Source organism: Myxocyprinus asiaticus, chromosome 39, assembly GCF_019703515.2.
Source record: "Myxocyprinus asiaticus isolate MX2 ecotype Aquarium Trade chromosome 39, UBuf_Myxa_2, whole genome shotgun sequence".
Lineage (NCBI taxonomy): Eukaryota > Metazoa > Chordata > Actinopteri > Cypriniformes > Catostomidae > Myxocyprinus > Myxocyprinus asiaticus.
In genome coordinates, this window is record NC_059382.1 from 22,015,700 (window position 1) to 22,086,877 (window position 71,178).

Below are 71,178 nucleotides of genomic sequence, written 5' to 3' on the forward strand. Positions count from 1 at the left end.
ATTATTTTAAAACGCATTTAAAGTGATCTGTTAGAAGAGAGAAAAGACAAGTTTAACATCATAATGTATACATGTAACATATTAGCATACTCCTTTAACACAGCTTTTAAGTGAAAACTGAATGTGTTTGATATGAAATACCTCGGTGGTAATGTCAAATGCAGTAGGATTCTCAAACATATGCATGTTGCATGTCTGATTTAAACAAAATGCAGTACCTTTCTGTCAAAAACTAGTCCATAAATAAGGACTTTGCTCATATTAGACATCAAACCACCACAGTCAGAATAAAACATACAGCAATAATGTGTGGCTTAGCTAGACCCAGTTGAAAGTACATTCGCTGTTATTTGGATCTTATAAATTATGAAACGAAAACCCCCTAATCTTGTGCTGTTTGATGATATTTGATGGCCTGCATATCATTTCATGTCTCCTAGGGTAGCTCTGAATTAATTTTTCAACTCGAGCCCACACATCTGCCTCCAGTCCCACACACGGAAAGCATTCTGTTGGGAGAATGAAGGTGTCACAGCCGCCTGCGTAGCCGGCTGCGTTTTCCTTTCATTTCTTTCAATGATCAGTGTCCCGGCGTGTCTCATCAGAAGAAGGAAGTCGAAACTGTTTTTCGCCGCTGTGCTGGCACGCCAAAGATCCATGTCCCACCAAGGAGTTGCAAATCACAGCTATATCCCAGTAGGAGGACCAACTTCAGCTTGAACAAGGCCTTGTTTTGTTCGGGGCCTGTGAAATGCAATTAGAAACCCCCTCAGGGCCGACAGGGGCAGTGACTGAATGAGACCTCCCTGCAGTCCTGGCGGGCTGTGGACTTTGAAGTCTTGTACTATATCCCCTAGAGAGCCCATCCCCAACTCTTCAGCTGGGCCACGGTTCAGAGAGGACACGGCATTAGCAGTGGAAGACACGAGGGCTGGAGGCAGACTAGGGCAGGGAGCTTTCATGCGTTTCCTCCTCCCACAGGGGTGTTGATGGTTATAATAAATTATATGATATATCTGTTGTGATAATTTCCTGTCTTGTGATCTATCATCTTGCAATGCCCTTTTCCTGCTGACATTCACAACTCTCGGTTCGATGATGTGGTCTGTGATTGGCTCTTCTCAGTGATGGTGTGTGAATGAATTTACTCTAACATGGTCCTGCGAGAATTCCACAACACAGTGTGCATGACATTAAAGGAATAGTTCAGCCAAAAATGAAAATTATGTCTATTTACTCACCCATGCCGTTCCAAACCCTTATGACTTTCTTTCTTCCATGGAACACTAAAGGAGTCATAATGTATATAGCAGAATGTCCATGGTTTATTTTTTGTCCTTTTTGAGGCTTGACCAGACTGACCACTGAGCTTGTTTACATGGACACCAGAGAGCCGATTATTGAGAGACAAAGACAGGAAAGCGCCATTTGCGTTTACATGTATTGTGTTGTATGCATATACTTTACTCTTGTATGCAGATGCAGCACGGTCAGTAAGCAGCTTTCTCCACAGCCAAATAATTTCCCCGCAAAACTGGTGTAAACATACAATTATAAGACAACTATTTTTTGTTCACTGTTTCTTGACTTTATTTCCAGATATTCCAAAGTTATTGCTGTGTTTGTTTCCTTAACTTTCCATTGTGACCTGCAGCGGAATTGCGCTGCAATAGTGGGGTTTCCATCTTACGCCAAACTTCACTATTCCCCCAATGTACTTGAGCGTGTATACGCGGAGGTTAGGGGCAGTAGTTGATATTTTAAAGTGGTTTGTATAAGTTGGTATAGTTTATAGTGTGTGTGTGATTTTCCCTTTTCCCACTGTACTCCAAGAAATGTTAAATTCTTTACACTGTGCTGTGTTGTTGATGTCCTGTGACGTTAATGACACATCCTGAATGCCGTTTGTGTTTTTTACATGACATTTTAGAATGTTGCTTTCTGCAAAAACTCTGGAATAAACTGTTTTCTTTAGTGCATGTAAACAGGGTCTCTGTGAATTTCAGCAACAGTAATTCGAAAATTCTTCAACTGAAATCGATCTGTGTTTACCAAAATTCGAATCACCACCCTCCAGTGACTGATGCGGGAAGTGTCGTTGAACGTGTAAGCTCAGTTTACTTGTGAAATGTCCACAGAGTGCTGCCAAATGTGAGTTGTATTTTTTGTTGTAAATTATTTAAAACAGTCACCAGGAATGCATATTTATTAAAGTCTACCCCTTAACCCAAAGCCCAACCCTAAACCTAACCATTAGTAGAGTAAACATTTAATTCTAGAGTGAAAATGCAATCTCAGAATTGCGCAAACCAATATTAAACAATTTTTTCCCAAATTGGAATGCCCAATTCCCACTACTTAGTAGGTCCTCGTGGTGGCATGGTTACTTACCTCAAGCCTGGTGGCGGAGTACAACTCTCAGTTGCCTCTGCTTCTGAGACAATCAATCAATGCATCTTATCACGTGGCTCGTTGTGCATGACACTGCGGAGACTCTGCATATGGAGACTCATGCTACTCTCTGCGATCCACGCACAACTTACCACGCGCCCCATTGAGAGTGAGAACCACTAATTGCGACCACAAGGAGGTTATCCCCTGTGACTCTACCCTCCCTAGCGGCTGGGCCAATTTGGTTGCTTAGGAGACCTGGCTGGAGTCATTCAGCACACCCTGGATTTGAACTCACGACTCCAGGGGTGGTAGTCAGCGTCAATACTCGCTGAGCTACCCAGGCCCCTGTGCAAACCATTTTTATGTAATTACTTCTTCCTGGTTCCCATGGGACCAGAGCCCGTGTCTTTGAGGCTAGCACTTGAGGGAAATGCATTCACACTTAAATTGGTGCAAAAATGTGTGATGCGTGATGGTGCTTGTTAGTAATTCGGTGAATGGCCGTGATTTCAGGATACACAACAAGTCGATTTTCCGTGTTATAATGTTGGCTTGACATTCCCTTGTCCCCATCCAGTTTCATTGTATTGAAAACAGCAGCTCATACATTCTGCTATATTTCTCTTGTGACGTTTTACGGAAGAAAGTCATTTAGGTTTCAAACAACATAAGGGAGAATAAACGATGACAGAATTTTCATTTTTGAGTTAACTACCCCTTTAACATTTATTTGAAGCATTAATGACAGTCACCATATTAAATCATATTGTCCTTTTCTCGCCCTACAAAGAACCAGGGTGGCATACCAGCACAGGAACATTAATTGGAACTGACGCTGTCACCCAATGATAGTGAAGTCTCATTTCAGTGTGAGGTGAAACCATCTCATCAGCATTCGGGACTTGTCCCCTGTCCCCTCCAGTTATTCTCAGCCTGTAATTAAGTGGATGGCCATAATCACTAGACTGTCTATATGTATGTGTTGAGGAGAGAGGAGTGTAGTAATTGTCCTGCCACTGGGGTGCTCAGTCAGGGTTCTCTCAGGGCCACAGGGAGATGAGGAGGGCGGTGTGGAGGCAGTGGGAGGGTCTGCTGAGGGAGGGAACAGAGGAATGCACAGTTCGCAACTGAGGGAGCATTCTTGAGTGGAGCAGAGTTTAGAGAACAGGCACACAGACTCTGGAATGGATCTCATGCTTTAAGGAGGGCATGACGTAATCTGTGATTTCACCTGAGTGGATTTGTGCTTAAACTGTTTTACCTCCTGTTTGAAGGATATCAATGGATATAAATTCCTTTTCTTCAAGAAGGATTGGTGAAGGATGGACATGTTAAACGTCAATCGTATATCACCTGTGTGAAAAAACAAAAACAAAAAACAAGACAACTTTGTCAAAGCTCCTTGATTTTACAGGGACCCTGCAATTCATATTTTAGGGTTTTTGTCCATGTAGCAAAGCAACTTTTAAGACAACACTCTTATGTACTAATACTGGAGGGATCCAAGTCTGAAAAGCTTTGGAAAGTTAAAAGGACCACTTTTGGTTGTATTGAGTTTCTGGATTGCACCGAGAAGCACCAGAGAGTTTGTCACTATTTTGGGTAAGTAAACCTCAAAAGTCCTAATTAAATGTACAATTTTAAAATGATTTGTTTGCCTATTCGTACTGTGATATTGATTGTGACATTGCATAGAAGCACTTGAAAAATGACTTAATTAGTATCTGTAGAAAGTAGTTAAAAAATGTAACTCATATTAAAATGATTTATTTTCATTTTGCTCCAGTTTGCGCTTTGTTTTCATTTTTACATGTTAGATTTGCGTTTCCTGATGTGAACAACGGATAATGATTGTTTCAGTCAGTGATTTCTTTGAAAGCATCGTGTCTTTAAAACAGCGGAGCCGCTTGTCATGTTTTGAATTGATAAAACAGTGCCCTCTTGTGGCTGATAATAGATATATATATTATATATATATATATATATATATATATATATATATATATATATATATATATATATATATATATATATATATATATATATATATATATATAGATATACACACACACACACACACACACACACATGTGTGTGTGTGTGTGTGTATATATATATATATATATATATTATATATATATCTATATATATATCTAGACTTTCTTTCTTCTGCAGAACAAAAATCATTTAAAAAAAAATATCTCAGCTCTGTTGGTCCATACAATGCAAGTGAATGATGGCAGAACTTTGAAGCATCAGAAAGCCTATAAAGGCAGCATGAAAGTAATCCATGTGACTCCAGTTGTTAAATCAATGTCTTCAGAAGCGATTTGATAGGTGTAGGTAAGAAACAGATAAATATTTAAGTCCTTTTTTCTACAAATCTCCACTTTCACTTCCACATTCTTTAGTTTTTTGGCGATTACCGTTCTTCATGCATATTGCCACCTACTGGTCGGGACTGGTCAAAGGTGGAGATTTATAGTAAAAAATGACTTGTTGAGAAACATTGATCTGTTTCTTACTCACACCTATCATATGGCTTCTGAAGACATGGATTTAATCACTTGAGTCGTATGGATTACTTTTATGCTGCCTTATGTGCATTTTGGAGCTTTTTGGGCGAACTTTTCCTTTAAGCTCATTCAATAATGTCCATATAACCTCTCAAATGATAGCAAAGTCCATTGTTATTGTTCACATTTCTTGGCATACCCCTTACTGAATTTGCATTATCTGTGTTTATTTGCTTCCCTGGATGAGAATTGTTAAGCAAACATTATATCTAACACCTCTGTACAGGTTTGATAGATATTAACAGATAGTCATCCAAGGACAGCGTCATCATCGCCAGTACTTATTCCAAGGAGACAGACTCTTCTGAGCAATCCTCAGAGAGTGAGCAGTTTTATATTTATTTGGACTCCATAATAATAATAAATTATAAAAGAGAGCTCTTATGCATATGCTATAAATCAGGTGTCACTAAAACCCCTAACCCTTTAATATTGCATTCTGTTAGATCTCACCTTGTGAAATATATATTGCACATCTGAATTGTTAGAAACCTACAGTATTTATATTTACTGACAACCATAAAGTGCATTTCACTGGAGTGCATTTCTCTGGACGTGGCTTGTTCTTCTAACAAGGAAACATTCCAGATTTTAAAGCTTCTTAGCCTTTTTTATTTTCTTTGGATATGCAGAAAAAGATCATGGCTTTTTCCCAGTCTAAAAATCTTTCTTGCATTGAAGTCTTGCATTATCATACCATTACAGTTCTGAAATAGGATGAATAGTGAAATAAAAGATAAAAAAAGACACTTTCTTTTGGCACTGAGCAGATGGCATGATGAGAAATACCTTGGATTGAGTACAAGGATGTAAAACACAATACCCTTTGAGCCAATTAGCCTCTTGATAACTTTGGAGGTTGGTGTGTTCGGGCCAAGTACGTGCTGGTAATCTTCCACATAATTGGATAAAGGGGCCGGTCCCTCCACAGCCAGACTGCTCACCCAAAAACACTTTAACCTTGCTGATTTATTTACCTATAAGCTCACAGTCCTTGGATTTATTTTTCTTGGCACAGTTCACATTTATGTCATGAAGCATTAATGAAAACCATGAACAGTTCTCTCTTTGTCACTCATCACCATTCGTCTCATGCAGTTTTTGCTTCTTAATTGTGCTAAAATCGAATCAGAGGCACTTAAGAACTTAACCAGATTACTTTTATAGAGTCACCAGCAATAGTTAATGGAATTTACGTCTTTAAGTAAGAGCGGGTGCTTCAGAAGCTCCTGTCTAACACATTTGTCAGCAGGGGCCAAGGTCCAGCCACCAGCCCTGGGCTGCAGTCTCAGTGGACTGATGGGTAACAGCCTTTGGTCAGCCTGCTGCTTTGCACAGGAGGCAACGTTCTTGGAGGTACTGATTCTTATGTTTGAATAACAACAACATCTTCTAGACTTTACATAGTGGTCGTATTTTGCGACTAAATGCTGGATAATCAAGGTGGATGCAGATGATGGAAAAATTCACCCCAAAAATGAAAATCTTGTCATCACATATACTCACCCTCATGTTATTCCAGACTTGTATGACTACTTTCTTCTGTGGAACACACAAGGAGATGTTCAGCAGAATGTTATCCTCAGTCACCATTCACTTTCATTGTATGGAAGAAAGGGTTTGGAACAACATGAGGGTGAGTAAATAATGTCTAATTTTCTTTTTTTTTATTATTAAGAATCCCTTTAAGTGCAAAGAGATTTTTGTTTTAGCACCACTTTTGAAAGAGGGGGATATTTTAAGACTTGATATTTTGCTGAACTGTGCACCATGGTTGACTTTTTAAAGTAATGGAAAGGATGTGAGCAGATAGTGCAACGATGTTTTGGAAGCCTATTAGACCTTAAGCCATCTTAATACAATTGAGTTAAAGGATGCTTGTCTCAATCACAGGGGATTAGACAGCTTTTATGGACGGTTTAGTTCTTCAGCATTGTGCCAAGTGCTTCTTGGAATTTAGTTTTTAATTAGACATCATCTCCTTGAATGACACATCATATTTGTAATTAGCTTTCTCTGGACTTGGGCATTTTTAGACCTGACACTCAAGCACAAATGACATTTGCAGACCTACAAAGTAAACTGTTAACAAATAATATGGACACATGGAGTGGACGCTTCTGTTGCTGTGGTTGTGTGCTTATTATACTGACATGCTAATATTTATAGCACTGGTTCTGAAATGGTTTTGCTTCAGGAATTTTTCTTTTTACATTGGATAGTGGCAACCCAGCACAATACCAAAATTGTTGTGTACAAAATGACATGATAGCATAGGCCAAATAATATGCTAAGTTATTGACAAGGCTGAATCTGAAAATGTACAATTTTGTAAATGCATAAACAACAGCAGAAGGGTGAGCCTAACACACGTAACAAACACTGGGACAAATATTGCATTAGCATTAGACATATGACCAAGTGTCTGATACCGAAGAGTTTGATGCAATCTGGTCTTACAGAATCATGTTCATATACTTACATTTTTGCAAAATAATTTTTACAGGCTCGTTGTACGTATCACATCAGTTTCCTGTTAAATAAACACTACAGGTGCTAAAACTACAATGACCTTTATTCCCTTTCACACAAATCATGCATAAAAGGCCAGATTATTCATTCATAAACACTTACTTTTCGCCCTGCTCTTCGCACAATGGATAACATTATGACATCAAAACACTTTTACTTTAACGCGTGACTTGTAAAGCGATACATTTTAACGTTTGCATTACATAACTAACTACATTTACAAGCTTGATCAAATATGATCATATTGCGTGGTATAAGGATGAAGAAGCAATGCACTTGCGATGCAAAGGACTGGGGTACAAGTCCTGAAGAGCATGTGAGTCAACATGCGAATCGAAAGTGTCATAGAAACACCACATAATGATGTTGCTTCAGTAATTGTGTTTTTCATGTCACACTTGCTTTATATGACACAATCGGTTAAGTTTAGGTTTAAAGTTTAGGGTAGGGAGGTCAGTTTTTTTTTTTTTTTTTATGTTAAACTCGATAAAACATTTACTTCCTCTGTTTTTCATCTCACATTGGTTTTTTATGACACTATTGGTTAGGTATAGTGTTTAGAATAGGGAGATAGGTTTTGTTGATTTTGTCAACTCAATAAGGTTGGAGAGAAAATTTAACTTGCTTCTAGCACACAGTGGACATTTCACCTCAGAACTGCCATGATACGTGTAAGGTTACATGTAATTTTCATGAGATCAGGCTGGTTTGATTGGACACATAGCAGTGTACAGCAACAACAAAAGAAATGGGAAGCCTTTTAAAAGTTGATATCCTTGTTTATAGTGCTATCCTAACTATACATGATAATATAATTAATACAATTTAAATAAATATAAATAGTATATTTTTTGCATTTAGCATTATTTATTTCCATTTGTCCTCAACCCTATCAGAACACACCTGCAACTAATTTTTGGGTCACGACCCACCCGTTGAGATCCACTGATTTAGAGCAAGCTTGCTGAGGGTCATCTGTTTCCCTGACACTCGGCTGTCAAAGTTTGACTACTTCCCTCACCACTCACAGTTGTAACATGTCTCATCCAGGAATAACTATTCACTATTTGCAGAAAAGCTTTAGATTAGCCCGCAGTTTTGGCTGAGGTGTGGTAACTGGCCAGTATAGATAGTTTTCCACATTCTTGTGATGCTTGTGAAGCTATACAGGGCTCAGAATGCATTTCACAGGCAGTATCACTGTAGCCACCTTCAAAGTTGAGTGAAACTATTCAAGGCCATAATATAATCTGTTCATCCCTTGTCCAGTGCAGACATAGGGATACATGTTAGTGCAACAGAGTCTGTGAGATAGGCAGTCAGAACAGGGTTCACATTGTTCCCGTGGTAACCCGAGCCGGGCCTGGCCCAAGCGTCGGGGGAAAGTGTATAGCTGGGATCGGCGTTGTTGAGAGATCAGCGAGACAGCTGCCTGTTTGGAGCTTTCAACACAACTCAAATAAACACCTTTGACTATTCAACTTTTGAGCTCACATTGCTGTGTGTAAGGGATCATTCATCCAAAAATGTTAATTCTGTCATCATTTAGTCACTATCATGTTGTTCCAAACCTTTATGACCTTCTCACTTCCATAGAACACAAAAGGAGATATTAGGCAGAATGACAGCCTCAGTCACCATTCACTTTCATTGTTTAGGAAAAAGATGCAATGAAAGTGAATTGTGACTGAGGCTAACATTTTGTCCAACATCTATTTTCTCTTTCATATGGGTTCAGAACAAAATGAGGATGAGTAAATCAGGACAGAAGTTTCATTTTGCCTGAACTATCCCTTTAAGGCTTTAGCATAAGCACAGCTGAGCCCAGGCTCCTTAATTATTCCTGAAGTTGATTTACAAGAGATCTGTTATAGGTAAGGTTCTGAGGCTCTAGCGTTCTCCACGCTACTGATTGTTTTACTGGCGCGCCGGGGGCTTGGTTTTCTCAGAAGCGGGAGGTACAACACATCCCATAAGCATCAGTGAACATTGTGTCTATGGCCGGCCTACATCCCCATCACTAATCCCCGAATGAGCGAAACCTGACCACTGAATAATGAAACAGCTCAACGGCAAGCATTGCCACCCATTGTACTGACTGTGGGAGAACATGGTCGTTTTGCTCACAGCAATTTATACATCCTTAGCTTGTGTCCTGAACTGTTCTTTCACATCATCCATTGTAAAGGGATTTACTTTATAAAAACAAGAGACAAGTTGCTTAACTAAGGCTTTATTCTTTGTTCATGTGGCTGATGAAATGTGGTTTTAAAAGGGGAATTGCACATTTATAAAAGACTTTTGGATTTAAAGCTTTAAAACTGAAGGGATGTACAGGATATGGGGTGAATATGTTTACTGAAAAGACAATGAGATTATTAAAAATAATCCTTGTTATCCCAGATAATTTTTTAATTGCTCATAGGTTCCTAGGTCAGAAGACTTCAGGTAGATGTTTTATTTCAACCCTAAAATAAAAACAGAAACATATGAGACAATTTTTGACCAGTGTTGGGTGTAATATGATTACAAAGTAATTACTGTAATCTGATTACTTTTTTAGTAAAAAAAAAAAAAAAAAAAAAAAAAAAAAAAAAAGGTAGTTACTTTTGGAAAGTAATCTAAAAGTAAATTACCCCCACCCCAAACCAAACCCCAAACCTAAACCTAACCATCAGTGGAGTAAAATGTAATGTTAGAGGGAAAAATGCAACATTCGAGACTGCTGACGCAACGCACTTGGAAAGTAAACAACTAATGACAATTGGCTAACAGCCTGTAAACAACTGGTAAACAGCCTGGAGCCAATGCAAAAATGTCTCATAGGAGATGGCGTTTGTCAGTGAGTCGGCATAATGTGGCCGATTCTAGGATACGGGAACTGTCGAAAACAACATGTCGAACTCCCTTGTGATCACGCTGGTAAGAGTACAGAAGAATTTGATAAGAAACATTCAGTTCACATATGACTTTTTAAAGCAAACTTTTTTTTTTTTATCTGAGCACAGTTTGAGACATTGTTGCAATCTGTTCTGAAACTCCAGATGAAATATATGGTAGATTTCAATTGTTCTTTTTCCAACACACTCTCATGGCAAAATTGTCAGGATGCGTACGACTTTTCTAAATTTGGCTAATTCGTATGATATCGTGCGACAGCACTTCCTACGACTTTCACTACAGCCAGTGACGTCGCTGGACATGCTTCTGTCATACACAACAGCTTCCTATCATGTTTACACACTCTATTGATTGGTTAAGTTTAGATAAGGGGTTTGGGTAAGGGCATAATATTAATAAGTATGTCCTTAACGCCTCATGCATGAAACTCGCGATTACTTCCGCCTTAGACATCCGGGAATTTGTACGTGATGAAGTTGTATGAGTTTATGTGAACAACATCATGCAAGACCATACGAAATTGCCAACTCATAAATTATTTACGAATTTTCATGAGATCGGCTTGCTTCTTGTTCATTGAGAACATTGTAAAAAAAAAAAAAAAAAAAATGTCTACAATTCTTTCATGGCCAAAGAAGAGTATTTATTTAGTGTAATAACAGTGTGAAAATCCTGTACATACACCACCCAGCTGGCTTACTGATTTTATGTGTTAACTTAGAGTTGGAAGGTAGAGAGAGACAGAGAGAGAGAGAGAGAGAGAGAGCAGTCAGGCATAAAGGAAGTGTTCGCTTAGTCTGTGTGATACCCAACACCACAGCCTGTGATCCCACAGACAGACTGGCAAGTTGAGAACAGAGCGAGATACTGTTCCCCTGTGTCTTATTCAAGAGCTGTTGAACGCCTGCTGATTGCACCAGAGCGAACTTTCTCAACCTGGAACATTACAGCTGGCTGGGACTGACTGGAAAGGCAGTTTTTCAATGGATTCTAGCATGATTCAAAGATGTGGACATATCAGAGTTGAGAAATATAGGGTTCTAAAGAGGTAGGAGTCTTTTTAATGATTTTTCTAATGCTTCAGTTTGAGTAATCCTAAATTTTTTCTATCCTGACAGAGTAACAATTATTGTTAATTTGTTTATTTACACAAAGATAAAAAATTCTGTCATCGTTTACTCGCTCTCATGTTATTAAAAACCTGTAGAATTTCTTTCTTCAGTGGAACACGAGAGGAGAAATTTGGAAGTATGTTGACGTTGCATTGTTTCTATACAATGAAAGTGAATAGGGACTTAGGCTGTCAGTCCTTAACATTCTGCCTAACATTTTCTTTTGTGTTCCATGGAAGTAAATAATGACAGAATTTTCATTTATGGATGAAACATCCCTTTAAGGCTTGAATATAATTCTTCATTGGATTACCACAATACATTCCTGCATACACAGGTGAAAATCCAAATGTATTGTGTCGGCCACCACAACGAAGCCGCCCTGTGTTCACTGTATCAGAGATCGGACAAATGTTGCTAAGTGTCAGAGAGGTGCAGCCCAACAGATGCACCTTTAGCTGAGTGGGCTTCATTCACAGCTAGCTAAAACCTGTCAGCAGACAATAACAACTGTTTCACTCATTGAGTCATTTGCCAACTGGCCCCAGCAAAAAATGCACACAGTCCTTGATGCCACAGTATGATTTATTAGACGTCTCCCGCCATCTGTGACTGTAAACCGCAGAGGGATCGCCACAGTAAACACAATCTGATTCGAAGATCATGGGCAGTATTTAAGAGGGCTTACCTGCACTCGGCCTGAGCCTCGCTTGTCTACTTTTGTGTGCATACAAAGCTTGCTCCAACTGCCCCTTCACAAGATTAAGAGCTTTCCCTGGCACCCTGTCAAGGACAAAATTTAAAGAGCACGAGTGTTTAACCTCCAGCTAATCTTGTCTTTGTGAGAATGGAGGGATTAGGCCATTCATTTTTGCATGCCTCCAAGGGTTAGGCCAGTAATGGGGTTGATGAATGACAAAAATGGCTTGGAGAAGGGAGCTGCCAACTGACATAGGAAACAAATTTGCTGGTGGCCCGACAGCTCCAAACAGAGGCTTAGCCTAATTCCTGACCTGCATCATAATAGAGCATTACTGTGGTATGACACTAATTGAAAATAAGCAGTTTAAGCAAAATGACGGAAGAGTTTTTGAATATGAATACAGTGAAACTGCCCTGGCCAAACATTTTTAATTATTATGCTGGCTTGAAAATGCCAACATACTGTTCTACACTTAAGACTTAATAAGGTTTTTCCACAATCCCTAAACAAAGACCAAAACTATTAAATGGAACTCATCCTTGTGTTTTCAAGCTACATTCACCATATTCAGCGCAGACCTTAAGACTGTTCTGACTTAAGCCCTATTCGGATGGCAATTATTTTACATGGGGACGTGAGGTAATTCCAGCATTTACAGGGGGGTAGTCAGTGATTTTATTGCCATCCGAATCTGAAATGTCAGTGTTTTTCTCCCACCTTGAAGTATTCAAACTCCAACTGTCAAAAAAAATTTAATGTAAACAAGTACATCTGTCTATCTATCTATCTATCTGTCTGTCTGTCTTACTGCAAGGTCTGTTAAATCTTCAAACCTCAACTTTCAGGCCAGGCTTTGTCAAGCCAGCATCGAAGTTTGTCTTTTTAATTGTATTATTTATTATTGCTTTAGTTTTTGGAAGTACTTAAGTTGTTTTGTTTTTTTATCAGTACATGCTGTTCTTTGATTAAAATGGATGCAAATTAGGTTTAAATACCATTTGCATTATGATCCAAGGGCCTATTAAGGACTTTCTGGGCTTATTATTTAACTTTACAAAAAACTTTACATCTTTTTGTAACTGGTCAAGCTATTAAGCTGTGCCATGTGGTCTGTACCACTCATTACAGTCTAGATTGGGACCATCTGTTCTCCTTTCTGGATACTTATGAATTCAGCCAGCATTACATGTTCGTCTCATTATGAATTGATATGCTTCTCTGTACTTTAATAAAATATTGCAGTTTGGACACAATTTACCATCACAAGCAATAGTTCAGCAGTATTACATTATATTTTCAATTTTAAACAGTTCATATTTAGCAAACAGGGGAGCATGGCTGCATTATATGCACTCTTAGTTTCCTCCAAAGATATGTACTGTTCCAAATGTTTAAATGACCCCTGAAACTGTGACACCCAGTTCAATACAAACAGCTCATCACCGGGGATTTGGAGATCAGCATGGGCGAATAAGTTGCTCCTTGTGTTCCCTCCTCCACAGACCCCTGGTGTTCACGAAAGGAGGTCTACCCTCAGAGAAGCTAACAATCCATTATGTTGCTCTCAAAAGACCTTTCACTATAAAAACAGCAGGCACTGGAGAAAAGGCTGAAATTGACAGCTCGACACAAAAGAGATTTACTGCTTTGTTTATGTGCATGAGTGCTGTTCAAAAGGAGGTAATTGTAGGTTGTATAGATGGGCGAATCCCTCAAGGGATTTCAGCCCTTCATCACATTTGCATTCACTATTAGCGCCCCCCCTGGGAGGGACCAGTAAATGTCACTGTGAAACCAATGTCACCCATTAAATCCTGCAGTATGGCAGCTGTTTAAAGCATGTGAAAAGGGTGATGCTGTAAAAAGAGAGATGTTTTGGTCTTTTATTTTGTTAGCTGTGCTTCATGAGCTCTGCATTCCACATTTTGTCGTCTTTGCCTTGACTCCATCACTGCAACATGGTATGCCCTGTTTAAAAACATGTACTTATTGCATTATAACTAATTATCTTCCATTGCACATGTTATTTAAGTAAAATTAAAGGATTTAGTACTGGATTAAAGCCCTATACTGTATATTTTCCCAATTAGCCAGTCTTATTAATAATGCTTGCTAAGGCTATGACTATTGCTCATACCTAGGGTTAAGGATTTGAACAAACCCTAACCTTAAGTATTAAACTTCAGTGCATAACATGTCCCACACCAAATCATGTGGCTTGTGGAGGAGAGTGGTAATACTTTTCTACACAATCAAATGATTTTTACCTGGTGGACGTTAAATTGGTAAAAATAAATCCAGTAAAACTACATTTAAGGAAGAACCCGAGCCATATCAAGGAACCAGAATATCATAAAGACTTGGTAGTGGGCTCTCTTGTCTTGGAATAGTAAGCAACCACACAGAACACCATAGCAACCACATAGCAATGCCCTGGCAACCACCCTGAACACTCTAGGATTGTGGTGGCGAGTTTTGCATGGGTAAGCACCACTCACATATTCTACAGAAAATGCAAACTCTATGGAAATGTGCTCAAAGTAAAGAGAATTATAGTGACTACATCACTATTGTGTGTCTTTAATAACTTGGCTTTGTATCCTTTTTGTTAACTTAATTTTTTATTTTTTATTTTTGTCTTGCAGATCTTGCTAATGTTGCCAATACCACAAATGCGACACCAGCAGATGACGGGCAGGATGCCTCAAGGAGAAGATATTTAGAACCAAACCATCTTCCAAACCAGAACTAGTCTTGCACCTTTTAAAGCAGCTTACAAGAACTTGCCAGAAGCACAAGCTAAAGAAGGCAGTGCATTATAACCATCGTCTGCTCCAAACATCTCAACATGTTTGCCCCAACAACAGCCCTGCCTCCACCTCCACCCCTCTTAACAGGAAGTGGACTGCCTGTGCCTGGTGCGCAATCTACAGGTCCCTACATAGGTGTAGTAGCACCTCTTATCATTCCTTACATTGCCATACATTAGGTTACGACTGTGTCTTATTCACATAGCGCATACTAACTATGCCGTTTTCATGTGATTTCTGTTGTGGACTCTCTAGAGCACGATATGCTGCGACAGGAGTTAAACTCTCGCTTCCTGGCCTCCCAGACTGTCGATCAAGGTGGCGCACTGGCCCCTCCAGCCTACCTTCGCACAGAGTTCCACCAGCACCAGCACACACATCAACACACTCATCAGCATACCTTCACACCCTTTCCCCAATCCATCATGCCCAGCCCAACAGCACCACTGGTGCGTAACCCTGCCAGACAAGTGAGGATGCATGTTTATGCATTATGTTCATAATAAAGTTTTGACTGAAACACTACTATTTATAAAGTACAAAACTGCTAAGTGCAAATATATTTTTTTACTTTGCAGCTTGACAAATACCCAGCTAAAGTGGACACCTTTCAAAAACACAGTGTAAGTTACATCAGGAGTATATCCTGTGCACATAATAGCCTGTGATTTGAGTGACACGGTCCCATGGGGTTACCACACTTTTTGACTAATACTTTTTACATTACCTTTCCATGACCACTCTAGTTGTTTGTGATACTGGATTTAAAAAAATAATAATTTTGATTCAGACTTCTAATAAATAATTCTGACTAACTGAACTAGTTTGATTTGTGAACTAGATTCATTGAAAAGAAGTGACTTGAATTAAGAACAATTTGCTCATAAAGTCTACATCATTATGCCTTCATCATTAAGTTTACTGTACACAAGCTTAACACGAGCAAAATGTAGCTGTTTAAATGTTTAGTAAAGAGTATCTAGAACATTTTATTTTCAGTATTGAAATTACCATGACCTTTCCATGATTTTTGAGATTCAATTCAATTCTATGAATTTTCAAGGCTTTGAAAACAATTTTAACATATTTTCATAACCGTGGGAACTGTTTGTTTCATTTCATAAGTTGACATAATTCAGCATTTGTTATGTTTTTGATCATTAATAGTTGATTTTTAAATTATATATTATTTATATTTAAAATAATTGTTTATTATATAAATAATAAAATTATTATTATATTATAGTAATAATAATAAAAACATTTAATAATTAATCATTCGTATTTTTATCTGAATTTTGGCTAATGCTACCTCAAATGTTTATGAATTGGTTGATCACTGCTCATGAACATTTGAGGTGAAAGTAGTTTGAGAATGTGTTTTAAAGGCCAGAAACGTCCTGAATCGGCACAAACATTCTTTTCTCCTGACATTAATGACATTTTTCTGCTGTTTCACTACAGTTGGTCCCATCCTATCCATCAGTAATGACTGGAATACCTCCTATGGTTCCACCTGCTGGACCATTCAGCTCTCTCCAGGGAGCTTTTCAACCCAAGGTTTGCCTGCCACTCCGTCTGTCAGCTTTCCTTTTTCTTTTTTTTTTTTTTTAGTTCTTAAAAAGCCTTGACAACATTGAAAGAAGGCTGTGAATAACTTGTTATTTCTTGAGATTAAAAAAGAAAAAGAAAAAGAAAGAAAAGAAAAGAAAGGTTCTTGCTGAGGTCTTGCAATCTTTTTTGCCTGTTATTTGGAAAGCTTCATATTTTTTAAAGGACAAAGGCCGGATTCACAAAATAAAATGAAGAAAGTTCTTCTAGGCAAATTATACGTTTGAAAGAATGTTCCTAAGTGTAATTCATGAAGAACATTCATAAGAACTTTTTAAGAAGTCTGTTCAGGTGTATAAAATATTCTTAAGTTAGAAAATAGTAGTTAACAAGAATTTATTGTTTATATTTTATTGAAAAATTTTACTATTTATGAAATAAAATTTCATTTAATTTTATATAAGAAAGTTTTGTAAAACTGGCCCCTAAATGAAAAAAATAAATAAATAAATAAACCTAGACACTTGAGTTCCAATCCAATTAGACTGACTGATAAGTCCAACCACACAATCACAATACATGACACTTATATAACTGCTTATACTGTATGTAATATATAATACTGTATGTTCTGAGATGTGCTGTGGACTATTAAGACATATTATGGATTTATGGTTATCATAAATATATATTTAAAATTTAAAATCATTTACAATTTAAAATGGACCTAGTTTTCACACAGTCTTTTGTGTTTTCAGGCTTCCAACCCATTAGATGCGGTGTCAAGACCAGGATCTGTGCTACACCAACTTATACAGAAGGATTCCAGAGTAAGTATTCGTTTAGTATCAGTTGCAAAGCTTTGAAATGCGTAACAAGATGTGTCTCATTAAATATTTACAGCTGTTCGTCCATCTTTGGGAAAATATAATTAGTATAACTTATTGTATCAAATTTTTTTGCTTTTGGATCGAATGTGTCCTAAACCAAAAGTAAGGTTCACATGTGACTGTTAAGCTCTTATAAAGGAATATTCTGGGTTCAATACAAGTTAAACTCAATCGACAGCATTTGTGGCATAATGTTGATTTCCACAAAAATGTATTTCGACTCGTCCCACCTTTTCTTTAAAAAAAAAAGAAGAAGCAAAAATGGAGGTTACAGGGAGGCACTTACAATGAAAGTGAATGGGGCCAATTTTTGGAGGGTTACAAAGTAGAAATGTGAAGCTAATAATTTTATAAAAGCGCTTACATTATTTCTTCTTTCAAAACTCATGTATTATTTGAGCTGTAAAGTTGTTTAAACTGTCATTTTTACAGTCTTTTTAGGGTTTGTTGAAATCGGCATGGCAACAAAGTTGTAAAATTGGCTATAACTTTACACAGAAAAGGTTAGTAAGTGATTTTATCACACTAAAATCATGTAACCCTAACACACACAGTATATTGTTTATGTCTTTTGGCTATACCTTTGAAACAGTGAGTATTTTAACGTTCACGGTTTGGCCCCCATTCACTTCCATTGTAAGTGCCTCACTGTAACCCCAATTTTTGCTTTTTTTTAAAGAAAAGGAGGGACGAGTTGGAATACATTTTTGTGGTAATCAATAATATGCCATAAATGCTTTGATTGAGCATAACATATTGAACCAGGAATATTCCTTTAAATTAACATCTTAAATCAGGAACAGAATTCTTTATCCATTTTTCTTAACCCTGCTCTTTCTTGCTTAGAAACCAGGGAAGTGGTGTGCAATGCATGTCCACATTGCATGGCAGGTTTACCATCATCAGCAAAAAATAAAGGTATGTTAAAATCAAACCAATCGTTTTTAATTTAGTATTTTGACAGTCCGTTCTAAGTAATCTGTAACTAGGCCTAGGTTTAACCTTCCCAGGTCCAGAATTAACCTTCCCATTTTTCACTTGTCTTACAGAAACAGATGCAGACTGAGCCGCATAAGCTAGACTTTAGGTTTAAGCCTGAGTTTCTGAATCGATCATCTAGTTCGAGCTTAATGGGTTTGATACAGCAGCCACGTGACTTACCCCGACCCTCCACTGTCCTCTCCAATGCAGGTAAGTCTTAAAGCTTGTGTTACATCAGATGGCAGAACAAAGCTGCACCAACATAAATAAATGTCAATGATCTCAGTGCTTTAGTGCTCCAAACCACAAATGTTATAATAGCCATAAAAGTTGTATTAAATTACAATTAGAGTGGCTTTACTGATTGAAACAGGATAGCGCTTATGTCAGCAGTTTGAGTTATTTATTTCATCCATCTCTCGTTAGGCCCCACACATCCTTTAGGTTCACCATATGGACCCTTATCGCACACCCCCAACATCCTCCACAGTTTAGTCCCCCATCATGGTAAGGCTTACTTTACTCATGAGATTATTAAATTCTGGCCCCAAAAATGTATTTGGACACTTAGCTGCTCTTAAAAATGCACAAATTTCATTGCATTAGATAATAAAAAAATATCTTAAAATATCTTATTGTTTATTTCCATATTATTGAACACTGGCCTGTCCACAGCAATCCATTTTGCAATTGAATTCATATGTCAGTTGAACTGAAGTCAGACGGACGCTTTTGGATCATCTCACTTTGGTTGTGTTGCATCATAAACACTGTATTTTTAAGTCGCAGCATCAAGTTAAAAGTAGTTTGAAACTTAGAAAAGCATGTCTTGGAACCCCTGCATTCAGAGTTGCACTCCATCAAGCTGAGTGGATGGTTTGAGTGTGGTTTGATGGAGTTCTGCTTACTGTTCTGAAACAGGTGGTACATAATAGGAATATTCCTTATTATAGTCATGATTAATTATCAGGGACTTGTTACGGGGACATGATTAATTGCATTAATATATGCTTTTTTTTTTTTTTTGTGTGTTTAAAAAAAAAAAAAAAATTTTATCTCACCGAATTAACACATTAAATCGACAGCCCTAGTTTAAGTGGATGTATGTTGTCAGTTCTCCTTAAGTTCACACAGGTGTCCATCACATTAACTATGAGCATGTTTCACTAAGTTTGACAACCAGAAAGTGTCCAAATACTTGTGAAATCTTTTACATGAAAAATGAGCTTATGCTATCTTTCTTTAAAACAAATGCCACTTTGTTTGACATTTTGTTATCTAATGCAAAGACATTCATAAAATTTCAAGTGTGGCTTAAGTGTCCAAATACTTTTTAGGGGCCACTGTACTAAATTAATATTAGTACTCAAAATCTGAAACCATGTCTCTATTGTTGCTGTATAGAGTCTTCTAATAAGCCACTTTCCTTTGGAGGTCTAAGGACACTGAGTACATCTGCTTTTGGAGGACTAGGAAACCCAGCACTAAGTAAGGACATGTATACTGATTATACTGATATGCATGAAGATGCTTGAAAAAAGATGTCTTTATTGCTGTAGAGGGTACAATGCATTATTTGCCCAACTGATAATGATTACTCTCTGGCATCCAAAGCACCGAACACAGCACATGGGACTAAAGATGGTAAAACGGTGCCAACCCCAAATGGGCCACAGGAGCCCTGGAACAGACTGCAACAGACCCCCTCATCTTTCCCCACACCCCTTCTGTGTCCAAGGACATCTGAATCTGAGAGAGCTCCATCTGTACCAGACAGAGCAACAAATAAGAGAGACTCTATAATCAACAAAGATGATCTGGAAAGGTATGCAACAGCTATTTTGTCACTGACACTGAGAACTAACCATTAGCATTCCCATCAATTTCAATGGCAGTTGCTCAGCAGGTGCATTCAGCCAGGAAAGATACAACCTGGATGCTACCATCTTTGCGTAATGGACACTCAGTTCCATTTTTTATTTTAACCATCAACTCACCTGAGCCTAAATGGAATGTGACTGATCACACTATAGTAGAACTCCTCAAAGGACATAAACCCACAGTATATCTATTTCACACTGTTAAGAGCCCTCCAAAATTTCTTTCCAGTGAAACATCTACTATTATAATATAATAAAATTTGTATAATATAATGAAAGGTTAGGTTAGGGTTAGTATAGAGGTTAGTTTTAGTTAGGGTTTAGTAAGGTTTGTTAGTAGGGATTTGTATAATATAATAGCTAAAACAGCTACTTTTGATTGGCTATCAATGGAGAAAGATAATTTTTGCCCGCATAATGGTGTGGTTACTGCATCTACCAGCAAGGACTAACTGCCAAAACTAAGGAAGCCTACACACTAGAGTTTATATTTAGTAAGAGAATGCAACAAATGCATTAATTTCAATGGGGATGGTGCATTGCATTGACGGAGAAGAAAAATTCAAGGGTATGCGATAGTGACGTTGCATCACACGAAACCAAGCATTTAAACTTTTCAACAGCCACAAGGCACGTACGCGTCCGTTGATCAATGAGAATTTCAGAGAGGTCCAGTTGTGCTTTTTCAGGAATCTAGTTTGCTGTATTCCAGCTTCAAGCTGACACGGCTCTTTCCATGCCTTCAAAACATCGTTGACGCATTGCTATTCATGAAACGCTACTTCTGAGCTTTCCCTAGAGTTTAGGCACCCAAACTAGCAAAACCTTGACCCACAGGAGTTTGACATTTTTTAAGAATGACATCAATTGACATGATATTGATTACCAAACTAAATATTTATATAATCTTATTTCAATCATTCATTGCAGGGAACCAAAAGAGCCAAATGGGAGACATTTGTCCCCCATCAGAAAGAGTGCACTGGATAACAAACAATCAACAGCGTCCTTTAAAGGCCCTTCGCCAGATAAGCCAAAGGATGAGGACGAGGCGAGAGAGAAAACTCAAGCAAAAGAGCCCCTGCAACAAACCCGAGAAACTGATGAACAGAGGCACAAAGAGATCCAAAGTTACAAAAGAGAAAAGGATGTGGAGAGTGAGCACCATCCCACTGAAGACAAACCTGCAGGAAAGGAGAGTTCATCACCAAAACAACAAAGAGAAAATATTAAGCGAACAAGTAGTGGTATTCAGCACTGGGAGCCAGCTGAGAAGAAGAGCAGAGTTGAGTATGAACCTCACGGAAAGAGCAGCAAGGTGAGGGTCAAGGAGGAGAAGAGAGATGATCAGGACCAGGATGTTACAACCCTTCAGAAGAGTGTGGAAAAACCCTGGCAGGGTCCCAGAATGTCTGGTATGAACCCTTCACCTCTCTCAACTCTTCCTTTGCCTAATGGAATTGCCGGTGGACACCCCAGCCTTGACAGGACTCGGCTAGTCTCACCTTTCCTGGGAATGGGTCCATTCCCTGGAGCTGAGAGGCTGCCTTACTCCCCGCAACACTGGGAGTCCATGCGGAACATCTACAGGGGATTAGACCTTCCTCGGAGAGACTCCTTGGGCAAGGACCTCTTGATGAGAACTGACCCACTGCAACGTGTGATGATGGGCCACATTGCTTACCCACGGGAGCCGTTCCTGCAGTCCATGGCCCTGGAACAGAGAAGTCAACTGGAGGAACGACAGCGTCTGGCCTTCCTGAGGGAAGAGAGCGAGAGGAGCCACCTGCTGGCCATGCATCATACTGCACTGGATCCTCACCTACCTCCACCAGGGATTCTCAGGACGGCTTACATCAGCACAGGGCTCCCACATGCCCCACATTATGGTTCTCTCAGTAGGACTCTACATAATGCCTATGTGCATGCCCAACCACACCCACTTTTCCCAGTGCTGGCTGCACGGCCGGGGTCTCCGAGAAGGATGACCCCTCTTACAGAGAGACCTGCATTCCACCCACACAAAGACACTGAGGCTCGGTGAGCTGGACTATATCTGGATTGACAGATTCAGCCTATATCAAGCACTTGATGTGTATTCATGAAATGTACAGTGGTGAAAGTCTTGAGATTATATTTCTTTTTTGTCAAAAAATATTAAAATTAATTCTGAGAAAAATGTTTTTACTTATTCCTTTTTGTTTAATGTTGACAATATTTCTTAAGATAATGGCCATTAAATTACTGTATTAAGGTTCAAACGTTTTCCAGCTAGAGCATGATAACTGTTTATAATGAAACGAATATAGCACATTATAGCACAAATTAGATGGTAACAGTAACACTTTACAGTAAGGCTGTATTAGTTTACATAAGTTAGCTACATAAGCCAACAAAAACGAACAATGAATTTACAGCACTTATTAATCTTGATTAATGTGAATTTCAACATATATTAATTTTAAAAATTTAAACAAGTTTTATACGGTAGCATTAGTTAATGCATTAGGAACTAACATGAACCAGTTCTTGAATAAAACAAATATTAACCATGATTAATAAATGCAGTAAAAATATATAGTATAATTCATTGTTTGCTCACTGTCAGCAATTAGAATTGTATTATTAAAGGAATATTCTGAGTTCCATACAAGTTAAGTTCAATTGACAGCATTTGTGGCATAATATTGATTACCACAAAAATTAATTTAGACTTGTTCCTCTTAAAAAAACAAGCAAAATCGAGGTTAAAGTGAGGCACTTTTTTGGAGGGTTTAAAGGGAGAAATGTGAAGCTTATAATTTTACATTACACAATACATTCTTACATTAATTCTTCTGTTAAAACTCATGTATTATTTGAGCTGTAAAGTTGTTTACATTGCCATTTTAAAGTTGTTTTAGGGTTTGTTGACATTACATCGTCATGGCAACAAAGTTGTAAAATTATGACTTTTCACAGAAAAGGTTAGTAAATTATTTTAATCACACTAAAATCATGTTTACACTCATATTGTTTATGTCTTGTAGCTATACTTTTGAAAAAGTGAGTATTTTAGCGTTCAAAAATTGGCCCCCATTCACTTCCATTGTAAGTGCCTCACTGGAACCCAGACTTTTGCTTTTTTTAAAGGAGGGGCAGGTCAAAATACATTTTTGTGGTAATCAATATTATGCCACAAATGCTGTCGATTGATCTTAACTTGTATTGAACCCGGAATAATATAAGTGTTACCAGGTTAACATTAACACATTTGGTATCATAAACCAACAATGATCAATACTTTTTAGAGCATTACCATAAATCTTGGTAAATGTATAAAAAAACAAAAAAAAAAAACAACATATATTATAATTTTTAACATTCAATTATAGATTTAATGTTAAAAAATTTTTTTAGCATATGTAGAAATTACCAAGAATAAATGCTGTAAAAGAATTGCTCATTTTTAGTTCTTGTTAACTATCGAGTTAACTACTACAGTGGTTCTCAACCCTGTTCCTGGATGCCCCCCAACACTGCACATGATGTATATCTCCCTTTTCTGACACACTCAATTCAGGTTTTGGAGTCTCCACTAACGAGCTGATGAGTTGAACCAGGTGTGTTTGATTAGGGAGATATCCAAACTTTGCAGTGTTGGGGGGCCTCATGGAACAGGGTTGAGAACCACTGAACTAATAGAAACAACATACACCAATCAGCCACAACATTAAAACCACCTGTCTAATATTGTGTAGGTCCCCCTCGTGCCGCCAAAACAGCACCAACCCGCATCTCAGAATAGCATTCTGAGATGCTATTCTTCTCACCACAATTGTACAGGGCGGTTATCTGAGATACCGTAGACTTTGCCAGTTCGAACCAATCTGGCCTTTCTCTGTTGAACTCTCTCATCAACAAGGTGTTTCCATCCACAGAACTGCCCCTCACTGGATGTTTTTTGTTTCTGGTACCATTCTGAGTAAATTCTAGAGACTTGTGCGTGAAAATCCCTGGAGATCAGCAGTTACAGAAATACTCAAACCAGCCCATCTGGCACCAACAATCATCCATGCCATTATCTAATCAGCCAATCGTGTGGCAGCAGTGCATAAAATCATGCAGATACGGGTCAGGAGCTTCAGTTAATGTTCACATCAACTATCAGAATGGGGAAAAAACTGGATCTTAGAGATTTGGACCGTGGCATGATTGTTGGTGCCAGATGGGCTGGTTTGAATATTTCTCTAACTGCTGATCTCATGGGATTTTCACACACAACGGTCTCTAGAATTTACTTAGAATGGTGCCAGAAACAAAAACAAAAAAAAGTGAGCAGCAGTTCTGTGGATGGAAACGCCTTGTTGATGAGAGAGGTCAACAGAAAATGGCCAGATTGGTTCAAACTGACAAAGTCTACAGTAACTCAGATAACCGCTCTGTACAATTGTGGTGAGAATATCATCCAGAATGCTATTCTGAGATGCGGGTTGGTGCTATTTTGGCAGCACAAGGGGGGACCTACACAACATTAGGCAGGTGGTTTTAATGTTGTGGTTGATCATTGTATATTCATATGTTCATGTATTTAACTTTCTTGTAATCGTATTGTTACCAGTTATGTCCGTTAGCCATTTACTCTCAAACACACTGTATTTTTCCAGATCATTTATTTTAACAAATTCTAAAAGCAAAAGTACATATTTTTAAAAGAGATAAAATATAAAAAATGAATATGCACTGTAAACTCAGTCAGTTCCCACTTTAAGCTTATAAAGAACAGTGCTATGTGGAGCAGTTTCCAGACAAAACATATTTCACTTAAATCTGTATCAGACACCTGAGATAATAAAAACAACTAAAACTTCAAATAAAACACCAAACAAAAGACAATGTCACCATCACCCTTTGAACTGTGCATATTAGTTTATAGAAACATTATAATGTTATCTAATGAAAGAGGAATCTATTCCACCTCTACAGAGGAATCCTGGATTCCAAGTGTTTTCTTAAACACATTATCTCCCTTTTCAGGGGTTCCCCTTATTACGTGATAAAATGGTGTGCCTGCACTGTTAAACTGCATTAGATGGATATCTACAGCTACGTGGGTTACACCACATCCATTCCTAAACCTCTCGCCACTGCAGCTAGTGCTCTTACAGCTCCTGACGGCCCACCGTGCTGTCCCATTTCCTCTTGCTCCCCATTCACCTCTGTCACATTGTTCAACACACAATACACTGATGTTTCATCCCCTTTAAATGCACTGCTGTCAGCCCCCTCCAATAGCTCTGAGGTCGAAGAGGATGAGGAAGGTGAGGAGGGGGAGGAAGAGTGTTGGGGAGTGCTGTTGCCACTGTCGGGATGCAGCGAGGGCTCCTTGGAGTGAGCGGTTGAACCAGAGACTTTGCGAGGCGTGCGTTTTTCAGCCATGTTCTTTATCAACTCTTCCGTCACCTCCACAGTCTCGAAGCGCACCATGTTGAGTCGCAAGTATCCGTCTTCATCCTTCTTGTACCTGTAACACCATAATGACAATTGTCACTACATGAGAGCAAATGAATAGCTTGAAAGCAACACAGATATACTTCAAGATCACTCCAGTTTTACTTTTATTTTATTGCTTTCAACATACCTAAAACGTGAGTGACCAGATGGCCATTTTAGTTGATGCTTCTTTCGAAGGTGGAGGGTGAGAGTGTAACACCAAGAGAAGGTCTTGTCACAAAGATGACACTTATACCTCGGAACCATGTTATCCTGTTACAGACATCAAATATCAATTAAATATCAATTTTTTTTTTACATAATTACCAAACCAACACTGAATAGATTCCTTAGTTTCTCTATGGTTAAAATGTTCTAGGTTGAATATTTTATAATAGTATTAAAAAATAATAATAAAAGTTATACTTCATTGACAGCATTTGCGGCATGTTGATTACTACAAAAAATAATTTTGAATTGTTCTTCTGTAAAAAAAAATGTGAAAAATTGAAAAAAACAACAAAGTTACAATACGATAAAAATAAAAACATTCATTAATAAATAGAAACAAATTGAAGTAATAAAAAGTTCACATTTTTATGCACAATTACTACTAAAAAAATATTTATTTAAAAGTAAATGTCCATATCTTTCTTTTTGAGGTGGGAATAATTCCGCACCTCAAAAAGATATATTTGGACAACTTCACTAATCTTAAAAAAATAAAAAAAATTATTGTTTAACTAAATAATTGATTAATTTTCTGGTTATGAGTAAAATCCTGTTGGTGGAATTTGCTTCATTTGCCCAAATGCTTTAAGGAAAGTAAGATCACCTAACTTTATCCTTGCACATATCATGCAAAATTTACTGGCTTTACATGGTCATACAATGTCTTGTCAATATACTTTTTAAACAAAGTGCAGTTTTATATTTTGGCCCATGCACTTTCATTGTAAGTGCCAAAACAATGTTCTGTGGCAATCAACATTATGCCACAAATGCTGCTGATAAACCTCAACTTGCACAGAACCTTAAAATATCAAACAAAACTGAGGTAATAGCACCCTCTGCTGGCTGACCTCATGTACTCGCTTGTAGTGCTGGTTCATGGTGTGGGCCATGCGTGAAGAGTATCCACATCCCTCGACTGTGCAGTGGTAAGCTGCTCCCTCATTGTGGGTTTCCATGTGTCTCCGCAGATCATGCTGGTTCTTGAAGCTAAAATGGAAGAGGTAAACAAAGCAGAGGCAATGAAATATAAGCAGTATATTCTTATTTTCATGTGCGTGGTCAGTGTGCAAGCTCTGAACAGTCACCTGCTCTCACAGAAGTCACATGGGAAGGGCCTCTCATCGCAGTGACGGAATTTGATGTGGATCTTTAACGTGGAAAGGGACGGGCATGTCATGTCACAGAGAGGACACTTTATGTGATTCACTGCAAAACAAAAATCAAACACAGGTAACATAAAATCTCACTTTAAAGCATCTGTACGTGGCAAAAATGTATATTGTTTTTCATTTTACATTCAAGTTTTTTCATTTTCATAAAGCACAACTCAAATAAAAGTGTTTTAAACTCTAAGTGAACTCACCATGCTGACGAACATGATCTCGCAAAAGCCTCTCGTTGGCAAAGGCCTTGTCACAATGCCCACATGTGAGAGAATCTGTGATGGCAAAATGTATTCATTAAACAATGAACCTAACTATACACCCTCATGATTTATAAATCTTGGGTAGACAGACAGCAAGTCCACAGACCACCTGATGCATATTGTACACAGAAATGGCAAGAGTTCCCTTTGTCCACAACAAAATTCCCAGTCTGCTATAAAGAGTACAGAAGAACTAGCTGCTGGAGTAGTCCAAGTTTGCAAGCACCATAGGATCCATAGTGTCCAAATCAGGACTTAAAGGCAATTTTATTAGGCTTTTAGCCATGTTTTAATTCACACAAGGCGGTTTTAAGATTTTTTTTTGTGCTGTTCAATCGGGACAAACAAAAATCACTGAAATGGAAAGGTTGCAGTACTCATAACAACCACAAGAGGGTAACGCTTTCAAGTGTGGACAAAAATCCTAAAATTTCTTTTAAACTGTCTGCAATGTGGACTAGACCTTATGCCAATGGTTAAAGGAATAGTTCACCCAAAAATGAAAATTCTCTCATCATTCACTCACTCTCATGCCATCCCAGATGTGTATAACGTTCTTTCATCAGCAGAACAAACGAAGATTTTTAGAAAGATTTCTCAGCTCTGTAGGTCCTCACAATGCAAGTGAATGGTGACCAGACATTTGTAGCTCTAAAAATCACAAAGGAAACATAAAAGTAATCCATATGACTCCAGTGTTTAAATCCATATTTTCAGAAGCGATATGATAGGTGTGGGTGAGAAACAGATCAATATTTATGTCCTTTTTTATTCTAAATCTCCACTTTAACTTTCCGATGTGAAAGTGAAACTGAACAGGCACCACATGAGACTTTCAGATGTAAAAGTGAAAGTGGAGATTTAGAGCAAAAAAGGACTGTTTCTCACCCACACCTATTATATTCAGAGGTGTAGTCGGGGCCATACGCACGTATACAGCGTATATGTAATTTTTTCCCAGGGCTGTTTGCGTATAATGACTTCTAAGGATCAATATTTGCGTATCCACCTTATCTTTCAGCTAAACTAGGGCACGCCATTATCAACCTTGAATGTGAACCACTTCCGGTATCAGCCACTTCCAGCTATTTTAGCGATACAAAAATACTGCATTACACTGCTTTATATTACATGCTGGGAATATATGTTGTCATATTATTGTCATTAATTATGATTTTCATAAACTCATTGGTTTTGAACGCATATAGTTTTCCCGTATATCGCATTTTGCCATCGTTTTATCACACTGTTGCACAGGCAGAATGAATGAGAGATCAGGCGCTGACAGGACAGTCCTCCTCGCTGTCTGACATGCCTCCTCAAACTTTACACAACCAGCAGAGAGCAGAAATCTGCCGGGCAAATGCTGCTTAACTTTCTTTGCACCAAAACTGCATCTTGTTTCATCTTGGCAAAATAATAAATGCATTTTACTCTCGTTCTTGTCAGAGAGCATTCTCTCTTTCTTAGCAGTGTAAAGTATAGTATATAGCACAGCGAGCCACGTGATAAGATGCGCGGATTGACAGTCTCAGAAGCGGAGGCAACCTCTGCCACCCAGACTGAGGTAACCGCACCACCATGAGGACCTACTAAGTAGAGTGAATTGGGCATTCCAAATAAAAAATAAATAAATAAATTTAAAAAAAAAAAAAAACAATCACAATTCCTGACATTTAATCATAGAAAACATTCCATCTTAGGTCAGTTAGGATCGCTACTTTATTTTAAGAATGTGAAATGTCAGAATAATAGTAGAGAGAATGATATATTTCAGCTTTTATTTCTTTCATCTCATTCCCAGTGGGTAAGAAGTTTACATACACTTTGCTAGTATTTGGTAGCATTGCCTTTAAATTGTTTAACTTGGGTCAAACATTTTGGGTAGCCTTCCACAAGCTTCTCACAATAAGTTGACAGAACTGGTGTAACGGTGTCAGGTGTGTAGGCCTCCTTGCTTGCACAAGCTTTTTCAGTTCTGACCACAAATTTTCTATCAGATTGAGGTCAGGGCTTTGTGATGGCCACCCCAATACCTTGACTTTGTTGTCCTTATGCCATTTTGCCACAACTTTGGAGGTATGCTTGGGGTCATTGTCCATTTGGAAGACCCATTTGCAACCGAGCTTTAACTTCCTGGCTGATTTCTTGAGATGTTGCTTCAGTATATCCACATAATTTTTCTTACTCATGATGCCATCTATTTTGTGAAGAGCACCAGTCCCTCCTGCAGCAAAGCAACCCCACAACATGATGCTGCCACCCCCATGCTTCACGGTTGGGATGGTGTTCTTCGGCTTTCAAGCCTCACCCTTTTTCCTCCAAACATAACAATGGTCATTATGGCCAAACAGTTAAATTTTTGTTTCATCAGACCAGAGGACATTTCTCCAAAAACTAAGATATTTGTCCCCATGTGCACTTGCAAACTGTAGTCTGGCTTTTTTATGGCAGTTTTGGAGCAGTGGCTTCTTCCTTGCTGAGCAGCCTTTTGGGTTATGTCCATATAGGACTCGTTTTACTGTGGATATAGATACTTGTCTATCTGTTTCCTCCAGCATCTTCACAAGGTCCTTTGCTGTTGTTCTAGGATTGATTTGCACTTTTTGCACCAAACTACGTTCATCTCTAGGAGACAATCCTTCCTGAGCAGTATGATGGCTGCGTGGTCCCATGATGTTTATACTTGCATATTATTGTTTGTACAGATGAGCGTGGTACCTTCAGGCATTTGGAAATTGCTCCCAAGGATGAACCAGACTTGTGGAGGTCCATAATTTTTTTCTGATATCTTGGCTGATTTCTTTTGTTTTTCCCATGATGTCAAGCAAAGAGGCACTGAGTTTGAATGTAGGCCTTAATATACATCCACAGGTACACCTCCAATTCAGTACACCTCCTATCAGAAGCTAATTGTCTTATTGTCTGAAGGCTTGACATCATTTTCTGGAATTTTCCAAGCTGCTTAAAGGCACAGTTAACTTAGTGTATGTAAACTTCTGACCCACTGGAATTGTGATATAGTCAATTAAAAGTGAAACAATTTGTCTGTAAACAATTGTTGGAAATATTACTTGTGTCATGCACAAAGTAGACTTGCCAAAACTATAGTTTGCTAATATGAAATCTGTGGAGTGGTTAATTTTTTTGTTTTAATGACTTCAACCTAAGTATATGTAAACTTCTGACTTCAACTGTAAGAGTTCAGTAATACATCCTCTCACTAACACATTAGTTTGTGGTAAATGTGTAATTTTAACACTGATAGTGGAGGTTTTTTGTGTGTCACTTGATTTATTGTGCACCCTGTTATGTCATGATACTATGACCTTTCATTGAAGATTTACAGTATGTTATGAAATGACAACATACACACTGGAAGTAGACATTAGCCGTTCTGCTAAATTATTTTGAGCTATTTGAAGTTTGAAACTCTTTTGTTTTATTTATGTTTTCCTTTATTTTGAGGCGTTAGTCATATATGGTCAAGCATAAACCACTATGCTATGGGAAGATAATATGGGAAATGTAATTTTAAAATAGTAATTTACAGTATTTATGTTAAAAAATAAAATCATCAATATAAGTTTACAAATATGTTTGCTAAATATCAATCAAAGACCATGTAGTGGCTAATTTATCCACTGAATGTCCACCCTGTTATTGTCTGATGCTGCCCATTTAACTGGATGGACATTTTTTAGTAATTTAGCTTGACTAGTATGACTAATACAATCTTTAACATGTCCCAGTAATTATGAAACATGAAGATAGTTGTAAAAGGATATTTTATTTTTCAATTGTAGGAATGGTAGGAATGCGCCATTAACAATTTGTACAGAGTTGCAATTCTGCCACTCCCAGAACACCAACCATCAGTCAGGTCTGATCACCATTCACTTGCATTGTATGGACCTACAGAGCTGAGATAATCTTCTAAAAATCTTCGTTTTTGTTCAGCAGAAGAAAGTCATACACATCTGGGATGGCATGAGGGTGAGTAATGATGAGAAAATTTTCATTTTTGCTTGAACTGTCCCTTTAAAAACCTTGCTAGACACTTACAATCTTGCCATGTAGCCTTTGGTTAACATCATTAACTTTACAGTTATTATATTCTTTGCATGGCAAATCTGTGGGAGTAATACAGAGAGTGGAGAAAAACTATCCAAAATAACCTGACCTTCTGGCTCTGCTTGTCTCTGGATATGATCAAAGAACTTGGTGTTGCTGGAGAACATACATCCGCAGGTGGGGCAAGCGACCAGTCGCTCTTGTGTATGACTGCGCAGATGCTCACGTAGCCGGTACTTGATCTTGAAGAATGCATCACAGCCTACAAGGAAAATAAGCAGATGTTAATGATAAGAAGAGCCCCAAAGCTTGTTAACAGTAGACAGCATATTAACGTTCCTGGTTTGCATAATTAGCCTACCTGACCAGCTGCAGAATAGAGCCTGCTGTCGATCAGGAAGTGGCTGAAGCTCAGTGCAGTGCGCATGCATGTCGACATGGCGATAGAACCACTCTGGATTGTTAAATGAACTCTGGCAAAGCAAAACATTAGATAAGCTCATTATATAAGGTCTATATATCACTGAATGAGAGTTTGAGTGACACTCCATACTAACATCACAGTGCTCCCATTGGCAGACAAATCCCTCCGAGACATCAAGTACAAGGTTGTTACTATGGAGATCCTGAGTGCAACTAGGCAGTTCGGGGTGGGATTCAAGAAGTTGAGTACCAATGTATTTCAGCTTGCTGTGGAAGATGTGGAAATGTGCATGAACAACAAGCTCACTTTGGCTTCCCATTGCCAGGAACTCACAGCCCCTCCACAGACATGGATAATCCTCTAAAAAAAGAGGGGGAGAGAAATGTCTTTATACACTGCCTGGCCAAAAAAAAAAAAAAAAGGTCACCGTTTGGATTTAAGACAGTATTATGATCTGAGGTTGCTTCAATTGGTCAGGTCTAGGCTCAGCAATGTTATGTAGCAATGAAGTGAAGTCAGCTGACTAGTGACCACCTGAATGTACTGAATGACCAGGTTATCCCATCAATGGATTTATTCTTCCCTGACATATTCCAGGATGACAATGCCAAGATTCATTGGGCTCAAATTGTTAAGAGTGGTTTTCACACAAGAATTGGCCACCACGGAGTCCTGACCTTAACCCCATTGAAAGTCTTTGGGATGTGCTGGAGAAGACTTTATGGAGTGATTTGACTCTCCTGTCGTCAATAGAAGATCTCGGCCAATGTTGTGACATTGCATAAAGTTGTCGAAACAATGCCACGAAGAATGCGTGCCATAATCAAAGCTAAGGGCGGTCCAACTAAATATTAGGGTATGCAACTTTTTTTTGGGCCAGACAGTGTATATATAATTTATATTATCTTATAAAATGCAGTGCAATTTCTGCAACAAGTGAATATTCATATACTTCCACTGAATTTTAAAGGCACTATACAGTAGCAGTAAGACTCATTTAATATGTCAAATATATAATGCATGCATCATAATGTCCTGTCAATCTCTTACCCAGTTCTTCCATGGCATCTCCATCCCCAAGATGCTCCTTGAGATGCAGAGACATGTGGTCGCTCATCTCCTCCATGCTTTGACTCTTAAAATTGCAAGATGCCCACTCACATGCCACCACAATTTTAGAGACACTTCTTCTTTTAGCCATCGTAACCTAGGGGAAGTCATGAAATGATACAATTTAAGAGGACTGTTTTAAAAGAATGGTTCACCCAAAAAAGTAAATTCCCTCATAATTTATTCACCCTCATGCCATCCCAGATGTGTATGGCTTTCTTTGTTCTGCTGAACAGAAACAAAGATTTTTAGAAGAATATTTCAGCTCTGTATGTCCATACAATGCAAGTGAGTGGTGGCCAGAACTTTGAAACTCCAAAATTCACATAAATGCATCATAAAAGTAATCCATACGACTCCAGTGGTTTAATCCATGTCTTCAGAAGCAATATGATAGGTGGCTGTGATAAAATGATCAATATTTAAATACTTTTTTACTCTAAATTCTCCTCCCTGCCCAGTAGGTGGTGATATCCACAAAGAATGTGAATCGCCAAAACACAAAACAACAAGAATGTGAAAGTGAAGATTGATATAAAAAATAAATAAATATTGATCTCAACCACACCTATCATATCACTTCAGAAGACATGGATTTAACCACTGGAGTCATATGGATTACTTATATGCTACATTTGTGTGTTATTTTGGAGTTTCAAAGTTCTGGCCACCATTCACTTGCATTGTAAGGATCAACAGAGCTGAAATATTCTTCAAAAAATCTTTGTTTGTGTTCAGCAGAAGAATGAAAGTCATACACATCTGGGATGGCATGAGGGTGAGTAAATGATGAGAGAATTTTCATTTTTGGGTTAACTATTCTTTTAACATCCAAGTTATTGTCTCTAGTTATGACAACATACACTTTGTAACAACGTAACGTAAGCTTGTGTCAGCTCGGTTCGTGACAAGTAAATAAACAAATAAAAAGTCTCATATAGATAATGCGTCATCAGTTAACAAGAAGCTCAGAATGTAAACAAGAGGAAATGCAGGTGGTTTACTGAAAAACACAAGCTAATAAATGTCATAAAACATTTCTGCTCTGGACAGAGCGTTTATAAATGATTAAATTCACTCACTCTGATGTTAATGAATCATAGGCGGGTTTGAATAGCAGCTGCTACTTCAGTTTCATCAACTGCTCGAGACTCAGCAGCGAGCGCACAAATGAGACATCAATGTAAAGGGAAAATCACATTGTACAAAAGAATAATGAGCGGCTGCGTGATGTTTCGTAAAACTGTTACATCTTAAAAATATATTTAAAAAAAATAAATAAATAAAAACACACAAAACTTCATGTCCGTTGAGCGGGATGGGGGAACAGACTTAAACGCGGGTAATTTGTTTGTTTCTGATGATGGAGAAGGTCATGACGTGTGTTTCCGGGTTAGATGCAAAATAAAAGTCCTGACTGTGCTAAATCAGTTTATTTTATGTAAAAGGAAAAATACACTCAAATCTGACATTAATGGCAAATGGTCCTAAACACAGTATACGATTAATTTATAATGGAATATATCAGGGCTAAATGGACAAAATTGAAATCTGGTGAAATTATTTCGATGATAAACTAATATTTGTTATTACGTTTTTTTGTTTTTTTTTTTGTTTTTTTGCAATATTTTAATGCAAACACGGGGATTTGAAGTTGTATTTGTCCCGTTCATAAGAAAAATAAACCCAAATTGCTCTGTAATAGGAAAACGCTGAAACTGAAAAGGGTGCAGTATTCTTAACAACCACACATTTTTAACAATTCACAAATGTTTTTAAAGGGATAGTTTCAAAAATTAAAATTCTCTCATCATTTACTCCACCTCATCATGCCATCCCAGATGTGTATGAATTTCTTTCTTCAGCAGAATACAAACAATATATTTTTTAGAAAAACATCTCAGCTCTGTAGATCCAAACAACGCATTTTTTAAATGCAAGAACTTTGAAAATCCAAAAAGCATATAAAGGCAGCATAAACGTAATCCATAAAATCCAGTGGTTTAATCCATCTCATCTGAAGCGATCCAATCAGATTTGGGTGAGAACAGACCAAAATATAACTCCTTTTTCACTGTACATCTTGGCATTGCAGTCTCTACACTCAATCATGATTTCAAGATCGATTACATTTCCTAGTACTTGACGCATGCTTAGAGTGCTAGGTGGCACTAGGAAGTTTAATCGAGCTTGAAATCATGATCGCCAAGGAGACTGGTGTCAATATTTATAGTGAAAACAGTGTTACATTTTGGTCTGTTCATCACCCAAAATCGATTAGATGGCTTTAGAAGTCTTATGGAGTACTTTTATGCTGCCTTTATGTGCTTTCTGGAGCTTCAAAGTTTTGTTTACCATTCACTTGCATTGTATGGACCTACAGAGCTGAGATATTTTTCTAAAAAAAATCCTTGTTTGTGTTCAGCAGAAAAAAAGAAAGTCATACACATCTGGGATGGCATGAGGGTGAATAAAAGATGAAAGAATTTTTGTTTTTGATTATAAATTGTTTATAAATTGGACAATTTACAACTGTTTGTAATCTGCTTCTAAATTATGGACTCAAGAATGTAGCATCAGAGATGATTTATACTGACATATCAACCTTCACTGCTGTACCCTAGGAGAGAGCATTAATGGTCAACTCTGAACACAAGATTTTCTTCATTTTCTCTTTCCAGCACCCAAACCGTTTTCATGCACTAACTCATTGAGACCTGAATTATTTATGGAATTTTGTAAGGCTGACTGAACCGTGAATCTGCCATGTTCTTTTTTGACATGCATGGCCAGCACCATTACCACCATCATGATAGTTTTGGAGTATGTATTTGAAAGCCAAAAACAGTACAATTTTACCAATAGCATGAGGTTAAATCATTTAAATGTATTTATTTTGCCTCTGAAAAATCATGTGGATCAGTATACATGGGTAACCTCAAGAATATATCCACATAATATATACTATGATAGAGAGATAAATAAATAAAATATCAATGAAATACATATAAAAATAAACAACATGAAACGTTAATGTGGCTTTAAATTTAGTCTAATGATAGGCTGTGTAATTACAAGTAACAAACCACAAAACAAATGTATTGCCTCAATGATTTTAATCATTTTCATTCAGTGCAAGCTCACAACACAAGCACATCACACAGAATAACACTTGGACATCTGATGGCCCTATATTGCTCAATATACAGGCACTACTGTTAATGGAAAGCATAGCTTGAGGATAGCACCTAGAATGGTGTGTGCACAGCATGTGTTTAGGACAACCCACGAGGAGCACAGAACCAAGAGGCTGTATAATTTCACTGAAAGGGCTCCCACCCCTCTGGAGAGATCGGACCAGAATGATGATTCACATACAGATGAAAATGATGGGCATGCTTCTGTCTGCAAGGGCTTGTCAATTACACCTAGTCCCAAAAGATGGACCTAAACTGTATGGTTAGCAGCATTCTGCTCATTTCTATCATCAATTTTATATGTAAGGAAGGAAGGCAGTTTTAATTTTCTCATTACATAGCAGACAGATGTGATTCCACATTTGGATGTCGCTTCATTGAGAGCTGAGCAAGCTGAGCATAAATATGTTTTGATAGCATAATGCTCTACACTACAAGGAAACAATTACACTTCAAGAGAGACCATGCCTCAAATTGTTAAATAGTTATGATTGCCGCTGTTGTTGAAAGAATTTTAATATTACTTTTAATTTATCAAAATTCTTAAACGTAGTGCTGGAACTTTGTGCACTTGTTGACTGGTCTAAAGTACTGTCGCACAATCTATAAACATGCAGTTTGGAAAGTTTAGACTTCTTGTGTTCACTGTAGATTGTATGTGAGGAATACTAAATTGCTACAATCCAAATGTGTGTATTCAACAGTGGTGAAAAAATATCTTAATGTCTGAGCAGTGCTAGTGGTGCATCTATTTTGGTGTGGTCCATAGATTTCAAATAAAGTCCATATCACAAATGAGACTGCTTGAAAGAAAGGACCATTATTGTTTGCAGTAAATATATTTCAATGCAAGATAAAGCAAAAACCTTATCTTATATAAGGCTTATGGCCATTTGCACAGAGGCAGCATGCAACAAGTTTCCATGAATTATCTTTGCCACAGAGAAAGCTATTGATGCATATGGAAAGGGAGCAGACGCAGGGCCAAAGCATAGATAGATTCATAATAGACTGGACAATCAAGGCAAATCAAACCGACAAGCCTTGATTCACTACAGTAATTAAGTTGGTAAAGACACAGAAGGCAGGGCCATAAGAGTAAGGTCATGAACAAGGGGATGAGAGTCCTCTATTCCGTATCATAGCCTCCCCACCCCCTATCACAAAAGTGCACTTAATCTTTTGCCTCAGCTAGTCTGTTGATCATTTCTTTGCTTTTCTTGGTGACCCCTCCCTCTGGCTTTGGCTCCTGGTTGCCCACTGAGGTTTTCTTCTTGGCAGTTTGACTCCCAGCGATTTGCTTCTCCTTTGCTTTTTTCACTGTTTTGCTATGGCTTGTTTTCTTTTTTGGCTTGGACAGTGATACATGATGCCTCTCCACCTAAAGGAACAAAAAATGAGACATTTTGGCACATTATTCCAATCTGCAAATCAACACTTTTTCAGCCATCTTGGTTCCGGAAGTGTTTTTCCCATTCATTTTTTGCATAGGAATTTCATAAAATCCTTCATAAAATGGGTCATTACACAATTAATCAAATTTTCCTTAATCTTTTGGCATATAAGAGGTCATTATACTTTAAAAGCATGCTGTAAATTTCAGAACTCAAAACTTCCTCCTTACTGCAAAAAAAGAGCATTTGTTGACATCAAGCTGCCAAAACGACTCTTTCTCTACTTCTCTGTATTGTGATGTCACACTGTGGTAGATATTTGCATCTTACAGCCTCCACAACAACACATAAACTTCACCTTATCACTTCTGTGGCCAGTAGTTGTGAGCAGTGAGATGGCAAGGAGAGAGAGCAGGTTAGTCAAGAACAGAGAGCCAATCGTAACAGTGGGCGTTTACTGTCAAGTCTTAAGGGAGAAGAAGCACCAAAACATCATTTCTGACAGAGGGTCAGAATGAGGGTGGAAAATTATCGTGTTTCACTGTTTTATTGTGCAATTTGTTTTTTACTAATATTATAAGTGAACCTCAAGGAACAGATTAAAACAATAAAAAAGGCATGTCATGACCACTTTAAAGAGTTCTAAGCCTTGAACCAAACCTTCCAGCTCCGAGGTGAATCACAAGATTACAAACTTCGATTTGAAGTATTATGCTTAGTTAACTTAATGTCTTTAATGAGGGAATGAACTACAATTTCACGAAGCACTGCGAATGACATAAAATTAAAACGATGGGAATAAAATAAAACTACAGATTTTAAGCTGATTATAAATAAAGAAACACAATATTTTAAGTTTAATGCAAAATATTCAGAAATATGCTAATTTAAAAGTAAGTAGTTTGAGAGTATATGGGAGACCCACTTGATTGTGTCATTCACAGTGTGTTTATTTATTTTTATTTTTTTTTTGCTGTGACTCTCGGATTGGTGGATCTTTCTCTTCAAGATCATGGATAGTGAAGTTGTTCACTGGGAATTCCACTTTTAAACACCTTTTTAAAACATGAAGTAGAGCCAACAGTTCAACTGGAGCAAATAACATTGATTAACAACCTCTGAGCTCACGGTAGGAAAAAAATTAATGGGATTTTTACTTCCGTAACTTGTTTGTTGTGCTCTATTGAATATTCTCTATTTTCTATTTAGAGGTGAAGAGTGTAATTTCTAAACCACTAACGGAATTGCAAAAACAATCACTATTTTCTAAGTGTGTCCTGAATGCTCCCTCCTTCTTCCATTGTTTGCCCAAACAGGTAGTCCCAACCTACAAATGTCTAACTAAAGCTGAGATAACAGAATGTACTTTAACATTAAATTTTTTTTATTTTTTTTACACACACCACCTTTAACTGTTTCCTGTTTATCTTATTCATTTTTCCTGTTGCCATATTGTCATGTTTGGCTATTTGAACACAAATCTTTATGGTAAGCACTCTGAGCCCCCTGAGCACCATATAACAAATAGCAAATCTCGAAAATGTGTAATTTACAAACACAATCAGAATAATTTGGAAAATGTGAATCATGTTTCAATTAGTGTTGTGGCATTCAAGTTAGTCTCTAATGACAGACATTTGTGTTAGGATGTGATATTCGGGCCCTATTGAATGTCCTAAATGCAGATGACATTTTCAACAAAATATGGTTTGTTCTGCATACTCAAAATAAGAGATGCAGTTAGTTTTTAATGACAGCTTTATCTAAGTCAAGTCCTTTAAGCAAACTAAATGTCATCAAAATTTATATATGTACTGTATAACATATATAAAGTGTATAGCTATGTCAATGCCATTCCACTATTTTATGCACATATAAACTGGGTGTAAATGTATACATGGTCTAATACCAGTTTAGCTGTAAGGGCTATGGAGGATTTCTGTTATTTTGCAAGGTTACTGTAGCAGAAAAGTTGCCATGTTCTAGCAACTTTTAAGGTTCATTCAAATGCCTTGCACAACAGCATGATCACAGTGATTAGTGAAAGGTTAGTTTTGATATTAATGGGGTGAAGCCCTATTAGTATCTTTTGGCACTCAACCACTTCTGCTCCATGTTTCACAAAACAAAAGTGAATAACCTTGAATAAATCATTTGCATTCAGTTACAATGGAAGCCAAACAGAGCTCTTTATAGTGAAGATACTATTTTATTTCATGCAACAACAAAAAAACATAGTGTTTGGCAAATCCTCATATCGAGGATTTAATCAGAATTGGTCCCAGTGAGGATCTCTGTGATGATGCAGTTATTGTATGGTGAAATACTGTAGATCCATGCTTTCCAAAAGAAGCACTGAACACACCTGACTACAGAACAGAGCTGCTGTCACTGTCAGAACAGTCCTATAAGAGTGAGAGAGGGAGGGGCTACATCAACACATAACATGCACAATGTAAAATGTAATAAGTTAACTTTACTTAAGAAAGTGAGGAAACCAATTGCCTTAAAAAAAACATGTAAATATACTTAATTTGAAAGTGGAGTGTTGAGATCGTTTGAAAACTTGGTCCAACATTTTGGGATCCCCAGACCTCAGTTTTATAGGTATTTACAGTTGCGCCACCTGCTTTGTACTATTTTTGGGAGTAGCACACACCCCCCTAAGGAGGCAGATGTTTTGGGAGAGGTGATTGCGGCTTTTGGAAAAGGTCATGAGGCATCAGTGTATTACTCCCTGTTAATTCAGAGTATGGAGGACAGAGCCTTGACTTCTCTCAAGAAAGTATGGGAGAAAGATTTCAACTTGGCATTGGAGGAAGGAGTGTGGGCTAAGATTCTTAAAAATGTTAAGTCTGCATCTAGAGATGCAAGGGTGTGTCTTATACAATTCAAAATTTTGCATAGATTTTATTGGACCCCCTCTAGACTGTATAGGCTTGGTCTTCAAGACACACCCACCTGCTGGCGATGCCAATCAGAGGATGGAGACATGGCCCATGTTTTTTGGTGGTGTGTCGAAATCCAGAAATTCTGGTCGAAGGTTCAGAATTTTGTGTGCGATGTGGTGGGCACTCAGGTTTCGTTTTGCCCCAGACTTTGTGTTCTGGGTGATGGGGCGGTCATCGATGTGGGGGATGGCCATATTGAGAACTGGGTTCTGACCTGTGTGATGATTGCCAGGCAGGTTATTTTGAGGGGTTGGAGGTCAGCTGGTGCGCCTCCATATCCGGAGTGGTGCACGGAGGTGGGGAGGGTGGCAGCTTATGAGGAGGTGTCATCTAGAAGACGGGGTGGCTTGGATAAGTTTATTCGGAAATGGGGCAGGTATTTGGAGTTTTTGGAGGGCTCTCACGTGGGGTGTGGAGAGAGTAGTGTAATATAGTTAGTATGATTATTATGTGTGTGTGTGTGTGTGTGTGTATGTATGTGTATATATATATATATATATATATATATATATATATATATATATATATATATATGTGTGTATGTATTTATGTTTGTATATGTATGTATATATATATATATATATATATATATATATATATATATATATATATATATGTATATATGTGTGTCGGTTTGATTTTTATTTCTATATATTTACTTATGTTTGACCACAGGGTTGTTTTTTGGGGGGGCGGGTTGTGGGGTTTAAATGTTGATTTTATATATATATATATATATATATATATATATATGTTTACATTTCATTGTTATTGTATGATTTAATAAAAAAAAAATAATTACAAAAGTAAATTACTTATTTGGCTCAAGTTAAGTGGACTATTCCTAGTTCACTTTACTTGAGTCAAATAAGTACAGTTACTGCCAAATAAGTACATTTACTTGATTTTTTTTTTAAGTAAAGTCAACTTATTACATTTTACAGTGCACACATAAAATGTTTCTATGCATGCACACTAACACATTTACTAGCTGCACTCAGTAATTGTTTAAAGTTATTTGACAAGTATGTTTAAAATAGTGTAAACTTGCATGAGATGAAGAATGCAGTCATATCAGTAACATAATAAAGCTGTTTTATTTTACGTGGAGCGGGTCGCCCCACTCCTTTTAGCCTCCTCCTATTATCAGAAATTTTCACTCAAAGAATAAATTAATCACAGTTGACTGTGAATATGGCATTTCTACAATAACACTGATAACCTAAAACAAATTATTTTGCTTGATGCAATACATCCATGCCCTTAGGTATCATTATATGCCTAAGGCGACTGCCATGCAGACTTGCGGCACATAAAAAAAAAAAAAAAAATTACTGAGTGCAATTTTTAATATGTTTCCTTCAAGAAGTGCTATTTATTTTAACTCTTTCACATTATAGCTTTTCAATCTCTCAAATTGTGTGATTAGATATAAAACTGATGATCTGAATAAACATACAGTACCTTGCTGGATTCTTTGCTAGGTTCACTATACAGGCTTCGTATCCGACGGCGATCAATCAGCTTGTTATCTGTGGCATGGGGTTTGACCTGCTCTCCTTTAAAGGTGGCACTGTAACTGGTCTCCAGGCTGGTCTTTTCCTCTACTAAGAGTTTGTACTGAGATTTTGCTTTGATGAGTTTCACAGGTTTGACATCTGTGTAAGCCTTGAACTCTGTCCTGTGGAAACACACCAGTGATTTAGTAAAGGAATAAATTTTAGGCTACTAGAATTATACATACAGTACAGTGTTGGGCAGAAAACTTTTGAAATGTACTCTGGTACTGATTACAAATTATACAATTAAAATTGGAAACAGTAACGTAATCTTTTTGATTACACTTTTTAGGTAATATTTGCACTTTTAGATAATATTGTAATCTACATGTAATTGTGTAATCCAATGTAAACAATGTAACAGTAATCTGATTATACACATTAAAAAATTAATGTCATCTAATTACAAGTACTTGATTTTTTCATCTGATTATGTATACCAGATTACATGTAATCCATTTCGACCCAACTCTGTATACATGCAGAGTCATGTTCTGTGGTGCATTAACAACAGAAAGACCTATGCATACAAAAAATAACATGTAGACATACGTCTACATCCAAAACTGCAAGGAGAGAGAGAATTCACAACCATTTTGCATTATATGCCTGACTCAGATAACAGTTCTACATACAGGCTCTGACCTGTTTAAAGAGATTAAAATCAAAATCGCCATTTCTGACGTCTTGTGACGAAAACAGGACAAACAAATTGGGACATTGGGCTGCATCTGTTGTTTTACAGCTGTATGGAGAGTGAGTGTGCACAATAGGGAAATGCTCTGAAAATTCAGGAATGACTCAACATATTTCAGGGTAAATAAATAAATAAAAAAAGCCACAGACACCAAGAGAGAGGAAATGACAATACTTTGGTGTCTTGATGTTTTTCTAAGACTTGATCTAATTTAACTAATTATCTTGTTCCTACAAAAGTTCATTGATTGCATTTTCATTTTATTTTACAGGCTACATTAACTAAATGTCTCAGTGTTTTTTTTTTTTTTTCTTTTTCTCCATACAATGAAAATCAGTGGGGTTCAGTATAGTTCTGGATCCCATTGACTTTTATTGTATGGACAGAAAACATTAAAACACATATCTTCTTTTGTGTTACGCAGTACAAAGTAATACTGGTTTGGAATGACATGAGTGTGAGTAAATGATGACAGAATTGTCGTTTTTGGGTGAACTGTTCCTTTTAGAAGAGCATCAAATGTAATACTAATGAAGTTCTTCTGAAAGGTGTTTTGCAGGGGTTTTCAAACTGGGGTCTGGGCACCCCCAGGGGGCTATTAGGGGCTTATAGGGGGTGTGCAGAAAATTTCAGAAAAAAAAAAAGGGGGCATTATTACTGCTTCGTTCTGCTTTCTAAAGACTGCAAATACATTTCTGCTGAATTATAAATGTGTTTCCTTAGGTTTATACTATACATGTACCATTTCTCTAATAGTGGGTAGAAAAAAATACATTGTCAACTAAATGCAAAGTAAATGGTTTCCACATAATATTTTAATCCTTTCTTTTGGTTTTAGTACAATAACAATATAAAAGCCAATAATTTAACCATGTTGTCTTTATATCACACTTACTATTTTCCTCAGACAGTATAAATGGGTTTTAACAATATTTAGCTGCCTTCATATTTTAGGGAGGGGGTCCCTCGCAAATTTGGGGGTCCTTGGCATCAAAAAGTTTGAAAACCCTTGGTTTAAGGGACTGAAATGAGTGGAGCAACAGCTGATTTTAGCATATTGATGATACATTCATGGTAACCAGGAAATGCTTTGACTGCTAATAAACAGGCAACTGATTCATATAGTTTTGATACACACAAATGCTCATATGATATGACTAGCAACTGTTACTGAATGAATTACACGCAATGCATGGTAATAAATTAACTAAATATATTTACAGACAATTTTGTGTGATTATTGACAATCATTAGACAAAATATCAGCATCTACCTATATGAGCTTCCAGATGTGACTTCTTGCTTTATTTGTCTGTTCAGTGCATCTGCTGCCGACCTCCTCTTTCCTTCCACTGCAACATCTGTCGGCCCTTGCTCCACTTTGACACCCTCTGGGACATTTTCTTTCGTATCTAACTTCTTTCTCTTCTCTTTACTCTCTTTCTCATGCAGCTTCTCTTCAATTTCACATTTCTCCACGCCAGTTTCAACCCCAGAGGTGGCTTGCTCTTGTTTTGAGGACTTGCGTTCAGCTTTCACGGATGCAGCCGAAGTGGGAGTGGGTTTGGGAATCCATGGATGGTCTCCCCTTCTTGGAATGGGCCACGGTTTATAATCTTTCTGATACTGGGTTTGATTGTTGAAAGGGGTCTTGGATGGCTGATAATCGTTTCTGGGTTTACAGCTTCTCTCTGGACGCACACTCCAGGCTTTGTAATCCTCTCGCATCACAGAAGCGCTTGACCCATCTTGAGATGCTGCTGATGCTGCGGCTTTGGCCGACGCCTCCTGATCAGCGCTATGGGCAGGCTGGCTTTCAGCGGTGACTGGTGGCTTCTGTGAAATGAACGTTTTGGGTTGCGGGTGCAGATGTTGCACCTCGGCCACATCTGAATACTTAGTGAAAACCAAAGGCACTGCAATGTCACCTTTGTCCAGCTCACTCCAGAAGCGGTTGATGCAGCAAGCCCTGGTGATACAGGGCCATGCCATGATCGATAACGACGAGGCGAAGGCTTGCGTTTGAGGAGAAACGACTGTGAAATTATAAATACAACGCTTCAAACCTCCTCTTTTATCAAAACAGCGATGGTCCTCTCCTTTAAATGTATCTCGAGACTTCGCGAGGCTTGAAATTCCCTGTATCGTAACGCACGCGCTTGCGCACCGCTGTCAGCAGCGACCAAATAATTTCAGTGTAATTGTCTTATCTCAGTTACAAATGTAAGTCCTTAAAAGACACGATTCAGACGACTTTATTTGACAGCTGTAAGAGAAAGACCACATGCACCCCGGCTCTCGTGTCCCGGGGTCTGCGGAGTAAACTATCACCTGCAGCCGTCAGCGTCTGGTTAGCATCGGGTGGAGACGCCACTCATTTAACCATTTAAAGACTGGCACATGTCGCATCACCTCAGTGCTTCACAATTTCTTCCTACTGTCTGCAAAGTCTCAGTTTGCATTATTCCTTTTAACAAAAATATAGCACACACACACACGGCCAAAGCACATAATAATGGGTTTATTCTATTGCACTGGTCCTCTGGAACTTCATTAAAATAATAATAAAGATATTTGCATTAATTGCTGTTAAGGTTCAACATAAGAATAGATCTTAGAGGTTTATAAAATAAATGGTGATGAAATTGTATTCCATTTACTTTAGTGTAACTTGTTGATGTTTTTATTTATTTATTGTGTCAAATAGCATTCAAAAGTCTTCATAATTTAAAAATGTAAATAACTGAAAGTAATTGGTAAGGTAGGTCTATTCTAGGCATATTGCAAAAACACAAGCTCATGTTAAAATTCCATGTTAAACACATCTACATATGTACCTTATATATACTGTATGCATTTTTGTTTTTGAAATATGGGGTGAGTTAAAAAGAAGCTACTTTTTCTTTTGTTTCGTCTGTGGCACTCATACCATCTAGTGGTGTAGTGCAATGATAGCAGTATGTCTTGTGCTTATGTGCTTTGTATGGTCAGCTGAAGTCCACTTGTCTGGTGATGCAAATGTGTTCTGCATCAAACTGGCAAATGTTGAAGTAATGCATAACCCCAGTATAGAAATATGACATAAAATTCATGACTATATGATCAATAGACACAAAGCACCTGGTTCTGAATATTTTGGAGTATCTCGTCTATTTAATAACTTGTTATATAAACAGCATATAACAGGGGCAGCATCAGAATTGGCTATATTTGGATACAGAGTAATTCCAGAAGCAGACTTGAAACAAAAGTGAAAAGTGAGGGGGAAAAATCGTGAAACCTCATCTCAGCCCTTAGGCTACTAATGGAGTTTTTGGATGACAATTAGAGAGGACATAGGATTTGGCCTGATGCTCAGTATACTCAAGTTTTAACTCTTACTTTACAGAGATCATGTCCCTCAACACTTCCCTCTCCATCTAATCACTAAGACAGCAGGATGTTAACCCTTCCCTTATGTTGTGTCCCGGTCATCGTCTTTCTATGTACACTCTTTGAGGAATATTTCAAGATCTACTTATCTTATTATGTTTTGTTTGGGCTCGTTTGAATCGGGATAGTCTGCTGTAAGTTACGATATGTCATTGTCTTTGTTAAATGTATGTTTTAGGAAGTTATAAGGAAAAATTGGGACAAAAAGCCACTCCTGTTTATGTGTGTCATTGGAAATTTCATAGGTTTATTTCTATTTCTACTGCTCCAAACGTACTTCTCTGTGTGCTCGTATGAATGTCACACATCATAAGAAAGTGTTTCACTGCTGTTCAAACGTTCTTTGGATCACATCATTTATATGTATAAATGTTTTCCAACTGAATAGACCAAATATTCCATTAAACAAATGACAATAAAATGCAAAGTAATCTCTCCAGTAATGAAAATACTTTTTGAATGTTTTCTAATTACCAACGATTTAAATTGTAATTGTAGTGGAATACAGTTACTAATATTTTGTATTTTAAGTATGTAAATGTATTCCGTTACTCCCCAACCCTGATTGCACACTACATGATCTCAATACTTTCCCACTAATATTATCTGGTCTAGCACTTTTATGTACTTTTGCTCATCTAAAAAGCCTCGCCAACGTACCTGCGTCAATTTAAAAAAAAAAATGTGGCTCCGTGAGACATCATATAATTCCTTCATTTCATCCTCATGGGGAACATCAGAATTAAACCTCAATGAAAACTATTCAGATCATTAGCTAGCTGTATATCTGAAGTGTACCCCTTCAGGGAGACCACATTTTTACACTCATGGAGGCCTGTTATAAGTTTCGTACCATTTCACACAGCCTTAAGATCAGAGAGAACTATTTTTTCCCTTATAATTATGTTTTGCCTTCTCAGTTTCTACTCACACTTCCTTCCTAATAGCTGAGTATACACCAGACCGGCAATATGTCATCCAGAGTAGGCTCTCATCACCACGCAATCCCATGTACCGCATAGACGGCAAAAGCGTAAACACTTCATACAAACCGGTTTAAATTATTAACGCTATGCCGAAGAGCTGCTGTGTAGTTCGCTGCACCAACAATAAATCCAAAAATGCTGATCTGCAATTTGTTCCCCATGTCCTAAAAAAGATCCTGATCGAAGGGCTTTATGGCTCCAAGCTATACGAAGGGAAGACAACGGGAAGCTATGGGGCCCTGCATCTCTACACACGTATGTGTGTGGAAAACATTTCATATCAGCTAAGAGCTAACTTAGCTAACGCTATGTCTGATTAATAATTATATGCTATGGGGGCCTGGGTAGCTCAGCGAGTATTGACGCTGACTACCACCCCTGGAGTCGAGAGTTCGAATCCACGGTGTGCTGAGTGACTCCAGCCAGGTCTCCTAAGCAACCAAATTGGCCCGGTTGCTAGGAAGGGTATAGTCACATGGGGTAACCTCCTCGAGGTCACGATTTGTGGTTCTCGTTCTCAATGGGGCGCGTGGTAAGTTGTGCGGAGTCTCAGAAGGGGAGGCAACTGAGACTTGTCCTCCGCCACCCCGATTGAGGCGAGTAACCTCACCACCACAACCTCACACCAGGACCTAGTAAGTAGTGGGAATTGGGCATTCCAAATTGGGACAAAAAGGGGATAAAAAATAAATAAATAAATAAATACAAATAATTATATGCTATGGGCAGATAGCTAGCTATAAATACTATCCCTGTGTTTAGATTACAGAAAGCCCGTCGCTACGTTAGGCTAACACGTTAATGCTAACCTTAGCTAACTTTGATGTATCGTGATTTCAGGGTTCCAAATAAATGACAGACTTCATTCTGATTACATGCCCTCCATTTTCCCCCACCTTTCTGTTTCAAGAAAAATCAGCCGTTTTCACAGTCCCACTAAGCAAGCATCGCGTGTAGTGCCAACAACCAAAAAGAGTACGAAACGACGCAAGAAATCCAATGAGGATGGAGGAACCTCCGTTTGTGAGCCAAGTGCTTCTGCTTTGTTTGACGGGCCTGACGTGGATGCGCCAATGTAATGTTGACGACAACGCAGTTGGTTTCCAAAGGCCCTGTGCGGAGAGTGAGAGGGCTCAGATGATTGCTGAAATGGATCATCTAAGATGAGAGAGAGATGAAGCGAGAAGAGAGAGAGATGCTGCAAAGGAAAATTGGACAAAAGAGCATCTGAGTGCCAATGCAGTGAAAGGGGATGATACTGCATGCAAAGCCATGACTGGGCTCAGCTGGACATTTTTTCATGCTTACAAGAGTATCTTGTCCAGTTCATTAAGCCAAAGAGGTTGTTCAAATTGCCCACCCAAGACCAGTTTTTCCTCACCTTACTGAAACTGCACCAGAATCCATCCATGGCCCTCTTATGCCAAGTTTTGGACATGGGACACTCTACTGTACAGGGCATGTTCACAAGGTGGCTAAACATGATGTATGCCAAGATCAACTTCCTCATCCACTGGCCTGACAGGGAATGCATCTCAAATACTGTACCGCCAGAGATGAAAGCAAAATTTCATAGTCTTACATCATTGACTGCTTTGAGATTTGTATTGAATACTCCAGGTTACTAAAGGCAAGGTAAGTACAAATAAAAATAGAACTGTGAAATGTACATGATGTTTATGATTTACATTTTTCCAAAGAAAAGAAATTTGCATAGTCTGAAATGACAGTTTTTTTTTATTTTAGTTTTTTTAACCCAGGCCCTATTTAAACATTGTCTGGCATGATGTTAACTAATACAGCCCATAATTTAACTCATTTGCTTTATTATAGAAAAACTTTGCTCTGTGCTGCATCCTCTCACCAGGCTCCAATCCAATAGGAAAAAATGTTTATGCTTCAAAAGCTATGATACATGTCATTTTCAAAAACTGGAAGTTCACAGCATATGCTATAGTCAGATATGTATTCATATATTCTACTGATGAAATGGTCACTAACTGTACACTGTATCAAACATTATAGTGAGTTTCATAGGCCAGTTATGCATATAACTGGACAACATTAATGGTACAAAGCCTAGGCAACTCATAATGTTTGATACAATGTACGGTTTGCAACCATTACATGAGCAGAACATACAAATGACACATCTCACTATACTGTGGGCTTACAATTTTAGAAAAAGATATGTATCATGGTTTTTAAATGCTTAACCACTTTCCCCACTTACTTGGTGAAAGGGTGCAATACAATGCCTAGTTTCTCAATGCAAAAGAGATAGTTGTACCAGTACACCAGTACACATCATGCCAGACAATGCAGATATAAGGCCAGGGTTAAAAAAAATAGTTTATCCATCCATCTTTATTTCACACTATAAAAAATGGACAACGGTGAAGTACTTCATTGCCTGTAGCCCAGCTGGAGGTATCGCGTTCCTGTCAAACAGTTGGGGTGGTAGATCATCTGATGTCAAGTTCATCAGACAGTCAGGAGTCATATCCCCATTGTACCACCAACCTGGAGACCAGGTAACATAGACTATTTATTGATCCAAACCTCAGAAAAGGAAAAAGTGTTGCATGCTTATGTGCTCTAACATAGCTGTTTTGAATGTGTCATGGTCCTTTATTGGGTGAAACCTGATGAAGGTGCAAAGACATTCTCCAGCAACGGTTTGTTGAGGCATATGACTGTGCATGCTCGTTTTCCTTTTTTAATGTGAATTTGTTGCCCTGCACACATTAAGTGATCAGCATTCTTTTACATGGTCTAAGCCCTCTCATTACTTAACAAAATACCAAAATCTGGCCATATCACATATTAGAGTAAGCTTGAAGTGAATAGATCAAGGTTGCATAATGAACAGTATTAGACATGTATACATAGTATCCTGGGCAAGATGACTTGTTTTCAGAATTGAAAGTCCAAGCTGAGGACCACAGTCTCCCCCTTTTTTGCATTGCTAGGCAGAGGCGCCCTGGACACTCTTTACAGATATTTGAAAAATAATTTGGAATATGTGTTATTAATGTGTTCCAGATCTTGGCTGATCAGGGGTTTACCATTCAGGGGGACTTCGCTCTATTAGGTGTCAGTCTAATTACCCCAGCATTCACAAAAGGGAGGAAGCAGCTGTCGGGGAGAGAGGTTGAAGAATTTCTCTCCAATTTGGAATAGCCAATTTCCAATGTGCTCCAAGTCCTCGTGGTTGCATACTGACTCGCCTCAAATCATGTGGCGGAGGGCAACTCTCAGTTGCCTCTGCGTCTGAGACCATCAATCCGTGCATCTTATCACTTGGCTTGTTGAGCACGTTACCATGGAGACATAGCACATGTGAGGCTTCACACTATTCTCCTCCACAGCATCCATATAGATATCATCTTAAATTGATATTATTAAATTGTCTTAAGGTGATTTAAGGAAACTTATTTGATTAATCATCAACATATGCCAAGTGATCAAGTGTAAGTTCAATGAAACTGTTGTACTCTCAGTTTCATAACAATTGCTTACAAACATTAGCAACAATCAATCAAACTTCACTTGAAGTGAGAGTCCATTCTCAAACTAAGAACAAGCGCCGATCTTCACCACAATGGTAACTCCAAAAGCCCCAGCCTAACAATCAACCCTTTTAAATGACAATATAACACTACATTAAACATGAACAAATCTCCTCCTATTCTTATCTTACTCTAAAATGCATAAATTAGTTTCAACATTTGTTCACCCCATCCAATTCCCTGCAAAGCATGCTGGGAAACAGAAATTCCCTGCCCAGTTTCATCAATTCTACAAAAAGTATTTATGTAGTCCTAACTCAAATTAAGTAAACTTCAGTTTTACAAATTTAATTTGTAAATGTATTGCACAAGAGAGCTCCCAGTTTTGTTCATCGTTTGAGAATTCTTGGGAGTATCAAATTTGACACAAAATGCTTATAAACTGCATTAAATATGTGTTCCATGTGTGGAGTTTGACCACTTTTTTGCATTCATGTAAGAACTATGTAAATTTAGAATTGGCCATATCTTATTTAACGATTTATAGCCCAGTGTTTTCCAGTTTAGTAAATAAGTGTAATACATGTTATATATGGAAATATGAAAATTCTATTGTTTTAAACATGTCTTTAAAACCTGGTTAAAAAATAAGTAAAATGCTTTGAGTGATTTAAGCATGTGTTAAATCACTTCAACTGAAGCATATGGGTAGACTAATGCCCTGCTTGTACTTTCTTTTGATATTAACCTCTACCTTATTTCATTTCTGTTTCATTTTTGTATTTTCTTTGTTACTTTTTATATAATATGGCCCCATTAAACCGTAAAAAAAAAAAAAAAAAAAAAAAAAAACAGCCGTCAGAATAAAACCCCCAAAGATATTTTTGTTTCCTATGGTGATTATTTTCAACCAGATACATTTGTGTGTAAAAAAAAAAAAAATAACTACATTTTCTATGTGATATTACTTAAATAAAGCTAATGTTAAATAGCATTACTTCCTCATAACTTCCCCCAACGTAAGAGTTTTAAGTTCCCTGTTAACCCTGTTTTATGTTTTTGGTGCAGAATTCAGGATTATATAGCACGTACCTGACACCGTATGACACATGTAAACAGCAGAAGACCAATGCTTGGGGTTAACAGCATCATTGAATAACTTAACATTAGTAGTGAACAGAAATAAGAAACAACATCTAAAAAGTTTCCTTATTATAAAATGTTTCACACCAAATTATTCTGATAAAACACTGCCATGTTGTGTCCTATCACATCGGTTGCACAGTCATTTGGGGGGCTTTTTTCCTGTTCTTAATACTTAAATAGTTCTTAAAACAGTAAAAAATATTATATAGTCTTATAGCATTAGTAGTGTTTACCTGCAAAAGTATGTCCAAGACAACACCAGGAAATGAAATCACAATTAAAGAACAACTTACATTTTATTTACACTTTGAACTATGTCCATATTCAAACATGTCAAGTTCTTACAAAAGCAAATGTCTGTAAGGGTTTATTATAAATGTCGATTTATCAATCCCCTGTCACACAAGACAGTCAGGCAAACAAAACAATGAAAGACCCCTCTTTTTGAAGTAGACAGACACTTTTATGGTGAACATTTTTGAAGGTCCTCACTAATGTAAAAATAGCACTATATTTCTCCATGGAAAAGTGATGCAATCATGGATGCAAAGCAATTCGTGTGGATGCGTGTACTTACAAAACAGAATGCAGAACAAGTTTTACAAAAAAGTTTTGAATATTACAGTTTTCTTCTTATGGGTTAATCATTCTCACTTTCTTCTGGGTAACTTTTAATGTAACACTGAACCATTTCTTCCAAGTCTGTTTTGATATGATAATTGATGTTTAGCACAGCCAGACTCTTACACCTCTGATTTACTGTGGTGTCTATGAGGTAAGCTTGTAGGCGTTTATGAGCAGTTTCACCCAGACTTCCGTCAAGCTTCTGCAGTGGCAATGTGGCTAAAATTTTCAGAAATGCATTAACGTTTGGGAAGAATTTAACATCCGAGTGCTGTAGGGTTTCGTGAATGGTGCATGGCAGGCTCACTTCCTTGCTTCTGTGTTTCCATTTTATCCTCCAACAGTGAAGCTCAGCAGGCAAAGTGTCAGGATGGGGTAGATCACTCCTGTAGATATCCGCATGGGTCTCCTCTGACGTATTGAACTTCATTTGTCCCATGACTTGTGGGACAAGAGACAAGCACTTGAGCGCCTTCAAATGATTCTCAGAGAAGATGTCCTGCACCTCCTGTGTGACATACTCAACAACTGGGAGTGTAAGGTAGTCTTTAAAGAAAGACTCTGCTTGTATTTCCATGGTTTCCACGGCCTGTTGTTTCCGGAGGAACAACCTTGGTACTTTTACTGGGACCTCCATTGCCGTGGCCAAATTGACAGCCTCTTCAAACCAGAATTCATGGTATACTTCAAGATTGTCCATTACCTCATGCAATGAATGCATTACTGCTGTTAGGCTGTTGGCAGCGAAAAATACGTCAAGGGTTTCTCCTTGTAGGTTCTTGCCAAAAGCTCTCGTGAAAGACAGAGCGTTCTTCAATACAACCAACGTCACGACAAACTCAAAGTCTGCCAGGGCTTCTGAAATGGCGTAGGCATCACTGATGATTTGGTCACTCCACTTTAGTTCTTCATTGTCGTGTATGCTGTCCATACAAAGCAGAAGCGGTTCCATCAAATCGACAGCCATCTCAAACACATTATGAAGTTCAGTCCAGGTAGAACGTGAAAGCTCCTTGAGATCATTCTCTTTTTCCATGCTTCCCTGATAGAGAATGGAGATGGCGTTATCAAGCTCAGTCTGCAGCAATGGAGATCCTTTAAAAAATGCATTAGTCTTTTTCAGAACTGCCATCACAACCTGCACTCCGGTCAGTGACATGCCATTAGCAAGGTGAACGTTAAGTGAACAGGTAGAACTGGGGGTGATTACTGCCGTTGGATATTTCTCCTTTAGCTTAGCAGCAATGACTTTCATCTTGGTGGCAAGTATTCCAGAACCTGCATGTGCTTGTCCTCTGCAACACTCCAAGCTCAGGCCCCATTCCTTTGTGATCTGAGACTCTAACCTCTCAGCAACAGAGACCTCCTCTCCTTCAAATGAGAGGAACTCTATGAATTCCTCTCTGAAAGTGTTGTCTTGATCTACAAAGCGCAAGAATATGGGAAGATGCTTTCCCTCGGGGAACTCCACTAACTCCCCGGAGACAATTGAAAAGAAACGGCATTCTCGGACTTGCTGAAGAATCTCTTCACGGACACATCTCTCACAGACCTCTAGAAGTTGCTTTTGCTGGATAGCTGGGCAATATTCCTCATTAACAGCCGCTGCCTCAAACCTCCTTCTAAGAAATTTATCACCGGCATTGATGCGGTTTTCTAATAACGCCTGAAAGTTACTGGCAGACAAGAGCTGTTTGGCCTCTTTTGCTCTTATTTCATCTTCTTTTGCATTGTACCTACACGGAAAGTTTTGTTTTCCTATTAAGACCATGACTTCAAACAAAGACCTTAAGAACTCTCTCAGATCTTTTTGTTCCGGTGTCAGCTGAGGAATATCATCAGTGGTCTCACTGTCATCCTGAATTTCACATTCTTTTTTTGCAAGCAACTGTTCCATTGAAGCCTCCACTAGAGAGTAAATATGATAATTTGATATAGTAATTTTATTCGCTGCTATTTTGGTAAGGATTTAAAATAAATTATATACCATACTTACATCGTCTTTCTTTTATTTTCTGAACCTCCTCATCTGTCTGCAAGGAAGATAGGAATAGGAAAAGTTATTAATTCAGTTAGTCCTGCTGAATATAAATATTACAAAATGACACCAATTATGATGTTAACTATGCAATTAATTAATTAACTACTACATGCAAAAATAACTACTGTGCATTTATCTCACGACATTTTGTGGTTTCATTGGGTTACACTACAAATGTAAAATGAGATACTAAATCAATAAATCACTTATGTTATCATTATGTAATTAGCAGTTATAACTGTAGGAAATTCCCACATATTCTACCAAAACTTTGATGCGTTTGCGATGTCTGCTGTGCGGGTTGCTGAGGTGGCTGGTTAAATCAAATATAGTGGGAATAGCAGTGTCCCTTAGTACTGTCCTATATGGGCTCTGAAAAACAACAAGAACTTTCTGTTAACTAAACTTTATAGATTTGGGAAGAAAATTCAAAGTAGGCTATTCAAAGATAGAACAAACATATTCAGATGCATGCTGTGTTTTTAAATAACTTGCTTTGACAGTTTAGTTTAGCATTACAGTTTTGCATATCATCGCTGGTTCAAAGTGCTTTGCACATAGCCGGTAGTGCTTGTTCAATTGATCAGGAGTTTTCTCCTCAAGATCCGCACGCCGACAATTCTCCACCCACAGCCTACATCTGTGCAAAAAAAAAAAAAAAAAGTGAAGTTTCACAAAATAACAATGATTCATTTCTAACAATACTTCACAAATGCAGGGTTATTCATGCATTCTATTAAATACACTGTAAATAACATTCAAGTGCTATATATATATAAAACACAATCTACCTCATTATATATATATATATATATATATAATGAGGCAGATTGTTGTTGCACTGCAATCAAAATTTAAGCAGTATGTAACCAACCATTATAAGTAGTACTGCTGTTTTAATGTTATTTAAACTAGATAACATTAGTTACTAGCAACATTAGCTATCACCATGTATGAGGAAGCCCATCAGTCTTTCTAAAATCAATATAAACACACACACAAAACACATAAAAAATAATGTGTGCAACTGACATTGGGGACAGAAATACAAACCGGAGGAACATGAAATTAATATTTTGTAGATCATGAACTGACTACATTTGCATTTCACCAAATAACAAGCACAAACAGACTTATTTGAAATACCACTGTAAAAGTTATCTCTGATCTCAACATGCATTAACTTCACTTGTTGTCACATGTATTCAAGCATCATAAGTGGCGAGCAGATGCCAAATCGGCTCATGTTACTCGGTAAGGATTCGTTTCAAATTAATCGTCTGCTTATAAAAATGACATAAAGATCGGTGTTAAAACAATACCTCTCAGGATCCCTTGGAAACCTAAAGAAAGCTAAATCGGATTGGGTGCTTTTCCTGGTACAGTTCGGAGCAGCACAAAAATTTGGCATTGTGTACTGAATGTCAGATGAAAACCTTTCGACAGCTTTCTGGACGCCCTATTAGTTATGCACACGCTTATACAATAACGTTGTTTTCAACGCGATATTAAACCGCCGCAACATTACAGGTTGAACACGGCGCGCAAATATGAAGCACCAGTATTGTTGGCATGCAGTCCCAGAATGCAACTCGTTTCAATCCCACAATGCACCTTGCATACCACAACAACAACCTCTTATATAAAGATAAATATATTAGTCACATTGCTATAGTATGCTTAGAGACGCAGATAATCTGTTATCACATTTAAATACAAACCGAGATATGTGCTGGCTACAAGATATAAATTTGACGCCTGCAACGGAGGAGTTGAATTACAGAATCGAAACACTTCTTTGCGCACTTAAATAATAAATGCATTCATATCTCAGCGAATCAACATCGCTTATTATTTGTTATGGAATATACTGTATATAACGCGTGTAAAAAAAAGAAGAAAGAAATTAAGGGCTCGTCCGGGATTTGAACCCGGGACCTCTCGCACCCGAAGCGAGAATCATACCCCTAGACCAACGAGCCGTGCATTAAGATATGGCCTGTTATCCTAGTTATACCGGAACTCTACCGATTATTATACATATTATTATACATATATCTAACAAGCAAGAATCAACCTTCACATGATTTACTTTATAAAATAGCTTTTTATTTGTTTTATTCGAGAACCTAAACAAAACCTTTTGAATAGGTTTAGAACTAGGTACCGTCGACACTACATACACAAGAGCTGTGTAGTGTAGCCAGGGAATAAATGAAGAAAAAAAGCCAAGAGCGCGTCAGTTAAGTTATTTTTATATATCATACATAATACTGTTTGAATATAATACAAAGGGCATTTTCATATACACAGCAAAGTCTTGACTAGATCTTACAATCTGTGGACACATCACTTTCCCCATGCTGATCAATTATATAGTGCATGTTGCATGAAAAGGGTCAAGAAAATCTGAAGAAAAAAAAAGAGAGAAAGGCAGAGGAATGTATAATTAAAATCCATGATCCTGTGTATCAGTGACAATTACCTTTAATGCATTTAAGAAAAAAGGGGGAACAGAAGATATGGCAAACCATGAGCATTATATATATATATATATATATATATATATAAAGTGTGGACACATGCGTCATACCCTATGAAAAGACTCAAAGTACAAATTCTAGTCTTTTCTCCCCAGTAAACCCTACCTTTTAGCGTTGTCCTGTTGAAGTCAAACGCCTCCAACTAAAAGCAATTTTTGGGCCAATGACCAAGACAGACGAGGAGGGTTAAAAAGAACAAATCAAAACAGGCCATTGAACACATTGCAATGTAATTGACATACCAGCAGGAGCAATGTTGTGAGTTCTATACTTCCTTTATTTAAAAAAATATAAATATATACATAAATTCTATTTCAACTATTAAAAAGGGGCTGCATTTCATGAAAACCGCACTAAATCAGACCTCATTTAGTAACAGCTGAAACAGGTGCACTCTTTAAAAGTTACTGTAATTTTTCGATTTTGATTTTTGGAATGTTTATGTCACCTTCCGCAAACTGCACTCCAAATGTTTTGTATAAAAACATTTTTTTTTAATCAAGCTAACATTCAGTTAAACCTTTTTTCGTTTTCTTCCGATTACCATTGGCCATTGTGAGATTTGTAAATATATCAAATATGATTCTGGCTGTACGTGATGTCTTTGCAAAAAAAAAAAAAAAAAATGCAAAAGTCACCACACTCATTCTGGCAGGATAGTGTCCCACTTGTCTGTGACGAACTGCTAGATTCAGAGAAGTTCTTATATTTTATATGTTGATTTTAAGAATTGAGAACAAGGTGGGGGTGCTCACAACCTGATAGAAAAATCAGTGTGAGCTTAGCTATCCTTGACGTGACTGAATAGTGACTACAAACACTTATTCTCTTCAAAACAACATGCATGTGCGCAGTGTCTGTGTGGCAGCGCTTCACCTCTAATTTCCCTTTGAATGCTATATCTGAGGCAACCACTGAACTAATCACTTGATAACAAATTCAACTCAGACTCTGAGGTCACAGTAGCTACAGTAGACTGCCTGAATAAATAAATTGAAGTAGCCACTTAGATTTAAAAAGGTAGAAATTAGCATGTTCATCAAATTAGGTATAAAAGGCAGCGTCACTGACTAAGACCAGGTAAATACAAAACAAAAGACTTTTTCTCCTCAAAATAATTTGTGATCTCTCAGCTACTCTGTAGCCTGCAGAGTAACTGTCATGGTCCCTTCCCTCCCAAGATATTTTCCTTAACAGGAAACGGTAAATGGGAAAAAATAACAAATTAGGGAGGTGTATCCATATATTAACCTGCTTCGGTATTTAGTTAACATGAAAACATTAAGTTAATAAAAGTTCCAGTTTGAGAGTATACAGACTAAATTAACTTTGAAAAACCTCGGGCTGAAGTGGTGAACTGCTACATTATTTCTTACAGACACCTAGTGCTATTAAAAAAAACAAAAAACAACTGCTTTGGTATATCAAAAGAAAAGACAACAATAAAGAAGAAAAACTAATGTGTGTAAAATTAACAGCATAATTCAAGAGGAGAAAAAAAGGCAGTCACAAATTTCAGTACATTTCTTCTGTGTTCAACACAAAGAGGCAAATTTGTGCAGATGGGTTTTTTCCCCACCCCCTATCGCAACCACTTGACGAAAAATAATAATAAAGCCAATTAATGAAGTGTCTTAAATGGGAATGATTACCTTTCTATGTGAAATTCCACTTCGACGAAAGAGAATTTTAGGAAGTTAAGGACATCTGAACAAGACCCTGCAATTTGGAGTCCCTTAAATTAGAAATCTTTGCTAAATAAAGGCCTCTGAATAACCATTCTTATTTAACATTCCCTAACCAATTAAGGACTCTTAAATCTTAAAAATAGAGGACAGCATCTCTATTTTATAATAAAGTCCAGCTCCTTTTTCAGTCAAGGTCCAAAAGTCATAAGGCCAAAGGGTTGATCTGGATCTTTCCCCCTTGTTGCTCATCAGTGCACCTCCTCAGTTGCTTTACGTAGTCAAAGCCACCTGGTCTGGAGGACTCCAGGCCTGAAGAGTACTGCACCTGCCTGTCTAAGCCCTAACACTAGGCCATCGCTCGCCACCGGAGCTCCAAAGCTATGTGCCCCCTCTTGAAGTGTTACACAATACCGACAACACGAAATATAACTGCAAGTACTGCTTCCTTGACACGCTACAGGTTTAAACACACAGCTCTTTAGAGAAGTTTCACTTAAAGGGTAAATAAAAGAACAACCAGCCAAATTATAAATGTTCAATGTTTCACTTGTTTGAACCTAAAATGTTTTGCATTGCTTTACATATAAGAAGCTGTACGACAGCTCACAGATCTGAAATGCTCACTGTAATGGAAAGAAAAGGGAAAAACAAATAAAATAAAAACCAAATAACAAATCTCCTAGTTTCCAGTGTAACAGATGGTAAGTACTATATGCAGATGAGTGAATCGGCAGATGGATGTCTCAGTTTCACTATGGTTATTTGCAGTTTTACTAACTTATCTAGAAATTGAAAAATGGAAAAATGGAAAATACATATAATCTTTTTAAATACTCTTCAATTTGTAACGGTTCAGTGATATCTCCCCTCAGAAGTGAGCAGCTTTTATTCTCTATGCACCTTTTGAAAAAAAAAGGAGAAAAATAACACCATTAAAAAAAAAAGGAAAAAACTAAAGAAATCACACAGAAAAACAAACCCATTTCAGCTAAAGTCACGAGCTGGCCATTGAGCTCTGCTGAACACAGACTTCAGTCATCGGAGAATCTTCCCTATCAATGCCTTGTCTTATGCCCAGGTGTCCCTCTGATATAAAGTGACCAGTTCCTGTGTTTGTAGCAACAGGGTATGAAGACTGTCCAGCCATACCAGTCTCCTGGCGAGGATTTGAGAAGGCACCCAAACCCATACGCATACTTCCATTTTGGCTAAAGTCCAGGGTGTTGGCAGGAAGCAGGCGAAGCTGGTAAGCCTGGTTGCCTTGGTTTCCTGTGGAAGAGGAAGATGTGGAGGAAGAGGATGCGGAGGAAGACAGCGATGTCATGGACAGATGACCGTGCACCACCTCCATGGAATCCTGTGTGGAGGCGCTGTTAGTGGGCGAGTTGTAGAGTCGCGGTCGAGGTCGCGCTGCTATGACCTGTCCGTGGTGGTGACGATGATGATGGTGGTGATGGGGGTGCAATGCCTTGGGATGCTGGGGAGGCACATGAAAAGTGGTTTCTTGGACTGGATAAGTCTCTACAGTGACAGGTTCTGGTCCAACAATTCCAGGCCATACTACTGGTGGATGAAAAGGCGGTCTCGTCTGCTGGACACACACACACACACACACACACAATGAAGGTATTTCAGCAAGTTAATTCACAACACACTTGTGATTATGTGTAATATCTATGTCATTTCTTCTAGCAGAACATTAATTTTTACCAAATACAGTATAATCTAAAAGCACATGGGGCAGATGTGGCAGAATTTCGCAAACCACTGAAGTTTATACACCTTCAATCTTTACATTTTACACAAATATCTCAAACGAGCATCAGCACGCATAATCTTTTTTTTTTAAAGGGGTCATGACAAGGAATACAATTTTCCTTGATCTATTGCCATACTGTATAAGAGTTCATCACTGCAAAAAGAGCATTTGCTGATCAAAGCTGCCAAAATGACTCGTTCTCTACTTCCTCCACAATGTAATGTCACACTTAGGTTGACATTTGCATCTGACCACCTCCACAACAACACATCAATGCCTGCTTTACCTTATCACTTCTGTAGCCCCACCCAGTAGTTGTGAGCAGTGACATGTTAATGAGAGAATAGGTCAGTCAAGAGCAGAGAGCCAATTCATAACAGTGGATGTTTACTGTCAAGTCTTAAAAGAGAAGCATCATCAAAACCGAGCATTTGTGACAGAGGGTCAGAATGATGGTGGAAAGTGATCATGATTTAGACAGTTTTTGTGCAAAAAAACTTTATTATTAATATTATAACTGAACCTCAAGAAACATTAAAATAATAAAAAAAAGGCATGTCATGACCCCTTTAAAGATTAACTCCCCAATGATTACATGAAAATAAGAGTAGCTGGCCTTCCAAGGAAAAACACATTTTATTTTGGGGTAAAATATTTTAATGACTCTTTATGGCTTTATGTTTTGGTTCATTTTCAAAAGAAGAAAAAAGTTCTTGATATTGATACCCATTTGTTCTAAAAAACTTGGAAAAGGGGGATTCACCTGAGGGCAAAGGTTGTCACAGTCTATGGCTGGCATGACTGTGCCGAAATGCCCACCACTGTGCCGATGATGGTGAGTTGGATCAGATCTTGCTCTGCCACTGGTGCTTGTTCCAGATGATCCTCCTGAAGCAAAACAAAGGAACTGCATTAAGCTTTATCCTTTACCCTGAAATACTATGGCAGTAAAAATAACATTTTACAGTTATTCAGCCAGTTAACTTAAAGTATATAGATTAGAGACTAGAAGAACATTAAACCTACATTTAGGACCATTAAGATTTTTTGTATTGGGGATTTTTTTTGTAGTTGTTGTGAGAAACAACCAGTATTCAATTCTCAAAAAGTATAAAACTTCGAAAAACCTGAGCTTGAGGATGTACTAGAAGTGGTCCCTGATGACTGTGAGGCCTCAAGCGCAGGACTTGTTGACACACTACTGCTTGTATTGGTTCCTTCATCTGCCGTTTTCTTGAAGAAACTGTGCTGGAGGGCATAGTAGGGCTGAATTCGCGTCTTGGGGTCAAAGTCCAGCATTCTGAGGATGAGGTCCTTGAACTTCAAGTAGTCAGCTACAGCATGGCCGGATTCTCCTGCACGACGACCGCCTGGTCCACCACACTCCACTCCCAAGATGGCATGGAGTTTTCGAGATGCCGGAGGTTTGTACTGATCACAGAAAATTAGAGACATAACTAACAAGCATTCCCCAAAAATGCACAACAGTGAACAGTGTACAGTCTGATACACTGTACAGCATACGGCATTCTATTTTAAAAATCATAATATGTCAAAATTACTTTAAAAATGTAGAAATTTGTTGTAAGGTAGCACAAATGGTATAGTCAAACCCAAGTAGTATTTAAACACTGATCAGTAACACATACCCTTTTTCCATCTTTGGTCTTCTTAACACTCCATGTCCCATCTGACAACTTCTCAAAAAACTTCCTGGCTTTTGGTGCTAGGTCCATGATGTGACTGGGTGGGATCCCAAGTACTTCAACAATTTTGTTCATTTGGTCCACCTAATGGGGTTTCATTTAATGAATAAGTTTGTTTTGTAAGCCCATTACCTTTTAAAACAGTCAGTTCAGATTATGCAGAATTTTCCGCGTCAACCATTTAAATAAGACAAGAGTTAAAAACACAGAAGATATCTACATCACGCCATTGTTCAGGTAGAACTATTCTTTCAACCACTAAAGATAGCTTCACTAATAATTTTCCAGAATTGTCTCACACACTCAGTAAACCAAAAAGTCTAGAAGAACTTGATGTAGTAACAGAAAATATAAATACAGTCTTCTCTAGCACTCTTGATAGTGTCGCCCCCCTTCGATGAAAGAAAATTAAAGAAAAAAGCCCCGCACCATGGTACAATGATCACACTCATGCTCTCAAGAGAGCAGCTCGGAAAATGGAGCGTAAGTGGAAGAATACAAAATTAGAGGTATTTCACGGTGCATGGAAGGATAGTGTCTGTAGCTACAGACAGGCACTAAAAGCTGCCAGGTCAGCATATTTGAGCAAACTCATAGAAAATAACCACAACAATCCTACTTTATTCAGTACTGTGGCTAAATTGGTTAGGAATAAAGCATCGACTGAACCAGATATTCTGTCGCAGCACAATAGTAATGACTTCATTAATTTCTTTACTGTAAAATAGAAATCATCAGAAATAAAATTGGAATTATGCAATCAACTGTCACAGCACCTCAGAAAACAGTGTCTCATAATTTTCCTCACAAGCCACTTCAATCCTTTGCTGTCATATGTCAGGAAGAGCTAAAAAAAATTATCAAAAACTCAAAAGCTACATGCATGTTAGATCCAATACCAACTAAGCTCAGAACCTCTTCTTAATATTAACTCCTCGCTATCCTTAGAACATGTCCCAAGAAACTTTATAATGTCAGTTATCAAACCGCTTAATAAGCCACAGCTTGATCCTGGAGAATTGCCTAATTAAAGACCAGTTTCAAATCTCCCATTTATGTCGAAAATACAAGAAAAGGTAGTGTCCTCCCAACTATGTTCATTTCTACAGAGAAATGGTATATATTAGAGCCCGACCGATATGGGATTTTTGAAGCCGATACCGATTTTAGAGAGGGAAAATTCTGATATGGTGGCCGATATAGCTCATTTTTGAGCTGGAATGAAAACAGACCTTTTCTATGTGGATTGTGCAATGATTTTGCACGATATGACTATGCAAAGGTACTTGGAAGGCTGCTTTCTTAAAGAAATATTTTTATCAAAGAACATTTGACATTATTATTATACATTGTCAACAAATTCTAGAAATGAACACTGAGAAAATAAAGAATAAATAAAAGTAAAATAAATAGCTAAATAAACACCAGTACTGTTTAGTATCAGTCAAATGCTGACTATTAAAATAAAGAATAAATAAAAATAATAAATTGCTAAATAAACATCAGTACTGTATGTTTAGTATCAGTCAATTGCTGACCATTAAAATAAAGAATAAATTAAAATAAAATAAATAGCTAAATAAACATCAGGGGCCGGTCGCACCAGCTATACGTACGTTACAACTGAGCCTAGTTGTGGCATAAATGGGCACTAAGTCACAATTTAGGCTCTACTAAATATTTGAGCGTTGCACCATTACATTTATGTAGGACGTAACCCTACGTATAAACTAAATATATACGGCAGCCCGACTAGGAGTAACTGATGGAATAAAAAAGTCATTTTTATGTCATTTAATGACATCAATGAGCTCATGTTTTGGTTGACTGGCATCAGTCCTTTCGACATATATGATGGTGTTGGCATTTACACTCATTTACATTAACGAGAGAGGGGAAAAAAAAAAAAAAAAATTACTTTTAAGCATGAAACCGATCTAACGGTGCCGTTTTTATGGTGCGTCAAGTTTCAACACATTCAAAATATATATAGGATATTAAAATGAATAAATGTCTATTTTTACAGCCTGTTGTATTAGTATTTATCACCCCTCATTTATTTTAGATAACTGTTAACTGTTACTGGTTGACGGTCTTTACCGAACAGCTGTCATATTAGATCAATGGCTAATGCACAACTGCACGTCGTGAAATACGCGCAACTTTTCAGCGCATTTGTTTTCTCTCATAGATTTGGTCTACCTTTTAAATATTTTCAACAATGTCCTGACTGTTTTAATATGTTAAGTAACTTTTACTTGGTGATTTCCGTTTAGAACAGGCTTTTAGGGTTGTTCCATTGATCCTGCACTATTAATTCAATTGTGTTCAATAAATATGTCTGTTAAATATTCGCTAATGTTGATTCAGTGAATGCGTGTCATGTTCTATATCTAATGTACAATGATCATAATTCAAGGCGAGCACGTCGCAGGTAAATGACCCTTTTCAGTGGAATTTAGCGTCGGGTTTGGAATGGATTAAGTATTTTAAATGGGTCGCATAAAACATTTTTTTTTTTTTTTTTACTGTTTTCTGAAGGTTGGTTTCTCTTTAGACTAGTCAACTAGTCGGTCACAAAACTTCTGTTTAAACGACAGTCAAACTAGTCGTAGCACACATCCCTAGTGAATACATGTTTACACGCTGACAACAATGAAAGTAGCTACGTGATTAGCTAGTTAGCTGTAAGCTCGTTGCCACGGAGAGTAAAAGATGGACTTTATTTACTTTTCAGCATTGTCTCACCAAATAGGTAACAGCGAAGTGTGAAATCAGCACTCACCACACACAATCCACCACCGCACCATTGTCTGATGAGCTGCAAAAAGATGCTCTGATGTTTATCTTTCAATCTGCTACATTACTGACTGCACTGACAAACTATAGCTGGCTAACAGCAAACAGATGTGATAAACATGAGTGACATGGTCAGGGACAGGGTTAAGGTTATATTAGTTATATTAAACGATGGGGTCATTTTTTATTAACTTTCCAGTATGTATTTCACAAACTAGTTAGCAATTTAAGGAAAAGAGATCGTTCAAATCCGCACCGTTTAACTCCGCCCTGTCTGCAGAACCACCGTCAGTTCAGAGTCAGCTCTGTAAACAATGGAGTCGGAACGCACTCTGCTGGACAAACTACGCTATGACACCAATTCTAAAGTATTGTTTTCTGTATTATATGTTCTGAAAATTATTTTTCATATCAGTAAAATATACGCCGATACCAATATATCGGTTAAAGGCTAATATCGGCCTATAATATCGGCACTAGTATATATATATATATATATATATATATATATATATATATGAACAATTTCAGTCAGGATTTAGGCCCATCACAGTAAAGAGACTGCACTTATCAGAGTTACAAATGACTTGCTCTTATCATCTGATTGTGGCTGCATATCTCTTCTAGTGCTTTTAGATCTTAGAGCTGCCTTTGACATCATAGTTCACAACATTCTCTTGAATAGGCTGGAGAATTATGTTGGCATTAGTGGACTTGCTTTTAGCATGGTTTAGGTCCTATTTATCAGACCGCTACCACTTTGTGTATGTAAACAAGGAATTGTGAAATCATGGAGTACCATGGGGATCAGTTTTAGGGCCTCTGCTTTTCTCCTTATAAATACTTCCCCTGGGAGATATTATCAGGAATAGTGGAATAAGTTTCCACTGTTATGCCGATGATACCCAACTTTATATTTCTTCTAAACCCCACGAAATTTCACAATTCTCAAAATTAGCAGTGTATCAATGAAATCAAGGATTGGAAGGCCAGAAATTTCCTTCTACTCAATTCTGACAAAACAGAGGTACTAATTATTGGACCAAAAACCTCTAAAAATAAGCCGCTAAAATATACTTAGACTCGATGGATGTACCGTTATGTCATCATCTACAGTGAAGAACTTAGGTGTTATATTTTATACCAATCTGTCCTTTGAAAATCAAATTTCCAATGTTTATAGAACAGCATTCTTCCACCTCAGAAATATTGCTAAGTTCTGACACAAGCTCTCCATTGCTGATGCTGAAAAACTAATTAATGCTTTCATGACCTCAAGACTAGATTATTGTAATGCATTACTGAGATGATGAACTACAAGTTCAATAAATAAACTTCAATTGGATCAAAATCCAGCTGCCAGAGTGCTGACTAGAACCAAGAAATATGATATTAGCCCAATTTTATCATTGTAACATTGGTTACCTGTTAAATTTTGTATTAATTAAAAAATTCTGTTAACTACATATAAAACTTTGAATTGTCTAGCTCCACAGTACTTAAGTGACCTTCTACCACACTATATTCCATCACGTTCACAAAATTCTGGCCTGTTAATAGTTCCTAGAATATCAAAATCCACAAAAGGAGGTAGATCCTTTTCCTATTTGGCTTCAAAACTATGTAATAGTCTCCCTAACACTGTTCGGGACACAGACACTCACTCAGTTTAAGTCTAGACTAAAGACTCATCTAATTTATCCATCAACTCACAATTAGGCTGCTTTATTTAGGTCTGCTGGAACCAGAAACACTTCTCAGAAACATTTATAAATCTATAAATCTGCAATAAATTGAATGGCATCTACGCTAATATTATTCTATTTGTTTCCATGTCTCGGGATTCATATCCCGAGGTTACCAAAGCCGGCCAGATCCAGCTCCATTCCTGCTTGGTGTCGGACTCCACTGCTACGTATCGCTGACTGATGATGACAAACTACAGCCGGTACTAGCCAGACATCACTTCAGTCTTTTATGATGGACTTCAGAGGATGAACTGATGTCAACTCCAACTATAAGACATTGGATACTTCATATGCCACTGCCTGAACCTTGGACTTAGGATGGACCGCAACAAACCTCACCGAAATGACCTGCCGGTTGAACTGTGATGCACCTCATTGATCTCTGCCTGCATCACCTTTGTCTATTGATGGACTACACTCTTGAAATGGAATACATAGACTATTAATTGCCAACAAAAGCCTTCATCAGCGAACTAACAAAGGACAATGCATCTATGTGAACTCCTTCAGTTAATCCAGGATGGACTTCAAAGACATTAGTCATTAATCTTACAGTTCATACAAAATCTTTGTTTAAACACTGGCCCTTAACACTTACTTAGTTTACAAATTTTAAACTATGACTTGCACTGCATACAAATAACTAATATTGGCATTACATTCATGCTGTTAGCCAGAGGGGTACTGGCCCCCACAGTGAGCCTGGTTTCTCCCAAGGTTAGTTTTTTCCATTAACCAACATCTTATGAAGTTTTGTGTTCCTTGCCACAGTCACCTTCAGCTTGCTCACTGGGGTTCTAAATACAATAATGTAACTATTTATTTTTATACACAATTTACAATTATACAATGATGACTCTAAGACTTTAGATATTACAATATAATTTTCTGTTAAAGCATGATTTTCAGTAAAGCTGCTTTGAAACGATGTGTGTTGTGAAAAGCGCTATACAAATAAAACTGACTTGACTATCCTTTCAGGAAGGGGTAATGTTATGAAAATATATTAGTAATTATTTAATTTTACCTCATTGGCTCCACTAAACAAAGGCTCTCCAGTATGCATTTCCACCAGAATACATCCCAGCGACCACATATCTATGGCCAGATCATATGGCATTCCCAATAAAACTTCAGGGGAGCGGTAGAATCGACTCTGGATGTACTGATATATCTGATAGAGAAGGATAAACAAATAATCAATGTTCTGTACATTTGAACACTCTTCCTACACACACAATAAGGGCCACTGGTTACCATACCCTTTGTCCGAGTTGGCAGGAGCTCCCGAAGTCCACAATTTTGATGGCACTTCTCTTGGGGTTACATAGCAGGATGTTCTCTGGCTTTAGGTCACAGTGGATGATGCTGAGCTCAGGTGTAGCAAGAAACAATAGTGCTGTACACAACTGCTGGGCAAACTTCCTTGTCAGATTCAAAGAGACACCTCTGAAGTTCGTGTTTCTTAATAAGTCATAGAGGTTGTATGACAACATTTCAAATACTAAGCAAAGATGATTCCGGAACATGAAGTGCCGTTTCAAGTGTACTGAGGAAAGAGACGATTTGACAAGAAACATTTAGTTAAGTTACCAACTAAAAATTAAGGAGTGCATGTGTGTAACAATATAACGATTAAAAAATTCTTACCTATATAGTATTTCATCTCTGTGTCATGTTTGTTCATGAGCTCGAGAAGCCGTACTTCAATCTGAGCTTGATTGAGAAAAGCCTTCTTGTTCTTGATGATCTTAATGGCTACCCACTCTTGCTCAGCTCGGTCGTAAGCTTTTACAACCTAAAAGCACGTGACACGACAACAAACAAAACAAAATACAATTATCCATATATTATTCCTTTCCAAATATATTCCTTTTTATAATGAAAAAGGTTTTACACTTCATGTGGCCCTGGTAAGAACAATAACTAAGTGTTGTGTCATTAAAAGATACAGATATTCTGAAACAGTGATTACATGGAGCGTAATTTTACCATTAACGGATTTCATTTTCAAGGTACAAAACAATAGTTTTAGCCTCAATTTTATCAGTTTTCAAACTGTATCACATTGCTGCGTTGACAGTTCAAAAGTTACCAAAATTTTACCACTCCTTGAACCCCTAAAAAAAAAAAAAAGAATGGCCTAAAATTTGATACATTTGAGACCTGAGACATCATACCTGTCCAAATGACCCTTTTCCAATTAAGGAGTCAATTTCATAGCGGTCCATCCATTTTTCCCCATTCTTGACAATGTAGTCGTAGTTCTCATCATCGTAGCCATCATTGAAGACTTTTCTTTCTTTCTTGTGGCTGGAGTCCTCACCTTGACCCTGTTGATGCCGTCGTTTCTTTTTTGCATAATACACCTATACAAGGAAAGCACAAAACCAAATGCAAAGTTTAGAACAAATCACAACTTTCTCGTGTATTATGGGGCTTTTCCACTGCACGGTACACGGTACTCGACTCTGCTCGCTTTTTGTGAGTTTTCTACTGTGGACAGTACCTGGTACTTTTTTTTAGTACCACCTCGGTCGAGGTTCCAAGCGAGCCGAGCCGAGACTAAATGTGATGTCAAAACCCAACAGATCCCTGATTGGTCAGAGAAAATCGTCACTACCCGCGTCACTGGATTTGCAACATGGGACATCAACCTGCTAGTTTTAAAGTTAGCAACAGCGATAGCAGTATCATTTGTTCACGCGACTTTTGAATTGGAAAAAAAATTGCTGTGCGTGAAACCACGCCATGGTCAATAAACGAGGTGCAGACATTCCTCTCGTTAGCGACGAACAAAACGACGCAAAACGAAAAAGTCTTTCAGGAAGTGTCTCAGCTGTTGTCCGCATACAGCTACCACCAGACCTACCAAAAAGTTAAAAAAAACTTAAGTGACTACAGAACCATCAAGGACAACAGCCGGAGTGGTTCAAACAGAAGAAAGTGGAAGCGGTTCGACCAAATGGACGCTATCTATGGCAATAGACCGGCAAGCAATGGGAGGGAGAGTGCCCTGGACTCGGCCACGGCATTGTTGGAGTCCACGATGGAGGATGGTACGTTTTGTTACGTTAACTCTATATTCTGCTTGAAAGATTCACTTTATTTAGTTGACCAGCTACTGGAAAGCTTGCTTCTACAACAACCAGGCCAATTTAACTGTTACACTTGTGTAAATTCATCATGCAACAACTGCTTTATGCAGCACAATGAGCTAGTAGCTAACAGCTAGCGGTCGTGCTATTGTTTATGGTCAGTAATGTTTGTGTCACGTTTAAGATAATGTCACGGCAGTAGGGGCGGCACAACTACGATGATCAGCCTATAATCCCACCCACGTTGAGGCGGCACTAAACTGCAGTGGAAAAAGCAAGTTCAGAAAAGTAAAGCGAGCAGAGTCGAGTCGAACTGTAGAGTGGAGTGGAAAAGTGCTATTAGTGTAAGAACTTCCTAGCAGTAAATTTGACTTCTCAGGTGACACTAAAGGTCCCTATGTACTTCAGGAAAAATTTAACAATGAACGAGTGTGACGTCATTTCAAACAAAACCTGTTTTTTGAGTTTGTTTTGGTGGTTCGAAACAGCTCACCAGCGCGAAATCTCAAGAAAACTTCATAGCGACTGCTAAACACCTTTATACTACCATTGGTCCAGGTCATAAGTGGGTGAGACCCAGTGGTCCACCTACTTTGAGGCCGACAACTAATTCCAGTCACATTCTTCAGTCAGTGATCAGTCAACATGGACACACCGGAGTGCAGTTACCAAGCTGGTGCAAACTTACCTACACCACATTGTTTTTTTTTTTGGTCTACAAAAGGAACCATATCTACTCAAATACTCTAAAGTGCCCCTTCATGTTGTTGTTTGATATGCTGCTTTATATATGTACCATCTGCAACCTGTCTGGCACCCTGTTATACACCCATCTTTGATATAGGGTACATATGGTAACCGGTGCATATTATGGCCTCATATAGCGTGTAAGCGCATAAGCATCTTGAATGCAGAATGTAAATATAAGTTACACACATGCTATACTGCATAAAAATTACTTTAAACTGTCACAGAGTGGTTAAAACAGCATCTTTTTCTTATCTCGTGTGAATTCCACTGATATGAGTCATTAAGTCAATGATAACACATTTTCATGTCACGTTAGTTAAGGTTTTACATGTAGTCTTGAGTGTCCTTGTATTTAAATGCTCCTCTAAATGCCTCCCCCAGCAGAATGGCCAATTTCTGAATGTTTGCAAACAGTATACTGTTGCTTGACTGTTTCGAACTTCTTTTAAGCTCTGAGCAAAGAACGAAGAACAACTTT

General features: G+C 37.8%; 5 protein-coding genes and 1 non-coding gene across 14 annotated transcripts in view; 1 reads left to right on the forward strand and 5 right to left on the reverse strand.

Annotated features, from left to right (window-relative positions):
* Positions 1-3,552: 3,552 nt before the first annotated feature.
* LOC127430323 (autism susceptibility gene 2 protein homolog) lies at positions 3,553-23,898 on the forward strand. Of its 3 annotated transcripts, none has more exons than XM_051680049.1 (12): positions 3,553-3,996; positions 14,864-15,163; positions 15,284-15,498; positions 15,607-15,651; positions 16,493-16,588; positions 17,338-17,409; positions 18,316-18,387; positions 18,519-18,660; positions 18,877-18,957; positions 19,855-19,938; positions 20,065-20,275; positions 21,261-23,898. In XM_051680049.1, the coding sequence occupies exons 2-12, from the start codon at positions 15,067-15,069 to the stop codon at positions 22,372-22,374; spliced, it is 2,229 nt and encodes a 742-aa protein (XP_051536009.1). In that variant the 5' UTR covers positions 3,553-3,996; positions 14,864-15,066; the 3' UTR covers positions 22,375-23,898. The 3 variants fall into 3 exon arrangements, with proteins under 3 accessions (XP_051536009.1, XP_051536012.1, XP_051536010.1); XM_051680052.1 differs by having other exon boundaries at positions 15,284-15,477; XM_051680050.1 differs by lacking the exon at positions 3,553-3,996 and adding an exon at positions 11,106-11,451.
* A 1,026-nt stretch (positions 23,899-24,924) lies between these two features.
* LOC127430240 (histone H4 transcription factor-like) lies at positions 24,925-34,436 on the reverse strand. Of its 2 annotated transcripts, XM_051679888.1 has the most exons (10): positions 34,153-34,436; positions 33,011-33,167; positions 32,094-32,320; positions 31,898-32,009; positions 31,646-31,798; positions 27,400-27,474; positions 27,122-27,242; positions 26,885-27,023; positions 25,951-26,075; positions 24,926-25,833 (listed from the first exon to the last, which is right to left on the reverse strand). In XM_051679888.1, exons 2-10 carry the CDS (start codon positions 33,159-33,161, stop codon positions 25,425-25,427), a joined length of 1,512 nt encoding a protein of 503 aa, XP_051535848.1. In that variant the 5' UTR covers positions 33,162-33,167; positions 34,153-34,436; the 3' UTR covers positions 24,926-25,424. The 2 variants fall into 2 exon arrangements, with proteins under 2 accessions (XP_051535849.1, XP_051535848.1); XM_051679889.1 differs by lacking the exon at positions 34,153-34,436 and having other exon boundaries at positions 24,925-25,833; positions 32,094-32,226; positions 33,011-33,015.
* Positions 34,437-36,084: 1,648 nt separating this feature from the next.
* On the reverse strand, positions 36,085-45,234 carry map6b (microtubule-associated protein 6b). 2 transcript variants are annotated; one of them, XM_051679365.1, is made up of 4 exons: positions 44,142-45,234; positions 42,077-42,293; positions 40,027-40,066; positions 37,541-37,648 (listed from the first exon to the last, which is right to left on the reverse strand). In XM_051679365.1, the coding sequence occupies exons 1-3, from the start codon at positions 44,858-44,860 to the stop codon at positions 40,031-40,033; spliced, it is 972 nt and encodes a 323-aa protein (XP_051535325.1). In that variant the 5' UTR covers positions 44,861-45,234; the 3' UTR covers positions 37,541-37,648; positions 40,027-40,030. The 2 variants fall into 2 exon arrangements, with proteins under 2 accessions (XP_051535324.1, XP_051535325.1); XM_051679364.1 differs by lacking the exon at positions 40,027-40,066 and having other exon boundaries at positions 36,085-37,648.
* Positions 45,235-52,221: 6,987 nt separating this feature from the next.
* On the reverse strand, positions 52,222-56,215 carry LOC127430143 (52 kDa repressor of the inhibitor of the protein kinase-like). Its single transcript, XM_051679662.1, has 5 exons — positions 55,932-56,215; positions 55,129-55,249; positions 54,874-54,981; positions 54,565-54,601; positions 52,222-54,476 (listed from the first exon to the last, which is right to left on the reverse strand). The coding sequence occupies exons 1-5, from the start codon at positions 56,018-56,020 to the stop codon at positions 52,585-52,587; spliced, it is 2,247 nt and encodes a 748-aa protein (XP_051535622.1). The 5' UTR covers positions 56,021-56,215; the 3' UTR covers positions 52,222-52,584.
* A 304-nt stretch (positions 56,216-56,519) lies between these two features.
* On the reverse strand, positions 56,520-56,591 carry trnap-cgg (transfer RNA proline (anticodon CGG)). Its single transcript has one exon. It is a non-coding gene; the product is annotated as a tRNA-Pro (tRNA).
* A 256-nt stretch (positions 56,592-56,847) lies between these two features.
* Positions 56,848-71,178, reverse strand: part of LOC127429916 (dual specificity tyrosine-phosphorylation-regulated kinase 1A-like) — a 20,504-nt gene continuing 6,173 nt past the window's right edge. For 3 of the 5 annotated variants that reach the window (XM_051679272.1, XM_051679273.1, XM_051679274.1), the window contains exons 4-11: positions 69,033-69,221; positions 68,503-68,650; positions 68,115-68,401; positions 67,880-68,026; positions 62,249-62,389; positions 61,727-62,030; positions 61,363-61,487; positions 56,848-60,431 (exon numbers count right to left, since the gene is read on the reverse strand). In XM_051679272.1, the coding sequence (XP_051535232.1) occupies positions 59,835-60,431; positions 61,363-61,487; positions 61,727-62,030; positions 62,249-62,389; positions 67,880-68,026; positions 68,115-68,401; positions 68,503-68,650; positions 69,033-69,221 (1,938 nt within the window). In that variant the 3' untranslated portion in view covers positions 56,848-59,834. The remainder of the gene's footprint in view (positions 60,432-61,362; positions 61,488-61,726; positions 62,031-62,248; positions 62,390-67,879; positions 68,027-68,114; positions 68,402-68,502; positions 68,651-69,032; positions 69,222-71,178) is intronic. The other 2 variants (XR_007895373.1, XM_051679275.1) reach the window with 2 other exon arrangements.

Excerpts from the sequence above, each read along its gene's own strand:
- LOC127430143 (XM_051679662.1), bottom strand. The coding sequence starts at position 56,020 with ATGCCAAATTTTTGTGCTGCTCCGAACTGTACCAGGAAAAGCACCCAA. Across the intron at positions 55,250-55,931 it reads TTTCCAAGGGATCCTGAGAG|ATGTAGGCTGTGGGTGGAGA; the intron begins GTATTGTTTTAA and ends TTTTTTGCACAG. Across the intron at positions 54,982-55,128 it reads CAGCGATGATATGCAAAACT|AGCCCATATAGGACAGTACT; the intron begins GTAATGCTAAAC and ends GTTGTTTTTCAG.
- LOC127430323 (XM_051680049.1), top strand. The coding sequence starts at position 15,067 with ATGTTTGCCCCAACAACAGCCCTGCCTCCACCTCCACCCCTCTTAACA. Across the intron at positions 15,164-15,283 it reads ATCTACAGGTCCCTACATAG|AGCACGATATGCTGCGACAG; the intron begins GTGTAGTAGCAC and ends TGGACTCTCTAG. Across the intron at positions 15,499-15,606 it reads TGCGTAACCCTGCCAGACAA|CTTGACAAATACCCAGCTAA; the intron begins GTGAGGATGCAT and ends TTTACTTTGCAG.
- map6b (XM_051679364.1), bottom strand. The coding sequence starts at position 44,860 with ATGGCATGGCCCTGTATCACCAGGGCTTGCTGCATCAACCGCTTCTGG. Across the intron at positions 42,294-44,141 it reads ACATCTGGAAGCTCATATAG|GACAGAGTTCAAGGCTTACA; the intron begins GTAGATGCTGAT and ends GTGTTTCCACAG. Across the intron at positions 37,649-42,076 it reads CTAGCAAAGAATCCAGCAAG|GTGGAGAGGCATCATGTATC; the intron begins GTACTGTATGTT and ends TTGTTCCTTTAG.
- LOC127430240 (XM_051679888.1), bottom strand. The coding sequence starts at position 33,161 with ATGGCTAAAAGAAGAAGTGTCTCTAAAATTGTGGTGGCATGTGAGTGG. Across the intron at positions 27,475-31,645 it reads GAGACAAGCAGAGCCAGAAG|ATTCTCTCACATGTGGGCAT; the intron begins GTCAGGTTATTT and ends TTGCCATCACAG. Across the intron at positions 27,024-27,121 it reads TGTGACTTCTGTGAGAGCAG|CTTCAAGAACCAGCATGATC; the intron begins GTGACTGTTCAG and ends CTTCCATTTTAG.